Source organism: Phoxinus phoxinus (genome assembly GCF_949152265.1).
Source record: "Phoxinus phoxinus genome assembly, chromosome: 1".
Classification (NCBI taxonomy): domain Eukaryota; kingdom Metazoa; phylum Chordata; class Actinopteri; order Cypriniformes; family Leuciscidae; genus Phoxinus; species Phoxinus phoxinus.
This window is the reverse complement of record NC_136876.1, coordinates 14344617-14416705: the sequence shown is the minus strand read 5'-3', so window position 1 is coordinate 14416705 and position 72089 is coordinate 14344617. Positions and strand designations below refer to the sequence as shown.

Sequence of the window (72089 nt, the reverse complement as noted above, 5' to 3'; positions counted from 1 at the left end):
CGACTAAACTCAGAGAATCTGATGTTGTTTGAGTGATTATGATAGCGAGTAATAATATCTTCTGACGTAGAGTAATATAAATCAAGAATATAGAAACTATTAAAAATAGTTCAAGAATGTAACTTAGTGCCTGAACTGTGTCATTTTCTGCAGACAATATTTTGGCTTTAATGATGATGTAAGATGATAAATAACCTGTTTAATAAACCGCATGTTGAACAAACAGTTTTCTTATTGATTTTGTGTGGAGAAATGAGGCATGTAACCATTCAAAATGTATTAACTACTTCCTAACTAAGTCAGTTTTTTCTTCTACGATCAATGGAAGAATGAATAATAAAAGTAGTATCATTGTGTAAATGAAATAAACCATGTCTTCAGTTTTAAAATATTTAAACCTCATATCTTCAGTGGAAAGAGCAAATTAAACTAGTAAACTAATATATCATTTGTTTAGAGCACAGCAGAGATGAATGTCGTCTGAATATAGAGACGATCACATGACTGATAATGAGCGAGTGACTCAATGACAAATGAAAAATAACTATTGATACATAAAGTTACTAAAAAGAAACAAAATGCTCCTGGTGGCCTGACATTCATGTGATCCGACATCATGTGAATATGGATTTTAAAGTTATCTTCTAGCAGATGCAGTGAGCTGTGGAGATTTTCTTCAGGACAGGAAGTTGATTCTGACACACAGGAAACACCTGCTGTTATAATAAGCTCTATGTAAATCATCGGTTTCTCTGTGCTCGTTTTATCTGTTCATTCAACCAGACAAGAGCATCAACAGCAAATGATCTGGCAATCTTCATCTGTATACATGAACAATAATAAAGGAGCAATAAAATGAATGAAACATGGCAAGAAGAAAAACAAAATTAACTAACAAAACTGAATATAGTAGATGTTGTGCACTGGAACATCAGGAAGATCAGGCCTTTCCTAACTGAGCATGCAACACAACTTCTCGCCCAGGCCTTTGTTATCTCTAGGCTTGATTCCTGCAATGCTCTTCTGGCTGGTCTTCCATCATGTGCAACTAAACCTCTACAAATGATCCAGAATGCTGCAGCCCATCTTGTCTTCAACGAGCCCAAAAGGGCCCACGTCACTCCTCTGTTCATCTCTCTGCACTGGCTACCACTCGCTGCTCGCATCAAGTTCAAGGCATTGACGCTTGCTTACAGATCGACCACAGGCTCAGCTCCCACCTACTTTCACTCGCTCCTACGAGTCTACATCCCTACCAGAAGCCTGTGATCGGTCAATGAGCGACGGCTCGTGGTACCATCACAGAGAGCTACAAAATCACTCTCCAGAACATTCTCATTCACGGTTCCATGCTGGTGGAATGATCTCCCTACCCTCGTCCGGAATGCAGAATCCCTGACTACATTCAAAAGCAGAGGTGTCAAGTAACGAAGTACAAATACTTCGTTACATTACTTAAGTAGAAATTTTCGGTATCTATACTTTACTTGAGTAATTATTTTTCAGCCGACTTTTTACTTCTACTCCTTACATTTTCACGCAATTATCTGTACTTTCTACTCCTTACATTTTAAAAATAGCCTCGTTACTCCTATTTCATTTCTGCTTGTTTTCATTCTGGCTTGTCGTCGTTCAAAAAATGGCCAATTATACTACAATAGATCTGAGTCCCGCCTCCTAAACACACATCGCTAAACTGATTGGCTTTGTGTTTTCTTTCTAACTTGTGAGAGGCTGTCCGCACGGCGCGCTGTAGTTACATTTGGTTTGTGCGAAGCGGCAAAACTCCTCCGAAGGAAACCTACTGTAGATGCGGTAAGCGAGGGAGAAATCAACAGTTTTGTGCTCAAGAATACGGGGCAAATCGCGTCAAATATTGCTTTGGGGACAGCCGTTTTTACAATATTGCCTACTGTATGACAATCGCGGGATAAGTGGCAAACATAATCGTTAGTGTGTGTGTGCGTGCGCGCGTGTGTGTGTGAGAGAGAGGTGAGAGAGAGTGTGTGCGTGTGTGTGAGAGAGCGAGTGTGTGTGAGAGGGAGACTGAGTGTGTGTGTGTGAGAGAGAGAGAGAGAGAGAGAGAGAGAGAGGGGAGAGAGTGTGTGTGTGAGAGAGAAGAGAGAGAGTGTGTGTGTGTGAGAGAGAGAGAGAGGAGAGAGAGTGTGTGTGTGTGAGAGAGAAGAGAGAGAGTGTGGAGAGAGAGAAGAGAGAGTGTGTGTGTGTGTGTGTGAGAGAGAGAGAGAGAGAGTGCGTGCATGTGTGTGTGAGAGAGAGAGAGTGTGTGTGTGTGGGAGAGAGAGAGTGTGTGTGTGCGAGCAACCATTATAGTGTCAAAATATCCCCACAAAGATGGCAATATCCGAAATCCTTATATGTGGCTGAAACAGGTATACCTGTTATACAGCTATAGCCTAGTGCCTCAAGTTTTTCAACATTTACATTTTAATATATATAACATTATAGTCATTATGGCCTTAGAATTTTTTTTAATTTCTTTTTTTTTGAGGAGGTGGGGTGCACTATAGGCCCCTTTGGCGCGGTCTAAGCTTTTGTCCTTAATGGCATTTTTTGCCTTGCATTACTTTTACTTTTATACTTTAAGTAGTTTTGAAACCATGTACTTTTACACTTTTACTTGAGTAAAAAGCTTGAGTTGATACTTCAACTTCTACAGAAGTCATTTTAAACCCTAGTATCTGTACTTCTACTTGAGTAATGAATCTGAATACTTTTGACACCTCTGTTCAAAAGACAACTGAAAACTCATCTCTTCCGTGAGCACTTGACATAAAAAAAAAAAAAAAAAAAAAAAAAAACTCTTCCTTTAATCCTCCCTTGTTTGGCCTATGCTACTCTGAGCAATGCCTGAACTTTGTATTCTGAGCACTTCTTGCGTTATTTTTGCCTCTTCACGATGACTCGCTTGCTGTAGTCCTCAGTTGTAAGTCGCTTTGGATAAAAGCGTCTGCTAAATGACTAAAATGACTAAATGTAAATGTTGTGACATTGTTTTTGCCTCTCACTGTTTCTAACACTGATTTATGACGTATTTTAAATATTTCAAGGTACAATGTGTAGGAATTTCTCCCATATAGCAGGAAATTGTATTTTGCATTCAAACAAATAGTGTTCTCTAGCGCCTCGCTTTTTCAAATGCGTGTTGCAACTACCGTAGCCGTTATGTGCCAAGAAGCTACAACAACGTAGCCTTTGGAAGTCTTCCAACAGCACTTCATCGAGTTTTTTTTCGGGTGATGAGGTTCGTTATTTTAAACAAACTGCAACTTGCCGTTACCATTAATGCCTCCTGCATTATGAAGCACCGTGCCGAGCAGCCTTTCAAATTTGCCGGGACAGTGCCAATCGCCTCTCACTGATCTCCTTGTTCGTCTCTGCTGGTTTCACCAATGAGGACATATTAAAAAATATTGACATTGATTTTAGCTAACAAAATACTTCAGAACATTTGAGACTTTTTTTCTGATACATTAAATTTTTGCATGTTTTACTTGTGTTATTTTAATGAATAAGAAACTCTCAAAAAAACATTTCACATTTTTTTGCATGACACTGCATTTTTTTTATTTTGTTTTCTCTGTAAACACTAGGAGGACCGTTGCACTCACATCTCGCATCTTTTGCAGCGTCTCGCACAAGACAGGGCTTTCTAAAGATGTGGAGCTTAAATAAGTTCAACTTTTAATTGACCTGTGTCTAGACTTTTGTTTGTACCCAGTCCACTGCCCATGTCTCACAAAACACATTCTGTGTGAACGGGTCTTTATATGTTTGATTATTTAACTTGATGTGTGTAAAGAGTACCTGAAAATCATACTTGAGTAAAAGTACAGAGACCTTACGGCGAAAATCCATTACAAGTTACAAGTCACCAAATCCAATACGACTTGAGAAAAAGTAACAGGCCCAGTTTCACAGACAGGGTTTAGATTTAGCCCGGATTAGGCCTTAGTTCAATTAGGACATTTAAGGAGCTTTTATAGAGTTATATAGAGTTACATTCAAGCTATTTTAAGGCATGACAGATTTTTTTCATGGAAAAAAACTTTAAATATGTAATTTTGGTGATCAAAGATGAGTTTAAGGGAGAAAAGAGGCCACAATGTGCCTCATAATTTCAGCTTTATGTAAATCATGATGTTCCTCTGAGCTCTTTCAGAACTGAAACACTCAAACTTAGTCTAAGAAGTCACCAGCTGCACAGATCACAGAGAAATATACTTCATATATACTGTTAGACCTTACCGGGTTTTTTTACAGTAAAATACTGGCAACACTGTTGCCAGTAATTTACTGTTAATTGTACAGTTCTTTACTGTAATCTACAGTATTTTACTGTTATATACAGTTTGTTACTGTAAAATGCACTAAATTAAAACTCGAGTTAAAACTAATTTCACTTGCAGAAACCGACTGCCTTAAATTGACCAACTGTCATTTAAATGTATTAACTAAAACGTGTAATGCATTAATAATGTCAGAAAAGAGTTAAGAACTTTCATTAAAAACCACTAAAAAACTTAAGTACAAAAAAAGATTTCCACTTGACCAGCAACTACACAGTCACCGCCTGTTAAATAAAGCAACATGCAGCGTATCATCGATGTTTCTAGATCTTCTGCTGGACTGAAGCACAGGCTCTACTCTTCAGCACAATGGTGACCCAAAAAACTACATTTTACAGTAAACTACTGGCAACAGTGTTGCCAGTATATAAGCTGTTTTATAACTTACAGTTTATTACTGTTTAAATACTCTTCGTGGGTGTGTCTTTTTATCTTACACTGTTAACTCTTTCAACCCCACAGGAAAATCCACACTACAAAGAGTAAAAAGTAACATTGACAGTGTTGCAGTGAGATAATAAAGTGAATATGTAAGAGATTGTTGAGCATTAGTGATGAACACCTGCTGTTAACAAGCAGAATCACTGAAGGAAAGAGGAACACACAAACAGAAAATAGAGAAACACAAGAACTACAACTGACTTCCAGTCATAACACATTATTACACGTATTATTAACCAGTTTGACTTTATTTCTGTCATACATCTACAGAATTAGTTATTGAGATGTTTAATTGAAAATGTTTGATTTGAAGTTACCATTATAGAGATCAGTGTTTGCTTTAGTTAGGTTGCTGATGCCAACACATTAGCTATTCTCTTGCTGTTTGAGCTGAGTTTTTGCAAGTCACACTTGTGCACACGAAGTTTGTGAATGATTGCGGTTATATTCACTATCATGACAAAATCAAGATATAGCCATTCACTAAGGAGTTAATTCTCAACTCATTCAGAGTTTAACTGTGAATTAAAAGTGTTAGGTTACCACCACTGTAAAACAACAGCAACAATTACTAATTTATTTTTAACACATGCATAACCAAAAAGAAAACCGCTACGCAGTCTTGTAGAAACACAGAGATATCACAAATTAGAACATGCATCTCAACAATGGTGGGAATATATATTTTTTAAATTATTATGCATGCAGCAGAGCATGCTGGGAGTTTTATACTATCCTGGTACCCAGCATGCATTGTGATATTCAACTTTTGATCGTCACCATTGTTGAGATTCATACGCTGATTGTTGATGTCTGTATGTGCCATAGTCAAGCAGGAGTTAATACAATTTTAATGCACTATATGATTTCAAAATTCTTTAGTTGACCTGATTAAAGAAATATTACTGGATTTAATGTTGTAGATCAGCAGATATATGGTATTAAATCCATAAATTCAAAGCTCACATAATAAAAAGAGCAAAAATTCATGAATGTTTATGACATCATCACAAATCCAATAACACCTGATCAACTTCTTCTTGACTTTTTCTTGCTGTAGCAAATGAGCTCTATAAACTCACTGTTACAACAGCCAGAGTGAGATGAATGGACAAAGTTTTTTAATCAAGGTACAAGACACCAACTAAAGCAAATACTGATCTCCATCATGGTGACAACTAACTTTATTATTAACTAAATCCCTGTTCATTTTCAACAATAACTTGAAATAAATCATGTTAAATTGGTTTCACACTCAGTGTGGCTGGAAGTCAGTTGTAGTTCTCGTGTTTCTCTTTTTTCTGTTCTTGTTTCTCTGTCCTTCAGTGATTCTGCTTATCAGGAGTTCATCAGTGTCTCAATTCACTCACTTCTTTTCATTCAAGTGGACTATATTAGTGAACTAATGTAGGGAATAGTGAATGAGGGTATAGGGTGTGATTGGGAACACAGCCTCTGAGTGTCGACTTTGAGCGCTGTTAATTCACAGTATATTCCTGTAGGTATATTCCTGTATATTACTGTTTTAATGGAAAATGGTATAATATTGTAAGAATTTGGGCTTTTTCTACAGTAAGGGCTAACAGTGTACACAAAACCACATTGTAATTAACATGATTTTGTGATGTCTAATCAATGCTTTTATTTTGCATCACATTTCTTACTCATTTATAACTTTTACTGCATAATATCAAACATATATTTACGATCAGGGAACATTGAAAAATAACAACTGCTTGGATAATGTATAATAAATACTGCAATATTTCATAAAAAATAAGAATTGTCCATTTTGATTTCATGGTGACTTTAACATCTGGATGTAAATTGTGTGTTTTCTCTGTTTTCACTCATGATGGAGAGACACAGACGAGTTTTACTGACCTGCAGGTTCTCACGAGACAAACCGCAATCATAAACTATATATTTTCATGAATATCTGAACAAATATTCAGTCCAATAAAAATTGAAACAGGTCTTCTAATTGAATGAAATTCTTGTCTTGAAATCCTGTGCTGAGTTTAAATGATTCAGTGAACAAATTTAATTTTAATATTCAGCAGTATCCTTCGAAATTATAAATGAGATGCTTTGAATATTCTTTATATTTTTGTGCAATTTAAATTTTAGTATCAGTCTATAGATTTGATTTCATACATCACCTCTTAGAGAAATTCATCATTTCACAGGAATGGAGGAAACATTAGGATTTTTTCCCCATATGTGAATAACTGAGATATTAAAGCAGTGTCTGGATGAAATGATTGGCTGAACTCCAGTGATCGTCACTCTTTCAGAGTTTCTCTTCCTCATATATGAGTCTCTCAGTCTCTCTTATTCTCTTCATCTCTCCACTAAACTCAAACTCTTCACAGGGAAGATGCTGATCATTTTCTACTTCACTCTCCTCACTCTTCTGTCATGTAAGTTATTTCACTACAAACATGTTGTTCTCTCAGGGGTGTCAAAGTTGATGAAATTAATTGTATTGATTATAATTTTTCAGGTGTCAGATCTGCGAAAGTGGTCACACAGAAACCCTCTGTGCTGACAGAACAAAAAGGCAAATCTGTGACTCTGGATTGTAAAATTGCAAAGGACGAGGGTTATCATGTCTACTGGTATAAACAGAGTCCAAATGCAGCTCCTCAGTTTGTGTTGAGATACTTTTATTCACACAGCTCTCCTGACAAATATGGTGATGGTTTTACATCCAGCCGCTTCACATCTAGAGCTCAGTTAAGTAATTACTATAGTCTGATCATCAGTAATGTGGATGTTGGTGATTCTGCAGTGTATTACTGTGGCACAAGGGACAACTCTGCTAAAGAATACGTATCACAGTGATTCACAGCATGACAAAAACCTCCTCACTGCTCACATTCACTTCTGCTTTTACACACATCTCACTTGTTCTTGAATTCAATGTACAATATGGGCAGTTAGTTTACAGTTACATTAGTATATTTAAATAATTTAAATCAAGTGTAACTCTAGAGATGGACTGGTCACCTAGTGACATGCTGGAAATGTATATCTTTTTTATTTATTTCATATTCGTTTATTTAACAATTTTACGTAAATTTTGATGGATGTTTTTACTTTGGATATCTATTTTCTTTATAATATATATTAAGAAATTATACAGCATATCTGATTAACACTATTCCAAAGGGGAAAAAAATTATTCATTTTTAGTTTGTTGTATTACAGTTTTTCTCAGTCGATTGGACACATTTCTCTAAACTCAGTTCACTGCTCTCAGAACAATAAACACTGCCATCTAAACACACTCTTATCTTACAGCCAAACAGTTCATGAAGCTCTGTGTTTTAAAAAGTAAAAACTATCATCAAAACTAACAGGTGTTTTCTCTATTGATTTCATAACATATTCAGCTCTAGACACACAAATAATGAAAATGCATTTTATCATAAAGTTATTAAATGAGGAATTTTGATTTATGTTTTTTCCCCTACTCCCAAATAATGATACACAATACACAAATATGCAGCAGATGTTTGCTGTTGTACAGTTCTGCGATCACTCAACTTTATTGATCAAGTCTCTGATTTACATCTGGCCAGAGAATTTCACACAGAATATAATCTAATCATGCATTATTATCATCCATGGTTCTTCTGCCTCAACATCTCACAGGACTCTTCTGTTGTGGTTGATGGTGTTGTTTAAAAATGATTTGCTCTTATTCCATTCAAAACATACTTGGTCATCCTTAGTGTTCTTGAACTTAAAAATGTTTGGGCATTTACAGAAATTGCCCCTCTGAATCTCTCAAAACTACAACTATCAATAATAGTACAATACTCATAAATATAGAAGTGTTATATCAACTTTTTGTTTCTCTCAAGAAGAATCCAGGATTTATTACTGTACATGGTTAATTATAGGATTATTTCCATTTCATTTGAAAGTCTGTAACGTCTCTTCACTCATCTTTCATCCCTTCCTTTCTGTTCATGTCTTTTTACAATTTCTCCTCTTATTCTTTCCACAACACCAATGTCCTCCACTTCACCCATCTCTTCTTTCTCTCCTTTTCTTAACATCTTCATCTCTTTATACCCGTTTCACTCTTCCTCTCTCATTCCTCAACTCTCTCCACCATCTTCCACACTTACATCCTTTCTTTTCCCCTTTTAATGCTTATTCTTAATTTTTTATTTGCATAACAATGTTTGCTACTTTTAAAATAGTTTTTATAGTTAATGCAATAGTGATAGCTGAGTAAACAATTAGAAATCTGCATTTCCAGTGATGTGTGTGTTATTAACCATCAGATTGGCCTACTAGTTTGGGGCCAATTGAAATCATGCTATGTGCAATTGAGAATATGACAAACTTACAATCTGTTTAGGACAAAGTGTTCAGATCACTGTGTTAATTGATTTGAGATCAGTGATCTGCACTGTTAGCCCTATTAAGAGCACTCAAAGTCGACACTCAGAGGCTGTTTTCACAATCACACCCTATACCCTCATTCACTATTCCCTACATTAGTTCACTAATATAGTCCACTTGAATGAAAAGTGAATTGAGACACTGATGAACACCTGATAAGCAGAATCACTGAAGGACAGAGAAACAAGAACAGAAAAAAGAGAAACACAAGAACTACAACTGACTTCCAGCCACACTGAGTGTGAAACCAGTTTAACATAATTTATTTCATACATGTACAAAAGTTATTGTTGAGAATGAACAGGGATTTAGTTAATAATAAAGTTTGTTGTCACCATGATGGAGAACAGTATTTGCTTTAGTTGGTCTCTTGTACCTTGACTTAAAACATTTCTTCCATCTCTCTCTCTCTGGCTGCTGTGACAGTGAGTTTATAAAGCACATTTGTTACGGCAAGAAAAAGTCAAGAGGAAGTCGATCTTTTGGTTTTGTGATGATGTCATAATCATCCATGAGTGAGTTTCTGTTGTTTTTTTGTATGTAAGCTATGGATTTATGGGTATAAAAGCATATATATGATAATCTACAGCATGAAATCCAGCAATATTTCTGTAATCAGGTCTTCTGAAGAATATTGAAATCATATAGTGCATTAAAATTGTTTAAACTCCTGCTTGACTCTGACACACACAGACATCAACAATCATCATATGAATCTCAACAATGGTGACGATCAAAAGTTTCATGTTAAATGCATACTGGGTTCCAGGATAGTATAAAACTCCCAGCATGCTCTGCAGCATGAATAATAATTTAAGTACCATTGTTGAGATGCATGTTCTAATTTATGATATCCCTGTGTCGCTACAAGACAGTGTAGCTCTTTTATTTTTGGTTATGTATGTGTTAAAAAAAATTAGTCATTGTTGCTGTGGTTTACAGTAATTTACATAATGTAACGCTTTTACATCTGAATGAGTGAGAATTAACTTCTTAGGGAATGGACAGGCTAACATGCTGATTTCATCATCATAGTGGTTATAACCACAATCATTCACAAACTGTGTGTACACAATTGTGACTTGTAAAAGCACAGCTCAAGCAACATGATAATAAAACTTATTTTCTAGCATCAGCAACCCAACTAAAGCAAACACTGATCTCTATAATGGTAACGAATCAAACATTTTCAATTAAACATCTTCAGTAGATGTATGACCACTGACTAATATAGTCATACTGGTTAATAATAAGTGTAATAATGTGTTATGGCTGGAAGTCAGTTGCAGTTCTTGTGTTTCTCTGTTTTCTGTTTGTGTGTTCCTCTTTCCTTCAGTGATTCTGCTTGTTAACAGCAGGTGTTCATCACTAATGCTCAACAATCTCTTACATATTCACTTAATTATCTCACACAACACTGCGGCAATGTTACTTTTTACTCTTTGTAGTGTGGATTTTCCTGTGGGGTTGAAAGGGTTAACAGTGTAAGATAAAAAGACACACCCATGAAAAGTATTTTAACAGTAATAAACTGTAAGTTATAAAACAGGTTTATACTGGCAACACTGTTGCCAGTAGTTTACTGTAAAATGTAGTTTTTTGGGTCACCATTGTGCTGAAGAGTAGAGCCTGTGCTTCAGTCCAAGAGAAGATCTAGAAACATTGATGAAAAGCTGCATGTTGCTTTATTTGCCGATTTGCTGATTTGCCAGCAGCCATATCACCCTGTAGCCCAAGACTGGTTTCCCACTGAAGCTAAGCGGGGCTGAGCCTGGTTAGTACTTGGATGGGAGACGGGAACACCAGGTTGCTGCTGGAAGAGGTGTTAGTGTGGCCAGCAGGGGGCGCTCACCCTGTGGTCTGAGTGGGTCGTAACACCCCAGTGCAGTGACGGGGACACTATACTGACAAAGAGCACCGTCCTTCGGATGAGACGTTAAACCGAGGTCCTGACTCTCTGTGGTCATTAAAAATCCCAGGATGTCTTTCGAAAGAGTAGGGGTGTAACCCCGGCCTCCTGGCCAAATTTGCCCAGTGGCCACTGTCCATCATGGCCTCCTAATCATCCTCCTATATATACTAATTGGCTTCATCACTGTCTCCTCTCCACCAGTAAGCTGGTGTGTGGTGGGCGTTCTGGCGCAATATGGCTGCCGTCGCATCATCCAGGTGGATGCTGCACACTGGTGGTGGTTGAGGAGATTCCCCTCTTCTATGTAAAGCGCTTTGAGTGTCCAGAAAAGCGCTATATAAATGTAATGAATTATTATTATTATTATTATTTAACACGCGGTGACTGTGCAATTGCTGGTCCAGTGGAAATCTTTTTATGTATTAAGGTTATTAATGGTTTCTAATGAAAGTTCTTAACTCTTATCTCACATTATTAATGCATTATACATTTTAGTAAATACATTGAAATGACATTTGGTCAATTTAAGACAGTCAGGTTCTGCAAGTGAAATTAGTTTTAACTTGAGTTTTAATTTAGTGCATTTTACAGTAACACACTGTATATTACAGTAAAATACTGTAGATTACTGTAAAGAACTGTAGATTACAGTAAAGAACTGTACAATTAACAGTAAATTACTGGCAACAGTGTTGCCAGTATTTTACTGTAAAAAAACCCGGTAAGGTCTAACAGTGTGAGTTTGTCACATCGATTGAGAAAAACTTTAACACGTCTTCCTCAGTGATGAAGTGAGAAGCTCATTTATAATAGACAATAAATGTAATTTAGAATAGACAATCGTGTCTATTGGCAGATGTTGGCGGGTCTATTGGCAGATGTGGGCATGTCTATTGTGTGATGTGGGCGTGTCTTTCAGTGGCTCCTCCCTCTTAGAGATCTTGACTGTCTTAAAGTTTCTCTCTCTGATCCTCTCAGCATTATTCTACAGCACTGCTCATCTTTACACGTCACACGGACCAAATCACAAGATGATCACAATAATCTGTGCTTTCTTTACTCTTCTGACCTGTAAGTTTTCATCACATCTGATATCAGGTTTAAAGTGTTTTGACACAATCTCATATAAAGTTTGTGTTTATTCTGCAGGTGTCAGTGGAGTGACTGTATTGACTCAGAGTCCATTAATCTCAGTCAATAAAGGAGAAACGGCTAAACTGGACTGTAATCTGGGGACAGTTACTAATTCTGAAGCTAGATGGTACAAACAGACTCCAGGAGGAGTTTCTCAATATGTGTTAAGATTTTATCATGGCTGGAGCTCTCCATCATATGGATCTGGTTTCTCTGCTCCTAAATTCACATCAACACATTCATCTAAATCAGATTATAGTCTGATCATCAGTAATGTGGATGTTGGTGATTCTGCAGTGTATTACTGTCAAACATATGACAGCTCTGTTAATGAGTTCGTATCACAGTGATTCACAGCATGACAAAAACCTCCTCACTCACATTCACTTCTGCTTTTAGACAACAGATGATATGATCACTACTTCACTTCTCAGATCCATGATGAATTACATACTAATCACAGATGCTGAGAATATTCTCAAATTTCTTTATTCTGCCCTGTAAGTAATTGTTTAGAGAAATATTTTTATATAAAAAAAATAAAATAAAAAATCATGACAGGATAGTGTTAAATGTGCTTCTGAAGCTACAGCAGTTTCTCATCTCTGGTCCTCAGGTGTAAAGACACACTTTCTCGAAGTGACCACAGCATGTTTCCTTCACTAACAGACTTACAGTATTTGATGGATTCAGTTGTTCACTTTTGTTTGAAACGCCCCGACAAACGGCATCTCCGTCCCAAAGTGAATTCACTCAGTGTGAACAACAGATTACTCTCATCTTTGGCTACAAATAATCATGCAATCTCATCTACAAATGAACAATAATAACAAAGCAAAGAATGAATGACAGCAATTGGTGAAAAAGAAGACACACAAACACTTTATCTCGTGTCATAGCTGGAAATTCCTCATGTTGACCAAAACTTCATAAAAACTGCTGCTTATGATCTTGTTTCTTGACATCACGACACTGAATCACTTGAAGAGCTTTAATGAAGAGAGTTGTGGTTGACTTGAACACAGCATTGCTTTGGATGTCGCAACATCAAATATTTTATTTTTTATTTTCTTTGTATCTTTAGGTCCAGTGTTAAAAATGACAGTGTGAATGAATGCTAAGCGAATCAGGACTTTGTATTGTTTTCTTTTTTTGGTCCGGACCAAAAGAACCAGGAGAGCCGAAGTACAAGTGTGAACACACTGAGACACCAGCAGGATTCACTCACTGACACCTCAGAATAACAACAGCCGTATATGAAATTGTGTTTCAAAGCACTTTAATGATAACTCGTCACTCGAACAACAAACAGGCTGGAGACGTTATGGCTTTCAACACAACGCAGCAAGAATTATTTTCCTCTGCCTTTGTAATATTGGTGCATACGGGTAGCCTATATTTACGGAAGTCACGCAGAACCTCTTTTTCAAGCTACCCATGAGCATAGTTATACCATGGTCTGGGCGAATACTCGATTCTGATTGGCTGCAGGTGTTACACATATAGAAAAGAGCAGGCGTCGATTCCGGTGCAACACATTTAATTAAAGAAAATGTTGGTATGCAAACCTGCAAGACAGATATAACATTCACAGTCAATCACAAGTGGAGCGTCTCAATTCTGTGTTAGCTATCTGCTCGTCTCTGCATTAACTGCTATTTTACACGTTCTGGAGCAGATCTCAGCGAGAGCTCCCCCTAGCGTTTTGGATAAGTTACGCCGCTGTATACACATAAATAAATACCCTTCTTGCAGATCTCTTATTAAAGTAACCAAACAGGAGTCCAAGACAGACTTCAGGCACAAGCAGAGAAATTTAGTCTGAATAGATTACTCCAAACACGAAAATGTGAAATTAGAATACATTTCTATTCAATGACTTAACACTAGTGCCACACTCTCCCCCACAAAACTAAATGTCTCCTGACATTTCAAAAATAACTTGAGCATATTCAACAGTTTCTCAACTGGAGTCTTTTAACAACTCTCAACTATGCTCCAAGGTCTCCAGAAATGACCGCTTGGCCCAGGTACCTGCTTTACTTCTACCGAGCAGTCCCTTTGGACAAAAGAAGGTTGACCTAAGGTATCATAAGTAAACACCACTGATTTCTGTCTCTGTCTCTTTGGATAATGTCTCAGGGGTTTTGGAGAGTCCATCTCTGACTCACTGTCATTTACAGCATTGTCACTGTCAATGTCCCCCATCTCTGACTCACTGTCATTTACAGCATTGTCACTGTCAATGTCCCCATCATGACTTGAGCAGAGTGCATTTTTTTCAAAATTAAGGGGCAAATCCCCTCCTTCGGAACAATTTTGAAGGGGCAAATCCTCTTCGCTCTGAAGGGGCACATCCTCTTCGCTCTGAAGGGGCAAATCCTCTTCGCTCTGAAGGGGCAAATCCTCTTCGCTCTGAAGGGGCAAATCCTCTTCGCTCTGAAGGGGTTCATCTCGAGGCCTGAAAGGCGGTGCTCTTGGGTTAAGAGGCATGCGATCCTCCTCTTGCCACCGACCGGTAAGAACATATTCCTCCGACTCGCTTTCAGAATTTACTGGACACTGTCTCTTTTTGTCTCTGTCAATCTTATTCCCTTTAGGCGTGTTTCGAGCCTTCTGTGAACTAGATCGATCCGATTTTTCCCTTTCAAGCGGCAAGAAGTCACACGGTAGGAGAAGATTTCTGTGGATGACACGGCTTTTCCCCTTCTCTCTTTCAGGTCTCACCTCATATACTGGACTTTCAGCATGTTTCCTTTCTTTTACCACATGTACCTGATCTTCCCAGTATGACCGTATCTTCCCGGAACCCCCCCTTGGAGTTAGATTGCGGATGAGGACCCGGTCACCAGGCTGAAGATCTCTCCCCTGAGTCTTCTGATCATAGTACGCTTTCCCACGGGCTGCTGCTTTTGAAGCGGTCTTTGATGCAATTTGGTAAGCCTCACTCATCCGTTCCTTCCAACGAGACACATAGTCCTGGTAAGTGCCATACTCTTCATCTGTCTTCAAGTTGAAAAGAATGTCAATCGGTAAGCGAGGGGATCTTCCATACAGCAAGTAGTACGGAGAGAAACCGGTTGCTTCACTTCTTGTGCAATTGTATGCATGAACCACTTTGGCCAAGGAATTCTTCCAGTCTACTTTTTCCTCATCCTCAAGTGTACGGAGCATGGACAATAGAGTGCGATTGAATCGCTCCACTTGTCCATTGCCTTGTGGATGGTAGGGTGTGGTGTGTGATCCGCAGATTCCACAAAGTTCTTTCAGTTTCTTCATCAGTTTGTTGTCAAATTCTTTGCCCATGTCATGATGGATTTTACAGGGAAAACCGAACTTCAAAGCAAAGTCATTGAAAAGTTTCTCTGCAACAGTCTTAGCAGATTTATCTTTGGTTGCGTATGCCTGTGCAAACGTGATCCATCACCACAAGAATGTATTCGAAACCTTGCTTGCAGGTCTCCAGATGAAGAAAGTCGATTGAGACCATTTCGAATGGATGTGTGGTGTGGATCGGAGTTAAAGGTGCTCGACTTTGTCTGACTGGCTTTTTCTTTTTCAGACACTCGCATACTTTGGTGACAAAGTGTTCCACATCTCTCTGCATTCTAGGCCAGTAAAAGCGCTCTCTGATGAGGCAAAGGGTTCTCTCCGCACCCAAATGACCCATCTTTTGGTGGAGTTCAGTTAGAATCAGGGAATGGTAAGACTCGGGCAGGAGCAACTGTTCTCTTTTCCTAGTCTTCCTATACAGTACTCCATCTTCACCCACCCAGAGTTTGAACCATTGTTTTAACAGCATTGCCACATCCGGATGTTCCGCTTTTACTGCCTCTCTACTTGGTCGTTGATCTTTCTCCTTGAACTTCAGGACTTTCCCAATAATAATGTCATTCTCCTGAGCCTCTCGAATCTGGGCTGGAGACAGTGCTGGACCCAGGTCACTTTGGTCTCTCTCTTTCACTAGACTCAAGGCATTAAAATGAATCAACCCTGCTCCTTGTGAGGGATTGTCACACTCAACTACCACTCCTTCCACTGAAGCTTGAAGGACTTCTGGTTGCATTTGTTCTGTGCACTGCTCCATAAACTTGTCGATGTCCAATGGCATGCGTGACAGACCATCCGCATCAGCATTATGTTTACCCGGCCGGTATTTTATGGAAAAGTTGAAGTCGGCAAGCTGTGCAACCCATCTGTGCCCGGTGGCATTCAGTTTGGCGGTGGTGAGTACATAGGTCAAGGGATTGTTATCAGTGTAGACAACAAAAGATGGTGCATAGTACAAGTAATGGCGAAAACGCTCACAAACAGCCCACTTTAACGCCAGAAATTCAAGCTTGCCAGAATGATACCTTTTCTCTGGAGCACTTAGCGTTCTGGACCCGTAAGCCATTACTACCATCTTACCATTCTGGCGTTGATACAATATCGCACCCAACCCTTCCTGGGATGCATCGCAGTGTAGCACAAAGGGCTGAGTGAAATCTGGGAAACCCAGGACTGGAGGTTGTGCAAGGTGATCTAAAAGGTTGCTCAGTATAACTTGGTGAGTTTGTGTCCACTCAATGGGTGTTCGTGACGTTAAGCTACTTTCTCTCCCCTGCCGGAAGAGTTTTCCTTTCCTCGAGGTCATTCCTGATTCACCTGAACCCTTATCTCTTGCTGTCAGTAGCTGGTAGAGCGGCTGGGCAATGCGTGAAAAATTTGGGATATAAGAACGGTAATAAGACAAGAACCCTAACATCTTCCTTAGGTCACCCACTGTGGATGGTGTCCTTGCCTTCAAGGCCTGCACTGGAGCAATCTCCGCTGGGTCCATCGTATAACCTTCACCAGACACCATCTTCCCCAGGAACCTCACTTTGCGTTTGAAGAGCTCACATTTTTTCGGGGTGAGCTTTACACCGTGCCCTTTGTAGCGCTGGAGCACCAGCCGCACATGAGCCAAATGATCTTCAAAACTGCTGCTATGGACCAAGTTGTCATCTAGGTAGGGCTGACATATTGTGTCCCGAAGGCCTAACAAGCAGCTTTCCATACTTCTTTGGAACTCGGCTGGTGCCGAACTCAGCCCAAATGGAATGCGTATCCATTGGTACAGCCCCCATGGGGTTATAAATGCTGATAGCGGCTGGCTCTCCTCATCCAGGAAGCCCTGGTGGTATGCTTTCCCCTGGTCCAAGACAGTAAACCAAGTGCTTCCACTTAGTGCATCCAGCATGTCTTGTATCTTAGGGATTGGGTGGCGATCGGGCACTGACTTCTGGTTTAGCTCCCGGTAATCGCAGCATAACCGAAGACTGCCGTCTTTTTTTCTCACGCAGACTACTGGTGAAGGGTTGGTCAAAATCCCTTGTCTCTTCAGTCAGTTATATATATATTTCATTCCATATCCTTTTGAATGCTTACATTACTTTTATAATAATCAATAATCAAGTATATGCATTATCACATAATCATTTCTATATTCTTTTGTGCTTGTGAAATTATATTTTTCTCTTGAGAGTAATGCCATTTCTCTCCCTTCCTTCCTGAGGAGCTATGTTTTGGTTAACTGATAATGCAGAGCTCAAGCACTCTTTGGCCTTGGTGATGTTATTTGGTGTTGTTCTGTGTGTGTGTGTTTGACTTTCTACATAGGCACGGGGGACACAACGCTCAGCCGTACTGACGCTCTCCTCTAACCTGCGAGGTCAAAACTGACCTACATCTAAGGATTGGCGACAGCTATCCTGACTAATGGCGATAGGCACCTTTTATCTGCTCACATGTGTGAAATTGTTTATGGTTTTATGTTCTCTTAGCCAATCAGAGATATGATGATGCAATGCTTGCCCTTGCAAAATGGTATAATTGGTGTATGATTTTGTGTAAGGGAGAGTTGGCTTGCGACCTCCTCGTGAAACTTTGACGCTCGCTCTACCGATGAAACTGCAAACTATTCTTCAGTAAATTTTTATCTTTTTGATTGAACCTCACGACTCCTGGTCTTCTTTCATCATATCTGGTCTCGGGTCTTATAACTGTTACCCCCCTAACAGTTTGGTGGAGGATTGGCGGGAAACCATTCTGTGGTGACATCTCTGGCAAATCAGCAAACAAGGTAGGAAGATTTGATTAATTATTAGGGCTGTCTGATTGGAAGAGATTTTGAAGGGGAACGGGAGAGCTTCACTCCGACGAGGCGAGTGAAGATTATTTATACTACGAGAGTATAAAGGGTTGCTGTTTTGTTTAAAACAGCAAAAGTGAAACGCACTCTGTGGGGGCCCAGTGGGGCAATACTGGTGTGGTACACCACCCCAGCAGAGGGCGTCCCTGGATTAGGTCCAGTGGCACCGCAAAACCTGATCAATCTCTTCCATCTCAGATAGGGGATCCCCGAAGTTAGTGATTCAGGCAGATAGGGAACAAGATGTTAGTTAAATCAATAAAATAAAATAAAAATAGTAAAATATAGGGTTGTTTGCCAGGGATGCATCAGGAACGGTCCCAAACAAATAAATATATATATAGTGTGACCCAAATTGGCATAGACCAGTTTTATGTGACTTGGGAAGCGAAACATAATTTGCAGTTTCATTGTGTAGAAGTCTCACTATTGTTGCTAAACGTATTTTTCCGCCAAATTTATTGTTGTGGCTGCTAAATCTTTTTCTGTGGTGGTTTTTCATCTGTGACCAATAAGAATGACTGATAAAGAAAAAAAGTCCTGACCAAATGGAAGAGAGCGAACGCTGTAAACAGCTCTGCTCTGACGAGCTCAAATCAAAGAAATACGCACAGCTCATTAAGAAAATGGTCAGTCAGGGGTTTGATTCTGATTGGAAAATCACACAGCAGTTAGACTGGCTGCAAACAAAAAAAGAAGCTGATAAAGTCAAATTTTTATCCGTGTTTGCCCTATTCATGGATTTGTAAGATGGGTGGTATACCAATAACTCCTGAAAAAAAAACAAGAAAAAAAAAAAACAATCCCTAACATGATTAATGGGTGGTCCAGCTTGATTGCTCAACGTGATAGGATGACAAAATTATCGGACGAGAGATAGGATCTGATCTGTGCAGTTTGAGTGAAGGTCTAAAGGCAGTGTGTGATCAGGCTGAGAGAGCTGCGAAATGTGAGACGGTCTCTCGTGCTCCCTCCGCCCCCACCATCTTTTCTCAGACTGTTCAGGCGGCAGCTTTAGCCGGTCAGACTGAGAACCAGTATGATGGACCCTATACTGAGGCTCGCGGACTGTTGAATGTGGCTGTTGTAACCAATCGATCTTGAAATCACTTCTGAAACTTTGTATATAGAAGGTCTAAATAGCAAACAGGTGTATCACAAATCTGTTTCTGTCCCTCTAACCATTTCTAACTCTGAAAATGTATATTAGACTGAATTTTGGGTAGGAGAAAACACTGTAGGGACAATTATTGGTGTTTACATTTTGAAAAACCTTGAAGCTGATGTTTTGCTTTCTAAAAATAAGCTAGTGCTTGGCTGCAATGAAACAATTCGCTTATCTCAGACTGGCCCCCACCATGAGGAGAGATGTGCAGTGGCTGATTCTGTGAGTATCGCTGAAGTTTATAATTTCTAAATTCCCAAATGTATGGGCAAAAGAAAAATATGATTGTGGTCTGGCACAGATTCAGCCTCTGAGCATTCCAGGTCCCTTGCATGAAGCCAAAAGACAATACCCTTTGAGAAATGAAGCACGAGAGGGAGCTGAAACTATTCAGACTGTTTTGAAGGCCCTCCAAAACGGGGGAGTCAAAGTGAACTTGAAGAAAGCACAGCTAGCATTACCTGGAGTGACTTATCTGGGACAGATTGTGGGGGGTGCGTGGCCGACGCATCCCCCCCGAACGAGTTAAAGCTATTATTGAACTTCCAAAGCCAAACACTGTCACTGGTTTAAGGCAAGTGATGGGTCTTTTGAATTACTGCCGCCAGTATGTTTCTGAATAGACTAAACTCTCTAAACCACTCACAGAGGCACTGAAAGGAGGAAGACCTGGATCGGATTTGATCGACTGGACTGAGGAGATGGAGGAGGCTTTCGTGAGTATCAAAGAAACTCTTGCTTCCTCCCCAGCATTACGACATGCCGATGCCAGCAGGCCTTTCCACCTATGGACATGGGTGGGGACCCGGTCTTACTCCGCTGCTCTGGGTCAAAAGGTTCTGGGCCGGAACTCGTATGGGATGGTAGGATATTATTCTGCTCCTATTTCTGTTTCAATGGCAGGGCAACATCCGTGCCTGTTGATTTGTGACTGTGCAGAGTGGGCAGTGACATTGTGACACATCAAAAGGTGATACTGCACACCAGACACCAGATTTTGAAACTGTTAACAAATACCCGTTTAGGCTCCATCTCTAATCAACGACGAGCCAAATGGGAGACCACTCTCTTGAGTAAAAATGTGGACATACAAATTGACATTGAAAACTGCTATCAATCCTGCCTCCTTGCTTCCAGAAGAAGGAACTGCACACAACTGTGCCCGACTGATCGAGGCGGACAGCCAAAGCCCTCTTCAATCTGAACCCCTGTCTAATGCTATGAACTTGTTCGTGGACGGCTCCAGCTTTCATGAGCAGGGAACACGCTTCGGCCCCGTATGGAGGCGCAGGGGATTTCTGACTACTGCAGGACTTCCTATCTCACATCAACAGTACAAGAACTTATGAATGCCTGTGATCTTCCCGCAGAAGGAGCAGTCATCAAAGTCACCGGGCACGCTACTGACAGCTCCCCGGAAGCCAAAGGGAACCACGCTGCAGACGCTGCTGCCAGAGAGGCTGCAAAACTGACTGAATCATGTGTGAGTGTGATGACTCTTTCCCTTCAGGAGAATGAAACTTCCAGAGACATTTTTGAACTTTATGCAGAGGATGACCCTGAAGAGATAGAACAGTGGACAAAGTTAGGAGCACAGAAAAATTCTGAAGGACTTTGGAAATTTAATGGACGCTTTGTTTGCCCTGTTTCTGCTCGAACTGAACTTATGTCCTTGTATCATGGGTTGGCACATGCAGGGCCTGAGAAATTACATGCAATGATTTCAAAAACCTGGTGGTGGCCAAGGCTGAGGGCTTCTTGCAATGATTTCTGTAAGAGATGTTTAGTATGCCTTAAGGTTAATTCTTCCTCAAAGCTGAAAATTTCCTTAGGACATGCCCCTCGACCTCAGGGTCCGTGGACACACCTCCAAATTGATTTCATAGGTCCATTGCCCCCTAGTGGAGGGTTCGCATACATTCTAATGATTGTCGATCTTTTCTCCAGATGGGTGGAGGCATTTCCACTGAGAAACTGCACCGCAGACGCAACCGCAAAAGTAATGTTGAATGAAATTTTCCCAAGATGGGGCTTACCCTTACAAATTGATTCAGATCAGGGTACACATTTCACGGGAAAGGTAATGAAAAATGTCATGAAATTGATGGGAGTGAAGCAACACTTCCACATCCCGTTTAGGCCTCAGTCTAGCGGCTCCATTGAACATACAAACAGAACACTTAAAACGTCATTGAGAAAGAGATTGTTGGAGTGGGGGAAGGGGTGGCACGCAGCTGTCCCAATTATTATTTTAAGTATGAGAGCCAGCCCTAACAAAACTACTCAGATCAGTCCTTTTGAAATAATGACAGGTCGTTACATGCGACTGCATAGGGATGCTCCCCTGCAACATGAGGGACCGTCCGGGCCGTTGAAAGATGCTTTGCAAAATTATCTGAAGGCTTTGGATAACTGTTTACGCGATACACGAGTTAGTGTCAGTGTCCGACAAGCAGAGAGAGATGATGTTGAGCAAAAAGACATGCCGGCCTTGCCTGAAATAGGTGACAGTGTAATGTTGCAAAGAGAGATTGTTTCTCCTCTAGGTCCAAAATTTGATGGACCTTTCCAGGTGCTCTTGACAACTAGTACATCTCTTTTACTTGACAGAGGGGTTCTGGGTACTGTCTGGAGACATTGGTCACAGGTGAAACCACTCGATAAAGGTTCCAACCAAATCACCGCATCATAATAACGAACTGTCTCGTAAAGGTCTGTCATTTATATGTGTGATAGTGTAAAATTCTGTAACAATGTTTTATCATTACAGATGGCGGAATCCGACAATATATTGAAGCTGCTAATTCTTTAGGAAGAAGTGCGAAATACCAAACGACTGAAAGTGAGATGGGCCATCATTCGATTGGTACTCCCTCTCTCGTTTGTCGCTTTGATTATAATAGCCATATCATTCCTGATGTATTCAGATTTCAATTTGGACCGGTAGACTCCATGCGTTCTCCACTCACTGGGATTGTGAGGAGATTTATAACCGTCCATCATGGGTTCAATACCCATGCCTAAATTCAACTGAGGGTCTAAATTTAATTCCAACCATGTATCAGAACGTTAATGATCGCTGCTATCGCTTGGACGGAAATGAGACGGTGACCTTTTGGCTTGGTCACTCCCCAAATTATCCCTGTAATACCCTCAATATGCAAAAAGGTTGGTGGGATAGAAGTGGAGGCGTGGGTTGGCTCTTCTATGTTTTTGTGTGTGTATGTGTGTTCGTTTCTTCTTCTCATATATTTGCAGGTCTGCTTGCAGTAAGCTGAATCCTGCCGAGGAGGAAAGCAGACTGATCAAGCTGACAAACCGCCTGAGCGATAAACTGAGAAAGAACAACATTGATGCCCTGTTGTGAGTGGAAGGTGGGAGAGCCTCGGAATGGGGACTGGAATTTTTAGTTTCCAGCATGTCCGTAAAGAGGTGAAGAGACATTTGTGACCCGCCAGGGAAGCATTCGTCACCACTCCACCTTCCGTAGTGACCTCACTTGTTAGACCAGACGTGGCGGTATTGGGCCCCACATAGGTCTAAAACGGGGGACTGAAGGGTTGGTCAAAATCCCTTGTCTCTTCAGTCAGTTATATATATATTTCATTCCATATCCTTTTGAATGCTTACATTACTTTTATAATAATCAATAATCAAGTATATGCATTATCACATAATCATTTCTATATTCTTTTGTGCTTGTGAAATTATATTTTTCTCTTGAGAGTAATGCCATTTCTCTCCCTTCCTTCCTGAGGAGCTATGTTTTGGTTAACTGATAATGCAGAGCTCAAGCACTCTTTGGCCTTGGTGATGTTATTTGGTGTTGTTCTGTGTGTGTGTGTTTGACTTTCTACATAGGCACGGGGGACACAACGCTCAGCCGTACTGACGCTCTCCTCTAACCTGCGAGGTCAAAACTGACCTACATCTAAGGATTGGCGACAGCTATCCTGACTAATGGCGATAGGCACCTTTTATCTGCTCACATGTGTGAAATTGTTTATGGTTTTATGTTCTCTTAGCCAATCAGATGTATGATGATGCTATGCTTGCCCTTGCAAAATGGTATAATTGGTGTATTATTTTGTGTAAGGTAGAGTTGGCTTGCGACCTCCTCGTGAGACTTTGACGCTCGCTCTACCAATGAAACTGCAAACTATTCTTCAGTAAATTTTTATCTTTTTGATTGAACCTCACGACTCCTGGTCTTCTTTCATCATATCTGGTCTCGGGTCTTATAACTGTTACCCCCCTAACACTGGAGAGGAGTATGCCGACTTGGAGGGAGCCACCCAACCTTTATTTAACAAGTCTTGCAAATATTCCTTGACCTCATCATGCAAGGGCTTTGGGACAGACATATAAGTTTTCTGCACAGGCCTGGTGTCATGAAGTGTAATGTGCATCTTTAACGATGGGATGAAACCAATGTCGTCGTCATCGTAAGCAAAAGCTTGACACTCTTCTCTCAATACTTTTCTCACGGCTTCCTGCTGAGCTTCTGTGAGATGGTCCAGATTGACAGGGGGATCCCATGCTGGTGGAGGTGATTTGTCTCTTGCCATAGTAGTGGTCTTTTCAGGGGCTGACTCACCAGTTCGGGCTCTCTCTGCTGGGGGATTCTCGGGTCCAGTGGGGTGGACTGCCACAGGATACACTGTTTTCACGGGCTGTAAGTGACCCAAAATGTGGTTTCTCTGCAGGGTGATATTATGCTTTGCTGCATTGACAATTGATATGGGTATATGCTTGATGTGTCTTACAGGAATCTTCACTACTGCTTCACTCAATTCTAGATCTTGAACTGGGCTTGTCTCACTGGGTAAGAAGAGCAGTTCTTGGCCCTGGTACTGAGACCCGACGTGAGCACGGACCATTACAGTGGTAACTTGATTTGCAGGCAAGTATACACGTTTTCTCCCAATCTTCACCACCCCCACAGTTTCCTCTTGCTCCTTACTCCGGATTAATTTCATCAGTGTGTGTGCCTCGCTGTGGGTGATTGAGAATGCAGAACTCATTGTATGTAGTGTTTTCTTCTCTCCACGCCCAGGAGTGTCTTCGATCCTTTTCACAACCTCTTCGATGACGTTGTATCCAATGATTGGGTCCTCTGCTACTGTTAGATCACTGGACACCAACATGGGTACTTTTAACAGTGGTGTTGGGAACGGACCTCCATCCAGTTGGAAATTAACCTCCACCCATCCGATGAATGGAATTTCTGTGTTGTTAGCTGCTAAACCAGTCAGGGTCGCCTCTCCTAACAACTCTTCCAGGGGCTGCACAACAGTATCTGGGAGATATTGTCGTCGCCAAGAGTCATTAACAATGCTCGCTTGCGCACCGGTGTCCCACAGCGCCTCCATTGGCTGACCATTCATGCGACAGTTGACCAAGCAGCGTTTTCCAATCAGTTTAATGAGCTGTGATTCATGTTGGGGTGGGAGATACTTCACACTACAGAGATTGGTATTGGCTTTTACTGAGGTTGATGAATTAGATGAATGGGTATTCGACATGGCAAACTGAGTTGGCTGATTGGTTTGTATGCGGCCCCCAGGAAGGGTTGGTGACGAGGAATGGGACACTTCCGGGAGGACTACTGATGGCCCCGTCTCAGCAGTCCTTGGTCGTTTCCCGACTGTGAGTTCTGTACTCTGCATCCACGTGAGAAATGGCCTGTTTGTCCACATTTGAAGCAATGATTACAATTTTCTCCTACTTGCTCTTCCCTACATTTCTTACAGCCTCGCTGTCGTTCTTCTCTGTACCATACGGGTGTCTTATTCGCTTCCATTGCAGCTGTAATCATCTGTCTCATTTCTGCTCTCAGCTCCTCGATGAGCTTTTGGGTGTCTGGAACCTCATTATTGACCTTCTGGCATTCTTTAGATTCCCTTCCTCTTACTGTTCTGATTGCCATAGCAGGCTCTTTTGCTGCCTGTACAGCCAGTGCCGGTGAGTAATCAGATCGTGGGTTGGTATGGAACTCATGTATGCGGGGAGGTTTACCTGCCTGGAGCCTTTTCAGTTTCTCTTGTCGTTCACCTTCCAGCTTAGCAGCCTCATTCACCGCTTCAATCAGCTCCTCATCCGTTGTCCTAATGTTACTGAGGTAGGGCTGTATCTGAAATTTCAGAGAGTCACTTGTAAGTCCGGTTTCAATTGAACGCAGAAATTTACGCTGGATGATATCTCTGCTATAGCGGTCATCATCGCCATCCTCAGCTTTCCACAGCAGTTTCTCTTTCAATTCAATTGCCCTGAAGATGAAATTCTGAACTGACTCTTTGGGTTCTTGGGATACATTTATGAGCTGGTTGTACAGAGCAGTTGTACTGTCAACTTTGTAGTGGCCCTTTAAGATGGTGTGTAATGACTGGAGTGCAAGACCACGCTTAATCTCCAACATATCTCTCAATGGCAAGCCTGGGGTGACAGCTCTAACCACTGCCTCTACTATCTCAGTCTCAGAGTGGCCCTTCTCTAATCCCACTTCCATTTGGCGAATTAGACTGGGGTATGACAACTTTTCTTTCTGTCCACTTTCTCCAATCTGTCCCCAGATCTTAAATTCTCGTCTTAGAGTCACTTCAGTCAATTTCTGAGATGGTTCAATCCTCTTCTCATACCTTGTGTTACTTTTAAAAGGCTTGTGACTGTCTATAATCTTTTCAGCCTTACCGTCACTGTCCTCATCTCGTTGTGAGCGGCTAAGATACCTTTCTTCCAGCCCTCTTACTTGAGTTGGTTTCTCTCCCATCACCTCCACATCAATGGCGCCTTGTTTCACCTCACTCATGAACGAGAGTAAATCTTTGAAATACTGCATGACCTCAGTTTCATCCTCATTCTCCTGAGCGTCCTCCAAAATGTTTTCGACTGTCTTGATGAGCAACCGTCTGGGCTTTCCTGGGGACACATTACATTTAAGGTAACGACAAACCTCTTGCAGATGGTCCTCATCTAACTGCCAGAGTCCAGCGCTCACTTGGTCGTGAAGGTGTTGGCTGTTCTCCATTACTAAATTCGTCTCTGTATGAAGAGGTAGTCTCCGTCACACTGTGCTACCTCTCCTGGCTGCTTGGCTCGCCAAAATATGTTACACATATAGAAAAGAGCAGGCGTCGATTCCGGTGCAACACATTTAATTAAAGAAAATGTTGGTATGCAAACCTGCAAGACAGATATAACATTCACAGTCAATCACAAGTGAAGCGTCTCAATTCTGTGTTAGCTATCTGCTCGTCTCTGCATTAACTGCTATTTTACACGTTCTGGAGCAGATCTCAGCGAGAGCTCCCCCTAGCGTTTTGGATAAGTTACGCCGCTGTATACACATAAATAAATTCCCTTCTTGCAGATCTCTTATTAAAGTAACCAAACAGGAGTCCAAGACAGACTTCAGGCACAAGCAGAGAAATTTAGTCTGAATAGATTACTCCAAACACGAAAATGTGAAATTAGAATACATTTCTATTCAATGACTTAACACTAGTGCCACACAGGGGGTCCGTTAAAAAGTGATAGAGGACACCTAGTAAAGTCGTTCTGGTGAAACTGCCTGTTTACCATTCGAAATTAATAAATAAATGCGCTGCCTACAACAGCTGTGAGTAACCATAGCAACAGGCAGTTGAAAAAAAATTCATTTTTGAACCTGAAGGGTTCTACAAGCTGAGCGGACTATAAATATCTCCGGTTGCTAAGTAAACCGTCAGGCAAGTTATTATTTGTAAAAACTAGATTTAGCCTAATTAAAATATAAACTAATGTTTTAAAAATGTTTTATTTGGCAAGTGACCATGGTATAAGTATGTGTGTAATCACATTTCCAAATGACACCCATCTTAAAGATAACAACATCAACCAATACGTTTTTCCAACAAAACCTTTAACGTTACAACTTTTCTTTTCTTTTCTTTTTTTTCTCACAACACAAAGTCTTCCAAGTGTTTGGGCTTTTGATCAGTCCTTTGGGACCTGCGGACCTCTGGGATTGAACTCAGGGTTTTGCTTTCAACACTCCGGCTGGTCCTGAGAGCCCAAACCCGCTGGCTCTGTCACAGTGTCTCCACAAACGGAGTCAGTCCCGCTACACACTGATGTGTCCAAGGAAACATCCCGACTCTGAACTCTCCACCGCCTGAGAGAGAATTTGATCCACGTGTCTACGCACTACTTTGCCAGCTCGAGCATGACCGGGTACGAGAGAGCGTCCCTCACCTTGGCAATGATCCCAGAAATCCACTTGGGTCCATAACTATCAAATCAGCTTCACCAACTTGAAAACTCCTAACTTGCCATTTGTTGTCATGAAACTGCTTTTGTTTTGTTCGTCTCGTAACTTCTGTTGCAAGTCTGGATGCAATGGATCAATGGATCAATGGATCAATGGATCAATGGATCAATGGATCAATGGATCAATGGATCAATGAATCAATGGATCAATGGATCAATGAATCAATGGATCAATGGATCAATGGATCAATGAATCAATGGATCAATGGATCAATGAATCAATGGATCAATGGATCAATGGATCAATGGATCAATGAATCAATGGATCAATGGATCAATGGATGCAAAGGATCAAGAGTGGAATGCAGTTTACGTCCCAACAGCATCTCTGCAGGACTTATTCCTGTGGTGGACTGTGTGTGATCCTGTAGCTGAACACACGGGCCACTTTGGTCAAATACAGCAAATATGAAGAATAAAACAGCAACATAAATGTGTTTGTGTTTGAATCTGATCCATTTCTCCATGAAATAAATGTGTAAAGGACACAGTCCGCTGAGGTTGAGTGAGTGTTTCACTTCTGTTTGTGTCTCTTCACAGACTGAGGAGGTTTTTGTACGACTGAACATATGAAATGTGTCACTGTGGTATTCGGACAAGGAACAAAACTCATTGTGACTGGTAAGTGATCTTTACACTGTATTTTAATTTTTTTAAAAAATCTTTTCACTGTATTAAATATAGCCTAAACTTCATTATAGATATATAAATTCATTATTGTAGTGAATAGTTAAATGTGTGAATTCAGTCAGAGAAAGTTTTATCAAGCGCCTAACTTTCATCTGTGCTTTTATCTGGTTGTGTTTTTTATTCAATTAATAATTAATATTATTATTATAGAACAGACTTATTCATGTTGTGATTTAAGGTCAAGCATCTACTTTGTGTTTAATTTGATGTATTTTAAAAAATCCTCATTTAACTAATTATGTTCAGTATCTGTGAAACAACACATGAGAAGTTGACCTGCGGTGTGTGACGTGCTGTTTTACATCTAAAACTGTTTTGCTGAATGTTTTTTTAAATAATTATTATACATGAAGCTTATGAACTATATTATTCAAATTGTACCTTTATGTCACGCTGTAGGACAGTTGAAAATGAGCTGTGAAGGCACAAAGATGATTAAAAATAGTAGAAAATATAGTATCAGCATCTAAAATACACACTGTGTGCCATATATAAATTCATGTACATTTCAACCCAAAATCTTGATGTAGAAAATAACAATCCAACAAACTACCCACACATATGCACTATTTTACTTTTGTGTTGCAAGTCAATAAAGACATTGAGATGCAGTTTTTAAACATAAATAATTATAATATAATTTATTAATTAAATATTTTGACATGTTGACATGGTGATGTGTGAAATTTTCAAAGTTGAAATGTAGTCAGAGTTCAATAAGTCATATGTGTGTCTGAGATGCAGATGTTTGTCCATGTTAATGGTGATTTGTGTTGATGCAGATGTTTGCATTTACATTTACATTTATTCATTTAGCTGACGCTTTTATCCAAAGCGACTTACAATTGCTATATTATGTCAGAGGTCGCACGCCTCTGGAGCAACCTGGGGTTAAGTGTCTTGCTCAGGGACACATTGGTGTCTCACAGTGGATTCGAACCCGGGTCTCTCACACCAAAGGCATGTGTCTTATCCATTGCGCCACCACCCCACCACCCCACCACCCCACCACCCCACCACCCCACCTCCCCACCTCCCCACCACCCCACCACCCCACCACCCCACCTCCCCACCTCCCCACCACCCCACCTCCCCACCTCCCCACCTTCCCACCTTGTCCATGTTAATGGTGATTTGTGTTGATGCAGATGTTTGTCCATGTTAATGGTGATTTGTGTTGATGCAGATGTTTGTCCATGTTAATGGTGATTTGTGTTGATGCAGATGTTTGTCCATGTTAATGGTGATTTGTGTTGATGCAGATGTTTGTCCATGTTAATGGTGATTTGTGTTGATGCAGATGTTTGTCCATGTTAATGGTGATTTGTGTTGATGCAGATGTTTGTCCATGTTAATGGTGATTTGTGTTGATGCAGATGTTTGTCCATGTTAATGGTGATTTGTGTTGATGCAGATGCAGATGTTTCTCCTCCTGTGCTGAACATCCTCCGCTCAACCAGAGAAGATCTGACCAGCTCCAGTAAAGTCACTCTGGTGTGTCTGATCAATCACATGTCTGTGGGTTTTGCTGATGTGCGCTGGCTTGTGAACGGGAACTCGGTTACTACAGGCGTCTTCACCGGCTCTGCTGAACAGCAGCCTGACCAGAAATTCAAGATGAGCAGTTATTTAACCATCGAGAGCTCAGAGTGGGACAAAGACCAAGATCTGACATGTGAAGCGATTATCGCCTCAAAGATCACCAGCACAAGCATCAAGAAATCTGAATGCAGCGACTAAACTCAGAGAATCTGATGTTGTTTGAGTGATTATGATAGCGAGGAATAATATCTTCTGTCATAGAGTAATAGAAATCATGAATATAGAATATATTAAAAATAGTTCAAGAATGTAACTTAGTGCCTGAACTGTGTCATTTTCTGCAGACAATATTTTGGCTTTAATGATGATGTAAGATGATTTACAACCTGTTTAATAAACCGCATGTTGAACAAACAGTTTTCTTATTGATTTTGCAGAGAAATGAAGCAACCATTCAAAATGTTTAAACTTCTTAAATGTTTTAAAGTCAGTATTCACTATACGATCAATGGAAGAATGAATAATAAAAGTAGGATCATTGTGTAAATACTAAAATAAACCATATATGAAACCTCAGATCTTCAGTGGAAAGAGCAAATTAAACTAGTGTTAGCCTACTGCTAGTAAATATAATTTGTTTAGAGCACAGCAGAGATGAAAGTCGTCTGAATATAGAGACGATCACATGACTGATAATAGTCAAGTCAAGTCAAGTCATCTTTATTTATATAGCGCTTTTTACAATACAGATTGTATCAAAGCAGCTTCACAGTGATAACATGAAAATAATACAAAAAACAATTTCATCATCGTCCACCTTTAAGGCAGATCTATAATATTGTTGAATATTAAATGTCCCCAACTAAGCAAGCCATAAGGTAAGGCAACAGCGGCAAGGAACCAAAACTCCATCAGGTGACAGAATGGAGAAAAAAACCTTGGGAGAACCCAGGCTCAGTCGGGGGCCAGTTCTCCTCTGGCCAATGAGTGAACAGTGTATAAAGTTCAGAATGAATCAGAGTATTTGTCCAGTTCCGGTTGGTTGAAGTCGGAGTGGAGAGGAGGAGAGACTGGTTGCCACTTCAGGTCAGCGGCGTCGTCGTGTCCTGGCGCTGGTCCTTCATCAGATCTGGATACGGCCTGGTTCCGGTGGACAGCGGTAAACCTCGGGATAGACAGAGAGACTAATATTAGCGTAGACGCCATCCTTCTTATGATGTACCAAGTACATCAGGATTACGGGAAGTGTTCCCGGTCCCGGCTGTTCTAAACTATGCAGCCTAATTATAGAAGTCTATAATGTGTTATGTGTATGCTAGGCCGAAGAGATGTGTTTTTAGTCTAGATTTGAACTGACAGAGTGTGTCTGCTTCCCGGACAATGGTAGGAAGACTGTTCCAAAGTTTTGGTGCTAAGTAGGAAAAGGATCTACCGCCAGCAGTCGATTTTGATATTCTAGGTATTATTAACTGGCCGGAATTTTGAGATCGCAGTAGACGTGAAGGACTATAATGCGTTAAGAGCTCGCTCAAGTACTGCGGAGCTAAACCATTTAGTGCTTTGTAAGTGATCAGCAATATTTTAAAATTTATACGATGTTTAATAGGCAGCCAATGCAGTGTTGACAGAACGGGGCTAATATGGTCATACTTCCTGGTTCTAGTAAGAACTCGAGCTGCTGCGTTTTGAACTAGCTGTAGTTTGTTTATTAAGCGTGCAGGGCAACCACCCAGTAGAGCATTACAATAATCTAGCCTTGAGGTCATAAACGCATGAACTAATTGTTCTGCATTATTAATTGAGAGCATATGACGTAATTTAGATATATTTTTAAGATGGAAGAAAGCGGTTTTATAGATACTAGACACATGACTTTCAAATGAAAGATTGGTATCAAAGAGCACACCCAGGTTCCTAACCGACGACGAAGACTTAACAGAGCAGCCATCAAGTGTTAGACAGTATTCTATGTTATTACGTGTGGAAGTTTTTTGTCCAATAATTAGAATCTCTGTTTTTTCTGAATTTAGTAGTAGGAAATTACTAGTCATCCAATTTTTTATATCAGCTATGCATTCCGTTAATTTTGTGAATTGGTAGGTTTCGTTAGGTTTTGAAGAAATATAGAGCTGAGTATCGTCGGCATAACAGTCAAAGCTAATTCCATGTTTCCTAATGATATCTCCTAATGGTAGCATATACAGAGTGAACAGCAGCGGTCCTAGTACTGAGCCTTGTGGTACGCCATACTGAACTTGTGATTGATAAGACATCTCTTCATTTACTGCTACAAACTGATAACGGTCAGATAAGTATGATTTAAACCATGCTAGTGCAATTCCACTAATGCCAACATAATGTTCAAGCCTATTTAAAAGGATGTTGTGGTCAATGGTGTCAAATGCAGCACTAAGATCAAGTAATACTAATAGAGAGATACAACCACGATCGGATGATAAGAGCAAATCATTTGTGACTCTAACGAGAGCTGTTTCGGTACTATGGTACGGTCTAAATCCGGACTGAAAATCCTCGCAGATATCATTTCTTTCAAGAAAGGAACACAGTTGTGAGGATACTGCTTTTTCTAATATCTTTAATATTAGAATAAAGAGTGACTCAATGACAATGGCCTGCATTCATGTGATCCGACATCATGTGAATATGGATTTTAAAGTGATCTTCTAGCAGATGCAGTGAGCTGTGGAGATTTTCTTCAGGACAGGAAGTTGATTCTGACACAGGAAACACCTGCTGTTATAATCAGCTCTATGTAAATCATCGGTTTCTCTGTGCTCATTTTATCTGTTCATTCAACCAGCCAAGAGCATCAACAGCAAATGATCAGGCAATCTTCATCTGTACATGAACAATAATAGAGAAGCAATAAAATGAATTTAAATTAGTGGCAAAATGGGATAATTTTTTTTCCCACATACACACCAAAGCAAAATTCAGTGCTTCAAAAATATAGTATTTAGTGAAATTTGTGACTGTTTTTGGCTCTCACTGTTTCTAAGTTTCATATTTTGATTATTTCAGAACATCAGATGCTTTTTTGTAAAACAAACTTGCATTAATTATTTTAATAAGAAAATACTACTGTTATTCACCAATGCATTTCGGCACACATGCCTTCATGAGGGCTAATAGCTTGCACGTACACAAAGACTCATTTAAATACAAGAAACAAAAATAATCACATTTTCAAATAACCAATAAGAAAGTCAGAAGGCATACACCAATGGGCTTTATGCACAGCTGCACTACTTCCTGAACTTCAGGCAGCTACTTTGTTTCCTGTCTTCCATTATTGGACAAGCTGATTAATCCAGGTGTGTGTGACCAATAACAATAATCAGACACACCTGGATTAATCAGCTTGTCCAATAATGGCAGACAGGAAACAAAGGAGCTGCCTGAAGTTCAGGAAGTAGTGCCGCTGTGCATAAAGCCCATTACATAACATATCAGGTAAGCAGGCCAATACCCAGCAAACACATTTACGTTGTGGCAACGTCTCTGGCACGTTGTATTTCTGCTATGGCAACGTCGCTGTCTACGTGCTCGCAATATTGTAACAGCATAGAATTGTAAGACGTGTCAGGGCTGTAGCAACGTTGTTACGCTACATTCAGCAACTGAGAGACGACGTTCTGACAATTTTTTTATATGCTGCTAGATATGCATTTAGAATATAGATATCCCCCATTTAGCATTTTGTTAGATAATTATATACTTTTTTATTGTTTATTGTTTATCATTATTATTTAATGGGGCTATCAGTATATTAGCCTAATTATAATCAACACCTGCAAGTGAACACTTTGAAGAGTAAAAATGACAGAATGTTTCGTTAATTCAACTTTATTAAAACTGTATATGGTAATCAAATTGCACTTCCATAAGTCATACATTTGTGAAGAAAACAAAAAGAACACAAAAAGAAATAAACGAATAGGGCCAGATGGGATTCCAATAGAATTCTACAAAATATTTAAAAGACAGCTTATAAGACCATTACTTGACATGTATGAGGAATCATTTATTACTGGAAGGCTCCCAGATTCATTAAGACTATAATAATATTCATTATTGGCTATAATAACTATAATATTAAAACCATATAAACCCCCAACTGAATGCTCATCGTACAGACCAATTAGTTTAATGGGATATGATACAAAAATACTTTGTAAAGCACTTGCTAGAAAATTAGACAAATACCTTCCCCAATTAATTATTGACGATCAACAAGGCTTTGTACAAAAAAGACAAGGTTATCATAATATCAGAAGAGTCTTGAATGTACTACATTAGAGACACAATGAAAAAGACACCGCAATGTTATCAGTAGATGCATGCCAAGCATTCGACAGAATAGACTATCTCTTTGATGTTCTTCCAAGATTTGGATTAGGTGAAACTTTTCTGAAGTGGACTCGGCTGTTATATACGGACCCAGCTGTTGAGATACTAACTAATAACACCATCTCAAGATCATTCAATCTACAGCGATCCACCCGTCAGGGGTGTCCTCTGTCCCCACTGTTGTTCGTGTTGGCAATCGAACCCCTAGCTATGGCAGTGAGAGAACATACAGGAACATGGGCGTGGTAGTGGGGGGGAAAGTGGACCTGACTACCCAGGGCCCCGTCTAGGGAGAGGGCCCTTTGAAATCGCATCAATTTTTTTTTTTTTTGTAACTTAATTCGAATTAATTGGGCCCTCCAATTGATGTCATTATTCATTTCAAAATATATTGATAACACCAACTGAGAGAATTAACTCAGTGCCAGACACCCTGGAACCGCCCCCCCCCCTTCCAAATGGTTTAGTCCACTCATACCCCTTTTCCACCAGCAAGAACCAGGTGCTGGTTCAGAGCTAGAGCTAGAGCCAGTTCGGAGTTGGTTCTACTGACGGGTCTTCTTAGAACCAGTTTGCCTTTACACATGCGAGAGCCACAACAGAGCCAGATCTTACGTCACTGTGTATACATCTCATGTTGCCCAGCAACGCTAGCGCGGCAGCGCCAAACAAAAACACACCAGGCTTGTTCGAAATGGTTCGGCTTCTCGCAGACCGATCGCCGCGTGACATCAAAGCACTGCGAAAGCGATCCAAAAGCTCAAGGAGTCGTATGCTCTCCAAACACTCCCGGAGCTCTGATCGGTCTGCGCCGCTCCGATGCATCTCGAACAAGCCTTACATCAACAATGGCGATATTACGTTACTATTCATGCTCATGGCTTTGCGAACCTACACCGGCATCCAAACACGGCGAATCAAACGTGTTCGTGCAGCTCGCCGTAACTTGCATAGACAGAGATTACAATCGAGCAGCTATTAGCTCGATTAGCAGCTATTTAAAAAATGGCGGTCACAAGTTTCTTTTCGTCTTGTTGGTCACGGTAACCCCACCCCCAGCCCCTGACGCAAGCGGTTCTTACTTCTAGCCCAGCAATGTTTTGGTGCTACTTAAGAACCACTTTTACTGGTTCGGAGCTGGTGCTTTGTTTTTGTTTTTCAAAACACAAAGAACCGATTTGAAACTAGGCTCTGGCTCCGAAAAGGGGCCTTGGTGGAAAAGAGGTATCATAGACGGCAGCCGGCGGCAAAAAAGTAACGCAGTGAGTCTAGAGTCTGGGAGCCTGATCATGCTGCGCAAAAAGCCCAAATCGGGCTTTCAAAAAAAGAAAGACAGGAAGGAAAAAGAAAGGAGGCAGAATTAGGGGAACCAGCTGATGACTGCTTTCTTTCCAAAAGGTGAACTGAGTTTGCTTGTTATGCACCTACATCCAATTAAAGTTAACGTAGTCAACTCCAGACAGCTGCTGCTAATGTATGTATGCTAATGTTAAATCTTTAGCTTAGTTTGTCAACCAGGCTGCTTGTTGCTGTAAGTAAATTATGGGCCAGGCCAGCTAACGTCAGGTTGCCAACATTAACCAGTTTCAGAAACAACCAGTGGTTCTGACACACCAGCAGTAGCAGCAGGAGATGAGGCTGAGACTGAGAGCAGAAATGAGGAAAGACAAGGTGAGATCATTGCTCAAAGGGCGAGCTCCCCCTTGCGTCCTAATTGTGAGTTGTTTACCTTAAATAAGTAAGCCTTTTGATTCAATGTGTGTGCTATTGCCTAGTGCTTTTGGACTGGTGGAAATAGTGGCAGCACAGTGTAAAGTTACTAGCCCTACTATTGCTTATAATGTATGATATATTCTCAAACTCCTTAATAAATTATCTGCCTATATTTCTGCACATGTAGAAGTGCCTACCAATATCACTGTGTTCGGTCATATTGATTTGAGCAATAAAGCAAATTATAATTTTTGTTTGGTGAAAAGCCCTAGCATTGCAGCACAGTGCTGTGCATAAAAGCTACAGTCAATGCTCAATAAATTCATGATGTTATCAAAGGCAACACTCTTAGAAGAAAAGGGTTCATTGGGGTTCTATATAGAACCATAGGGTTCTTTACTCAACTCCAAAGAACCTTTTATGCTAAAAAGGTTCTATAATGACAAGAAAGAACCCTTTCTTGGGTTCTGTATAGAACCTTTTAGGGGTTCCAAATACGAAGCGCCTATAGAACCTTTTAAGGTTCTATATAGAACCTTTTCTTCTAAGAGTGAATGAACAGGGTTCCAAAATTCTGGGAATTTTCAAAGTTGGAAGTTGGGAGTTAACAGGAATATAAGGGAATTAATGGGAATTTACAAAACTGAAAGGTTATTCCTTTAACAGGGAACTTAAATATAGTTTAAGTAGAGGAAAATATATTGTAGCATAATCTTGGCTAAAACAAGCAGATTTAATGCAGCACAATTAAATATCTCTGCGATTAAATCACATGCACACAGCAGGGCTACTGAGGCCACGCCCCCTACATGCACTGTGCATTCCTCCATCACATGCACTGATGATTTCTTCAACCCTGGAGTACTGAGAGTGAGGACACACTTGAGCTTGCAAACTACATAAAGTGAAATGATGAGTAATATGTTACTCAACATTCATGTTTTTGTTATTCCGTGGAAGAATTAATGGTTCAGTACAAGAGTTAAAGTTTTAAAGTTCTACTCTAAAATAAATCTGATAAAAGATCATGTTGTTTACATTGTTTTACTATTTTTTTATTATTTTTATTTTTTTTGATATTTATGTTTGGATATGATAGTTTGTTGAAATTATCACCAAATTCCAGTTAATTTCTATTAATTTCCTTTACTTCCCATCATTTTTGTGGAAATTTTTCAAATTTGAATATTTCCAAAATTCCCCAGCTTAATTTCCCATGGAAAGTTTCTGGAAATTTTACCGGAAATGTTCCTACCCTTTGCAACCCTACCAATTAATAGTTATGTTATCTTTGTACTTGTTTGTAATGGTAGTTTATATTCAAATAATAAATAAAAATATTCATTCAAAATTGAATTTTCATTTTGCTAACCCGCATCGTACACATGTGTAGGGGGCCCACTGACATTGAGAGTATACAGGGCCCAGAGTTTGGTGCTACGCCCCTGAGTCTGTCTGCTATGCATGTCATATTCGGCAGGACACTTCGTTAACCATATTTCAGAGACAATAGAAGAAAGCATAATGATGCACTACTGTGTGTCAAAAAACACTCTTAAATTCAATAATTGGATTTAATATATACATTTTAACTAAAATACATTTTCATTTAATTGCAATTCACATTTAAGTGTGAGAAAACATTATTCCGTTCACAATGTAATCTACAAGTATATTATTTCTTTAATAAGAACTCTTTTTAAAAGTACAGCATGCTAAAGTGTGCTTCTTTTTCACAAAGGTTTGCATATTTATCATTATGTTATTATCATCTTGGGGAAAAAAGGCAATTTTATTCCAGTTTTCATTAAATGTCTTAAAGGGGTGGACCTGGAAACCTGGAAACAACCGGATGGTTTTTATTTTAATGGCGTCCTGGATTGTGTTGAAGGATAATATCAAAAAACTATATTAACATTATAAGTGAAGTTAGTGAACCTCAAGGAACATATTAAAATATCATATCATGACCCCTTTAACTATTAGGTGAACCTGAGCTTCCTTTACATGTGTTTTATTCTTAGATCGACAGAATTTAGATATTTAGATTTAGATACTTTTATAGCTGGATGTAAATTGTGTTTTCTCTTTTTTTTTTTCATATGAAAAATGAAATGGATGAAATGATTGGCTGAACTCCAGTGATCGTCACTCTTTCAGAGTTTCTCTTCCTCATATATGAGTCTCTCAGTCTCTCTTATTCTCTTCATCTCTCCACTAAACTCAAACTCTTCACAGGGAAGATGCTGATCATTTTCTACTTCACTCTCCTCACTCTTCTGTCATGTAAGTTATTTTACTACAAACATGTTGTTCTCTCAGGGGTGTCAAAGTTGATGAAATTAATTGTATTGTTTATAATTTTTCAGGTGTCAGATCTGCGAAAGTGGTCACACAGAAACCCTCTGTGCTGACAGAACAAAAAGGCAAATCTGTGACTCTGGATTGTAAAATTGAAAAGGACCAGAGTTATCATGTCGGCTGGTATAAACAGAGTCCAAATGCAGCTTCTCAGTTTGTGTTGAGATACTATCATTCACACAGCTCTCCTGACCTATATGGTGATGGTTTTACATCCAGCCGCTTCACATCTAGAGCTCAGTCAAATATTGACTATAGTCTGATCATCAGTAATGTGGATGTTGGTGATTCTGCAGTGTATTACTGTGGCACATGGGACAGCTCTGCTAAAGAATACGTATCACAGTGATTCACAGCATGACAAAAACCTCCTCACTGCTCACATTCACTTCTGCTTTTACACACATCTCACTTGTTCTTGAAATCAATGTACAATATGGCCGGTTTTTACAGTTTACGGTTCATTATATTTAAATAATTTAAATAAAGTGTAACTCTAGAGATGGACTGGTCACTAGTGACATGCTGGAAATGTATATATTTATTTTTATTTCATATTCGTTTATTTAACAGTGAGGAAAATTGACAAAATTTGAACAGTAAAATTAACATTTTGATGGATGTATATTTACTTTGGATATCTGTTTTCTATATTATATATTAAGCAAATATACAGCATATCTGAAAAAAGAAAACGTGCACTAGTGACAGATGAAGTATCAGTGAACTGTGACTGTGCTTCCCTAACACACTTTTTCATATAGTTTAATTTAATTTATAGTTTATTATTATAGACTTTAAAAGAAGCCTAATACTGTAATACACAGTCACAGTGACTCATTAAAAAATATATATTAACATGTATTAGAAATATATTACAGTATTTCACAATTGCTAAAACACATTTCTTGAAACCTTCACCCATATTCTCAAAACTTTAAACACAAAACCCAGTCTTTAAACTACATTCACAAAACCCCTGACTCTTCTGGCAAAATCAACACTTGCCCCAAAACCATTTGATCTGTGCTCAAAATCAAACAATGCTTTCAAAACATAAACACAGCCAGTCAATATATAAACACTCATCAGCATTCATTAGACACTACATCAAAAAATTGACAACACAGCGTCCAGGGCATGTAGTTACAGATATTTTTTTGTTTTATCGCATATAGAAAATTATTTTGCCATAAATAAAAGTAAATAATTCACAACTCAGTACAGCAAATATATTGCATACTGTAAGTACTGCAAGTAATACAGTATTGAATTTCTGTATTTTTCATATTTTCAACAAAGACAACTCTAAATGAAAAGCGTATTACACAAAATATTGTGCAATTGCAAAATCAAAGTCAATGAGAGACTCATTCTGCCTCAGCATCCCGTCTTCAGGCTGGGTCCGGCCAGAGGACTTCGTCCACATCACATGCAATGTTGTCCCTTCCTAGGCAACGTGGGAAGAACCCTCTTGTGTGCCGGATCCAGCCTTGACAACACTCCACACCTATGTCATCACAGGCCTAATCCATTGCCTGTAAAAGATTTACCATTGTATATGGGTTACGGTCATAGACCTTCCATCGCCACGCAGAGAAAAACTCTTTTCGGGTTGTACTCTTTGTCCTGCTTCCCTCATTGTCATTCCATGAACAAGAACATGGTCTATCACAGTTGCCCGAATTTGATCTGAAATTACTATTCTTGGTCTTGCTCTTCGTTGTCCTTGTACTCTTCCTCCTCGTCCACCACCTCTTACTCGAACTCTTTCTCCTCTTCCTCATCTTCCTCCTCATCCTCCTCTTCCTCCTCTTCCTCCTCTTCCTCCTCTTCCTCCTCATCCTCCTCTTCCTCCTCTTCCTCCTCTGCCTCTCACATTGTTTCCATCCATTGTGATATCAACACTCAACGTACCTGGTCCACCTGTACTGGCTTATATTCTAGACAACTGATTTGATCACATCATTAGAAATAAGTGTGAACAATTTTGAGTTGTTGTGTGTAAACGAAGACAGCTGTGTTGTAGTTGTGTTTAACTTTTGCCACATGTATTTACCATTTTGCAACACAGTGTTTTAGTGAGTAAGAATGTGTTTAGAGTTTTGCAAAAAGAGTGGATGACATTTGCAAACAGTGTCTTAACTACCTGAACTTGTTTAAGGTTTTGCCTACAAAGTGACTGATTCGACAAATGGGGTTAGGCCACTGAGCATTGGGTTCAGAGAATGGATTTTAGTGTTTTAGCAATTCAAAAATACTGTAACTATTATATACACCACTGATTAACATATATTTCAAAGAAAAAAATATGATTAATTTTTTTAATTGTTGTATTACAGTTTTTCTCAGTCGATTGGACACATTTCTCTAAACTCAGTTCACTGCTCTCAGAACAATAAACACTGCCATCTAAACACACTCTTATCTCACAGCCAAACAGTTCATGAAGCTCTGTGTTTAAAAAGTAAATACTATCATCAAAACTACAGGTGTGTTCTCTGTTGATTTCATAACATATTCAGCTCTAGACACACAAATATACTAATGAAAATTAATTTTATGATAAAGTTCTTAAATGAGGAATTTTGTTTTCCCCTATACCCCATAAATGATACACAATACACAAATATGCAACACATGTTTGCTGTTGTACAGTTCTGCGATCTCTCAACTTTATTGATCACATCTCTGATTTACATCTGGCCAGAGAATTTTACAGAAATTGTCCTCTCTGAGTCTTTCTCAAAATTACAAATGTACTGTTCAGGTGTGTCAGTGGGCTCAGAATTCACTAAGAAAAGTATCTCAAACTCACAGTGTTATTGAAATGTTGTCTTTTTTTCTTTATTTCTTTTCATATTATTTGAACTGTGTGACTCCATATCTGACATTTAATATGACTATACTTTAATTTTTGGTTTTGGTTCTGCAAATAAAGATATTTGGCAATGCATTTGTTTGCATTTTCTCAGACATGCATGACTCTCTCTCAGGATACACCTGCACAATATGTGCCTCATAATTTCAGCTTTATGTAAATCATGATGTTCCTCTGAGCTCTTTCAGAACTGAAACACACAAACTTAGTCTAAGAAGTCACCAGCTGCACAGATCACAGAGAAATATACTTCATATACACAAAACCACATAGTAATTAACTTGATTGTTACATAAGGTAAAATAATCTGTTAATAAATGTGCCTTAATTTTGTTATATAATTCATTGATTGTTCCACACCTGACCTATTGCATTGAAGCATGGGGAAGTGCAAACAAGACTTATATAGAACCTGTTTTTAAATTCGCGTTGTAAATGGAAGTGAATATAGGGCCCACACAAATCCAATATTTAGACAGTTAAAAACGTTAAAATTCAATGACTTATTAGAATATAGCCTTCTAAAAATAATGTATAAAGCTCATCTGAAAACATTACCGGATAAATTGCAAAAAAGATTCATCAAGAGAGTTAGTAAATTCAATTTAAGAGGAACTGAAGTCTTTCAGAAACCCGAGTTTAGAACAAAATTAAAGGAAAGATGTGTCTCAATACAAGGTGTCAGTGTCACAGTGTCTGGTTTATGTTCCTTGGGTCACCACTAGATGTCCTCCTTCCTCACGGTGTCCATCACACTAGTGAACTACATTTCCCACGATCCTTGTCTTCTCATTGCACTCGGCTGTTTCCTAATCACTGATCATTGCACTCAGCCATTTCCCCATTATCATTGTCTATTCCCTGTGTATATATACCCTGTCTGTTTTAGTATGTGTCACGGAGTCCTTATCTATTATCACGCCACTTCGGAGTCCTGGTTTCTTGTCTGTTCTTGTTTTATGTTTGGATTGATCTTATGGTTTTGACCCCTGCCTGGACTGTTTGTGAGTACGGATTTCCCCATTAAAACTCTTTACTGCAATTGGATCTTTGTGTTTCCTGCGTATGGATCGTGACAGAAGGACTCCGTCAAGCCTAGATCCAGCAGTATGAGTTCCAGCTTCTCTTCCCCAGCCATCGAGCGGGAGAGGAGGGATTGTTTTAAGGGGACCCGTCTGGTTATTTTTCGTGGGATCCGGGGAGGTCACAGAGGAGGAGGAGGTGGTCGAGAACAAGGCCAACACCACCCTCCACCTTGGCCCCCCTTCGGCCCTGGGTTGGTGAGATCCAGCCCAGAGTTCCACCCTCCGCTGATTTCGCCCAGCCCAGAGCTCTGTTCGCCGTGGTGCCCGTCCAGTCCGGAACCGGCACATTTTCGTCAGAAACGGCGGAGGAGGAAGACCTTCAGCCTCCCCAAGGACCCGGAGGCCGTCCCCTCCGAGCAGCCCGCTGTCGTCCCGGAGGCCGTCCCCTCCGAGCAGCCCGCTGTCGTCCCGGAGGCCGTCCCCTCCGAGCAGCCCGCTGTCGTCCCGGAGGCCGTCCCCTCCGAGCAGCCCGCTGTCGTCCCTGAGATTGTCTCGGAGCCGCCCACCATCAGTCCTGCCACGGCCAAGAGAGCGGTCTTCCTCTTCTATGCGGTGGCGGTACTGCATGCGTGGAGGAGGCACAGCACGTCTGCCGTTCCAGAGACTGTCCACGTCACGTCGGCCGTTCCAGAGACTGTCCACGTCACGTCGGCCGTTCCAGAGACTGTCCACGTCACGTCTGCCGATGCAGAGACGGTTCCTGTGCCAGACGCTGTTCCCGTAAGTCCTGCCATGGCCAAGAGGGCTGTTTTCCTTTTCTATACATTGGCAGTACTGCATGCATGGAGGGGACACACGTCTGCCGAGCCTGGATTTCACGTCACGTCTGCCGAGCCTGAGCTTTACGTCAAGCCAGTTCCCGAGCCGGTGTCTGTTGCTGTTCCTGAGCCGGTGGCGTCTGTTGCAGTTCCTGAGCCGGTGGTGTCTGTTGCAGTTCCTGAGCCGGTGGTGTCTGTTGCAGTTCCTGAGCCGGTGGTGTCTGTTGCAGTTCCTGAGCCGGTGGTGTCTGTTGCAGTTCCTGAGCCGGTGGTGTCTGTTGCAGTTCCTGAGCCGGTGGTGTCTGTTGCAGTTCCTGAGCCGGTGGTGTCTGTTGCAGTTCCTGAGCCGGTGGTGTCTGTTGCAGTTCCTGAGCCGGTGGTGTCTGTTGCAGTTCCTGAGCCGGTGGTGTCTGTTGCAGTTCCTGAGCCGGTGGTGTCTGTTGCAGTTCCTGAGCCGGTGGTGTCTGTTGCAGTTCCTGAGCCGGTGGTGTCTGTTGCAGTTCCTGAGCCAGGGTCTGTCTCTGTTCCGCCTTGGTCTTCACCGCCATGGCCGCCCGAGTGGTCGGCTTCACCCTGGTCGTCTCCGCCATGGCCGCCCGAGTGGTCGTCTTCACCCTGGTCGTCTCCGCCGTGGCCACCCGAGGGGTCTTCACCCTGGTCGTCTCCGCCGTGGCCACCCGAGGGGTCTTCACCCTGGTCGTCTCCGCCGTGGCCACCCGAGGGGTCTTCACCCTGGTCGTCTCCGCCGTGGCCACCCGAGGGGTCGTCTCCGCCGTGGCCGCCCGAGGGGTCGTCTCCGCCGTGGCCGCCCGAGGGGTCTTCACCGCCGTGGCCGCCCGAGGGGTCCTCTCCGTCCTGTCCGCCAGATGGACTGTCGTCTCCGCCCTGGCCGCCCGATGGACTGTCTGCTTCGCCACGGCCGCCGATTAAGTTGTCATCCCCTGTTCCTGTTCCCCTTCATGGTCCTGGCCCTCCATCCCTCCCCCTGATCCTCCACCATTCCACCTCCCGCCTGGACTTTTGTTTTGTTTGTTTTTTGTGGGTCTTGGAGCGTCTGGTAGCCGCTCCGTAGAGGGGGGGTTATGTCACAGTGTCTGGTTTATGTTCCTTGGGTCACCACTAGATGTCCTCCTTCCTCACGGTGTCCATCACACTATTGAACTACATTTCCCACGATCCTTGTCTTCTCATTGCACTCGGCTGTTTCCTAATCACTGATCATTGCACTCAGCCATTTCCCCATTATCATTGTCTATTCCCTGTGTATATATACCCTGTCTGTTTTAGTATGTGTCACGGAGTCCTTATCTATTATCACGCCACTTCGGAGTCCTGGTTTCTTGTCTGTTCTTGTTTTATGTTTGGATTGATCTTATGGTTTTGACCCCTGCCTGGACTGTTTGTGAGTACGGATTTCCCCATTAAAACTCTTTACTGCAATTGGATCTTTGTGTTTCCTGCGTATGGATTGTGACAGTCAGTCTGTGGAACAATCTAAATAGTGAAATTAAAACTTCAATGTCGTTTTTTTGTTTTTAAGAAGAGTGTAAAAGCATTACTAATAGAAAAATATAATGCATCAATTTAGCAGGAAATGTGATATTTGATTTATGTTTTTGTATGTGTTGCAAAGTAGATGTGTTGTAAGTGCACCTCTTTGGAATTGTAATTTAACTTATGTTGATAAGGGGCAGATATTATAAGTTTATCTTCTTTCTGCTCCTTTTCATTTTTCAAAAGAATGAAATAAAAATATAAATGAAAAAAAAAATGAAAAATGATTTTGTGATATCTAATCAATGCTATCACATTTCTTACTGATTTATAACTTTTACTGCATAATATCAAACATATATTTCTGTAATTGAGAATCAGGGAACTTTTAAAAATAACTTAAGTCATTTATAATAGCTAAATACTGCAATATTTCATAAAAAAATATGAATTGTCCATTTTGATTTCATGGTGACTTTAACATTTGGAAATCTGATCAAATAGTAAGGAATGGTTATGTGGAATGACAGAAGAGAGAAAGACAAAACTGCAGTCAAGAGCATTTCATTATGAAGCACATATAGTTTCTTCTGCTGATTTTGATTAATGCAGATTATCCATACAGACAGTGTATATACTGGATAATGCAATAACAGTATATTGAGATTTTAAAAGGAGAGCATATTGCATGATTTAACGAACATCAATATGACATAATGCAATATTTGAAGTTGTTTTAACTTTTAGGTTTAGCTATTCACTTTACATGTGTTTTATTCTGTCCTTTAGGTCGAAGCTCCTTCATAATAACTCACATTTGTAGCTGGATGTAAATTGTGTGTTTTCTCTGTTTTCACTCATGATGGAGAGACACAGACGAGTTTTACTGACCTGCAGGTTCTCACGAGACAAACCGCAATCATAAACTATATATTTTCATGAATACCTGAACAATTATTCAGTCAAATAAAAATTGAAACAGGACTTCTAAATTGAATGAAATTCTTGTCTTGAAATCCTGTGCTGAGTTTAAATGATTCAGTGAACAAATTTAATTTTAATATTCAGCAGTATCCTTTGAAACTATGAATGAGATGCTTTGAATATTCTTAATATTTTTGTGCAATTTTAATTTTAGTATCAGTCTATAGATTTGATTTCATACATCACCTCTTAGAGAAATTCATCATTTCACAGGAATGGAGGAAACATTAGGATTTTTTTCCATATGTGAATAACTGAGATATTAAAGCAGTGTCTGGATGAAATGATTGGCTGAACTCCAGTGATCGTCACTCTTTCAGAGTTTCTCTTCCTCATATATGAGTCTCTCAGTCTCTCTTATTCTCTTCATCTCTCCACTAAACTCAAACTCTTCACAGGGAAGATGCTGATCATTTTCTACTTCACTCTCCTCACTCTTCTGTCATGTAAGTTATTTCACTACAAACATGTTGTTCTCTCAGGTTTGTTGATGAAATTAATTGTATTGATTATAATTTTTCAGGTGTCAGATCTGCGAAAGTGGTCACACAGAAACCCTCTGTGCTGACAGAACAAAAAGGCAAATCTGTGACTCTGGATTGTAACATTGAAAAGGACGATGGTTATTATGTCGGCTGGTATAAACAGAGTCCAAATGCAGCTCCTCAGTTTGTGTTGAGATACTATCATGGACACAGCTCTCCTAACCAATATGGTGATGGTTTTACATCCAGCCGCTTCACATCTAGAGCTCAGTCAAATATTGACTATAGTCTGATCATCAGTAATGTGGATGTTGGTGATTCTGCAGTGTATTACTGTGGCACATGGGACATCTCTGTTACTGAGTACGTATCACAGTGATTCACAGCATGACAAAAACCTCCTCACTGCTCACATTCACTTCTGCTTTTACACACATCTCACTTGTTCTTGAATTCAATGTACAATATGGGCAGTTAGTTTACAGTTACATTAGTATATTTAAATCAAGTGTAACCAGATCGACTGGTCACCTAGAGGCATGTTGGACATTTATATATTTATTTTTATTTCATATTAGTTTATTTAACAGTGAGGAAAATTTTGATGGATGTATTTACTTTGGATCTATTTTCTGTATTATATATATTAAGAAATTATACAGCATATCTGAAAAAAAGAAAACGTGAACTGTGACTGTGCTTCCCTAACACACTTTTTCATATTATTTAATTTCATTCATGAGAAGCTTATTATTATAGACCTTTAAAAAGCATAATAAACCATATTCAAATATCACAGTGACTCATTTAAAAAATATATTAACATGTATTAGAAATATTATATACACCACTGATTAACACTATTCCAAAGGGGAAAAAAAATATTAATTTTTAAATTGTTGTATTACAGTTTTTCTCAGTCGATTGGACACATTTCTCTAAACTCAGTTCACTGCTCTCAGAACAATAAACACTGCCATCTAAACACACTCTTATCTTACAGCCAAACAGTTCATGAAGCTCTGTGTTTAAAAAGTAAAAACTATCATCAAAACTACAGGTGTGTTCTCTGTTGATTACATAACATATTCAGCTCTAGACACAGAAATACACTGATGAAAATGCATTTTATCATAAAGTTATTAAATGAGGAATTTTGATGTATGTTTTTCCCCTATACCCCAGAAATGATACACAATACACAAATATGCAGCAGATGTTTGCTGTTGTACAGTTCTGCGATCACTCAACTTTATTGATCATATCTCTGATTTACATCTGGCCAGAGAATTTGACAGAAATTGCTCCTCTGAGTTTTTGTCAAAATTACAAATGGCTACTGTTCAGGTATGGTCTAAAAAGAAATCTAATAAAGTAATCAAATGTAAAGTAACACTGCATAGTTTATTATAGATAGATGAATGTTTATTAAAGTTATTCATTCAAGAGCTGTGAGTGATTTTCTCTTTGCCTTTTGTTGTTTGTTTCGCAGTAATATCGTCAGCATGTTTATTAGACTGCTTCCCCTTTAAGACCGAGTGCTGATCTAATACTGATGCTGCACCATATTTTCTCCCAAAAATTTCAATAACTACGTCCATTTAAGACATAAACGGTGTTTAAGTGAAACTCCAAGCCGGTCATTTTGACATTTTTTTGTGTAGGGTACATATGATTTAGACGCACACATGAATGAAACCCAAAGTATAATTTGCTAATTGCTTGTCTAGTGAGAAGGGTATTCCTGCACAACGGGAGTGGCTGCAGTTTCAGGACCCCAGTTCTAGGACCGCAGTTCCAGGACCCTAGTTTAATGTGACAGCGCCACCTACAGAACTGGATCACCAAAAACACAAATGTAACCCCTTTCGCGGCAAAGATCACATTGTTGATCACAACAGATTGTTGTTCAACATTCATTACTCGTTAAAACATCACACTCTTAATTATTTTATCTGGACAAACTGAGCATCATTAGAAAGATTTAAGACTCGATAGTGTTTATGATAAAACTCAAACAGCGAACACAGAGAGATCTGGGTCTCCTCTTCCTGATTTGCGTCAGTAATGTACGCAAGTCTCATTCGCTGTACAGCTGTCAATCATCTCACGTGGTTCAACGTGACAATAATCCTGCCCTTCTGCATGACGCGGTCCTATTATCCGTGATAACAAAGCTAAGACACATCTCTTCACCTGAAACAAGAAGCTAATAAATGCACGATTTCGAGTATATGTGGTTTGTGTGTGATTTTCGTGCGATTTTGGGTATTTTCATATGAATTAAGAATGTTTACAGTATTGCCAAGCAAGGTGTAGCCATTAGTTCCATATAAATTGCTTTATTATACCATATTTCAACATCTTTTTTTGACTTAAAACCATTTTAAACCGCGACCGGAATATGGTACAAATACTCGATGGTGGTTTATAGTGAGCTTTAAGTAAAAGTTTAATATTAATCTTTTAAATTGTGTCGTGTAGCTTGATGCTACTTGCTCTAACTTTAATCCACCTGCTGCAGGAGCTTTTCTATTCCATAATCTTATTTGTTAAAATATATATTTTTTTCTAATGAGACTTAGGATCAAGGTGGATCTTGATACTATGTACTAAACTAAACCACCTGGATCCTAGAACTGCGGTCCTGAAACAGCAGCCGCCGCTATATCATCCAGTTCGGTAGGTGGCGCTGTCACAAAAAAACTAGGGTCCTAAAACTGCGGTCCTAAAACTGCAGCCTCCGGTTGTGCAGGAACATACTACTGTGTCTAGTTGCGGTCTGTTTCGGAGCGCGCGCCACCTTGTGAACTGCATTTCTTGCGCAGATTTGTGTGCTTTTAATAGCTCTTTTTATAAACGCATCCCGCAATTTAGCAACAATACTGCATTTTACAACAATCACCGATCGTGCTGATTCTGGCGTTAAGTTTGAGTTTTAGGGATTAAAGACAGCGCACTGCTGCGAAGGGAAGGATGTTGCGCTGGACAGAATGTGACTAGGCCTATATAGTTTTTAATGGTTTTACCTCAATATATTATTTTTATAATCTTTGGAAGCCGAAATATAAAATAAAATCAGACTAATATCACAGATCTAAACTGTAACCACACGTTTGAATGTTTAGTTCACTCATTAGGGGAGACCGCCCGGGGATGTAGTGTTGTAACAGGGGTCAGTTGTAACAATTCAAATCTGTCCGATCAGGAACTAGTTACAAATCATTTGATTCACTTCACACAAGCTTAGTTTAGTTCTTATTCCACATGTAATAGAGTAGAGCCCTGTGGCAGACACACATGTTAGAGGGGAAAAAACAATTTTGAGGTAAGAAAGTAACTTTTTTTACTTTTTTGTTTTTGTTATGTGAATTTCTGCGTTGTAGTTAAACTCATCAAACTTTTTATTTTCCATGCCAGTTGTTAGTGCTAATGTTTTGCCTGTTAGCTGTAAGGTGAGCTTGGCTACATGACTCTGGGTTAGTTGTAACAACAAGACTCTGGGGTTAGTTGTAACAAACACACACACACACACACACACACACACACACACACACACACACACACACACACACACACACACACACACACACACACACACACACACACACACACACACACACACACACACACACACACACAATGTTCAAGTGTTCAATTTTATTATGGCCAATACTAACACTGGCACTGGCAGTAACAAACATGCTTACAAACAAACAATGTTTGTGGATATCATAATGTTACATCTCACCCCAGGGTATGTTACAACCCAGACTATGGGGTGAATTGTAACATTTCACTCCTCGTGTTTGAAACTAAACCATGCATTTTCTGTTTGTGTTGCAAAGATAATAGATATGTAATTTACTAGCAGACACTTGTAACTAGTTTGGATCACATTTTGAACACACTGACTTCAAAGTACTACAAGATATAGACAGAAAGGCAAGGCAAGGCAAGTTTATTTATATAGCACATTTCATACACAGTGGTAATTCAAAGTGCTTTACATAGAAGAAATTAAAATAATTACATAGATAATAAAAGAAATAAGAATAATTAAAACAGTTTAGAAAATAAAATACAGTGCAAACAGTCGGACGAACAGTGGCACAGTGCTCATTCAGTAAATGCAAAGCTAAACAGTGGTAATTCAAAGTGCTTTACATAGAAGAAATTAAAATAATCAAAAGAAATAAGAATAATTAAAACCGTGTCTGAGATGGAAGTGATTGAGCAGGTTTGCGGTGCCACTGGACCTACAATCCAGGGACGTCCTCTGCTGGTCAAAATTGTCAAAATTGTTAAAATTGTTACAACCATCCCCGGTCTCCCCTACAGTGCTGTCGTGTTGTGCGCTATGGCTCGTCTCTCTCTCTCTCTCTCTCTCTCTCTCTCTCTCTCTCTCTCTCTCTCTCTCTCTCTCTGTGTGTGTGTTGCATGCTGGGAGCGAGTGAACGGAGTTTGGCGTGGGTGAGAGGTGTTGAGCTGGAGTTAATTTTTTCTTTCTTTCTTCTTTTCCCTTTCTAGAACCTAGTTTAAGTGGTAGGATTATTTTGGCTGACTTCGGTCAGCGAGTGGGGAAAATGGGGACAAATGCGGGTGATTTCTCGCAACTGATTATCAGGCACGGTTGCAAGTGTATGCCTGATGCGTCTGTGTCAGTAGAGGATTGCCTGGTGGCCGTGAGTGCTGCAGTCGGCGGCGTTAACATCAGATCTGCCTCTCGCATGAACAAAGCGATCGTTATTTTTCTGAGTCAAAGTCAAATGGTCAACGATTTAATTGAGAGCGGATTAACGATAAATGAAATGTTTGTGCCCGTTTTGCCTCTGTCGAGCCCATCAAAAAAGATTGTTTTGTCAAATGTACCTCCATTTGTCAAAAATGAGAAGTTAGAAGAAATACTAGTGCGCTATGGTAAATTAGTGAGTCCCATTAAGATGATTACGCTTGGATGCAAAAACCCCCAACTTAAGCATGTAATGTCGTTTCGTCGCCAGGTTTTCATGATTCTGAGTTCCCAGAGTGATCCTTTGAACCTGTCGGCGAAATTAACCATCGAGGGGAAGGATTACACTATTTTTATTAGTTCTGAGTCCATGAAATGCTTTATTTGTGGCGATTTCGGACACGTTCGTCAGACTTGCCCGAATCGTAATAGAAATAATGGCGTTAATGAAGTTTTGGCTGATAATATGGTTGATGGTGGGGCGCGAGGTGCGGACGTTGCGGACGTTGCGCCGTTACTCCTTCCACAGGCCGACGCGGAGTTAGCGCCGAGAGGCTCGCTCGAGGAGCATGGGGAAAGATCACGGCCGGCTAATTCCAGCAATAGTGCCGTGGAGATAGCTGAGGTTGCTCAGGTGGCTGATGTCAGGCCTGTAGTCACACAGCCAGAGTTGAGTTCGGATCAGGTACATGCAAAAAATGCGCATGAGGCCGACGAGGATGAACAACAAACACAACCTGGAATCAGTGATATTAAAACAAGTACTGACGAATCGATTGATCAGAGTCAAGGGGATAATGTTTCGCAATCGCAAGAGGGGATGGATTTAAGACTACAGATGGAGGATTTTGATAAAGATGACGAGGAACTATATGGGAATGACGTGGACTTGGAGAGTACTTCTGAAGGTAGGACTAACGTTAAACTTTATTCAATACAGCAGATAAATACTTTCCTTGACAATACAAAGGGGCTTCGCAAGCCCAGTATTGAGTCGTATTTTCCGGATTTAAAACTTTTCCTGATATCTTGTACTGTAGCCATGCGGAAGGCAACTTTTGATGAGCTCGATAGACCAAAACGGTATCGCCTTAAGAAGCTTCTCAGTAATGTAAGAAGTACACTGCATTTACCAGGCAAAAAGTGATATGGCTTGCACACATTTTTTTTGGTACTTTTTTTTTCTCTTCATGGCATCCTTGAGATTTGGCACTTTAAATATCAATGGGTGTCGTGATGCTGTTAAAAGGTTTAGTCTTTTTGATTATGTTATGATAAAGAGGGCTAGTATAGTTTTTCTGCAAGAAACTCATACAGATTCAAATAATCAAGTACAATGGTTGAGTGAATGGAAGGGGCAGGCTATATTAAGTCATGGTTCTAGTGTTAGCGCAGGGGTTGCAATTCTCTTTGGGCCAGAGTATAAGGAGCAACCTGTGAGTGTTTTCGAATTGGTTCCTGGTCGAATGTTGCGTGTTGATGTAACGGTTCACGGACTTAATTTGTCACTATTTAATGTGTACGCCCCAAACATTGGTTCAGAGCGAATTCTCTTCTTTAAAAAATTGAAAACTGCTTTAGGTCATGTTTTGCAGGATAGAATGGTTGTTCTGGCTGGGGATTTTAACTGTACCATAAATCACGCCCTCGATAGGAACCATGAAGAACCACATAAGCAGTCGTCAGAAGAACTTAAAACTTTGATAACTCATCATTGTCTTGTGGATGTTTGGAGAGAAGCTTTCCCCCAGATTAAACAATATACCTGGTTGAAAGTTAACTCTAATATGATATCTGGAGCTAGACTTGACAGAATCTATGTGCAGAAAAGTGTTAGGGGTAATTTTTTTAAGAGCTGTATTACTCCCACTGCTTTATCTGATCATCAGTACATGTCTGTTGAACTTTCTACTGCACAGAGCACTTTTAAGCACTCACTTTGGAAGTTTAATAGTAGACTGTTGCAAGATCACAATTTTGTGCACTCTTTCACTTTTTTTTGGGAGACTTGGAGAGAGAGAAAAGTACTATATAAGTCCCTAAGTCAATGGTGGGATATTGGCAAAACGCAAATTAAACTTTTTTGCCAGAACTATATTGCCTATAATAAAAGCATCTTGGAAAGTACACTGAAGCAGCTTGAACAAGATAGCCTTTACATTGATGATAGAGCGGATGGTGTGGACACTGCTGAAATCCTTGAACGGAATAGATTTCTCTTACGCAATCTTTTTGAAGAAAGGGCCCAAGAGACACTTGTCCGTGCAAGGTTTACTACTTTTAACAACATGGATGCTTCTACATCATCTTTTTTTAGTCTGGAGAAGAAGACTGTAAATAGGAAGATTCTAAGTCATTTGAAACTTCCAGGAGTAGGAGAAGTGACTGATGATCGTGGAATCATGTCCTATGCCTTATCTTTTTATGAGGATCTTTACAAGGCTGAACCCTGTGATGATGAAATGGCTGACATACTTCTTCAAGATTTACCTCAACTTGCGGAAGAGGAGAAATCTCGACTTGATCAACCTTTGACCTTTGATGAACTGACTGCAGCTGTTCAGGAACTCTCATCGGGCAAAGTTCCAGGATTGGATGGACTGAATGCTGAATTTTATAAACAGTTTTGGTCGGTGATCGGAAATGACTTGTTTTCTGTCTTCTTGGAGTGTCTGGAAAGAGGCACATTACCTGTGAGCCTTCGGAGGGCTGTGATAACTTTACTACCTAAGAAGGGTGATCCTGGAGACATCAAAAATTGGCGCCCTGTGTCATTGCTCGGAGTTGACTACAAGATATTTTCCAAAGCTTTGACCAATAGACTTAAACTTTGTATATCTTCAGTGATTCATGCAGATCAATCTTATTGTATTCCGAATCGATCTATTTTTGATAATCTTTTTCTGGTTCGAGATTTGATTTCCTTTGCTAAGGTGTATAAACTTGATGTAGGTTTGGTTTCTTTGGACCAGGAGAAAGCCTTTGATCGAGTTGATCATGGCTTTCTTTTTAAATGTTTTAATGCTTTTGGTTTTGGTTCATCATTTATTTCTTATGTCAAGCTGTTGTACACAGATGTATACAGCATATTAAAAATAAATGGCACCCTTTTAAGGCCATTTTTAGTTGGCAGAGGCATACGACAAGGGTGCGGCCTCTCAGGTATTTTATATGCTATTGTTATTGAACCACTCTTGGCAGTTCTGAGACGTCAGTTAAGTGGGCTTTCTACAGTATGTCCTTATAGTACAGATGTGGTAACTGCTAGACTAAGTGCATACGCTGATGATGTTACAGTGGTAATAAGGTCAGATGAAGATGTTAAGAAATTGGTAGCATCTCTGGATGTCTATCAGAAGGCATCTTCCTCAAGAATAAATTGGCAGAAGAGTGTATGCTTTCTGCTGGGCAAATGGGAGAACGGAGGCCCTCCAGTACTTCCTCAGCTCTGTTCTTGGAGCTTGGAAGGGTTTAAAGTGCTTGGGGTTTTTTTGGGGGTAGATCCATATATGGAGAAAAACTGGGAAGGTATATTTGATCAAGTGTCTGGCCGTTTACAAAGGTGGAGGTGGATTCTCCCTCAATTGTCATATAGGGGTAGGGTGCTTATAATTAATAACTTAGCTGCATCTATGCTGTGGCATCGTTTAAATGTACTTGATCCACCAAAAATTTTATTGCAACGCTTGCAGAAGATTTTTGTAGATTTTTTTTTGGGATGGTCATCACTGGCTTCCCCCTGCAATTCTTTACTTGCCAGTTAATGAAGGAGGTCAAGGGTTAATTGATGTGAACGCCAAAGTTAAAGCTATGAGGCTAAAAGTTGCTCAGACTTTGCTTTATTCTAGAGGGCATACAACACCATGGGTGTCATTCGGCCTGGCTTTGCTTAGAACCTTTGGCGGCTTTTCCCTTGATAAACAATTGTTTTTGATGTCTAGTATGAATTGTATATTTGATGTAAAATTCTATGTTTCAGTTTTAAATTCCTGGACTGTTTTTAAGGAATTTAGACGAGAAAATGATCATTTTGGCCTGAATGAGCCACTGTTTTATAACTCCTTTCTTGGTGACAATGTCTGCACATCTAATATCATTGCTAAAAAGTTTATAGAGAAGGGTTTGACCACAGTTGCACATCTGATTGATATCGCTCTCAGAAAATGGAGACCAGCAGCTGAAATTTGTGAACAGGTGGGATTCAGGTCTGTGAGGATGGTGGAACATTTCATAAACAGTCTGAAAGCTGCTTTTCCCTCTCAATTCCTTCATTTTGTAAATTGTTTCCTGTCTGGTGATTCGATGCAATGCTCTTTCCCTGAATTATTTGTTTCTCCAAGGGTTTGTACGGAGGATGACCAAGAGGGGAAGTTATTGAAATTTAAGGGGTTACAGGAGCTTGATTTTCAAGCTGTTGGAAAAAGAGTGTTTTATCAGATATGTGTAAAGACTGATTATTTTGGAAATATTAATCAGAGATGTGACACAAAATGGAGAGAATATCTCATGGTTTCTGATGATCTTGATCCCTCTTGGAGGCTCTTTTATAAAAGTCCCCTTCCAAAACGTTCTGGAGATTTACAGTGGAGGATATTGCACTGTGTGTTACCTACAAATTGTTTTGTTTCTACGTTTAATGTGGATGTTTTATCATTCTGTAATTTTTGTACTAAACCAGAGACTGTGTTCCATGTTTTTGTCGAATGTCCTAGGCTGGTACCTCTGTTTAACTTATTGGAAAGAATACTAGGAAGCCTAGGGTTTTGTTTGAACAAGACATTCTTTATTTTTGGATGCAAGTATTCAAAAACACACAGAGAACAGTGTACCTTGGCGAATTTTGCAGTTGGACAAGCTAAATTAGCCATTTGGAAGACTTGCAGAATGGCTGCTGAGGGGAACAATATGAGTGCACTGAAAATGTTCACTGCTTTGGTTGAATCGAGAATCAGAGTGGAATACAAATTCTATCAAATCACAAAAAACGTACTTGAATTTGAGTTGAAATGGTGTGTGAATGGTGCTTTATTGTCAATATGTGAAGATGAAACTATAGTGTTCAATTGGTGATGTTTTCTTTTCTTTTTTCTTTTCTTTTTTTTCCTTTTTTTATTTTATTTTTGTATTAGTTTCTTCCCGCCTATGCATATTGTAGCACTGCGTCTGCAAGGGTGAAATATATTGTATTTTAATGTTTTAGTACATGTTTTAATAAAGAGTTGTAAAGTCTCTCTCTCTCTCTCTCTCTCTCTCTCTCTCTCTCTCTCTCTCTCTCTCTCTCTCTTCGGGGGGTTTCGGTACCCATCCCTAATTTCCAGTGATGTGTGTATTATTAACCATCAGATTGGCCCACTAGTTTGGTCCAATTGAAATCATGCTATGTGCAATTGAGAATATGATAAACTTACAATCTGTTTAGGAAAATTGTAAAGTGTTCAGATTACTGTGTTAATTGTTTTGAGAGCATTGAAGAAAATGTGCCACATCGATTGAGAAAAACCTTAATACGTTTTCCGTGTGATGAAGTGAGAAGCTCATGTGTAGTTGATCAGATGTGGGCGTGTCTATTGTACGAGGTGGGCGTGTCTTTCAGTGGCTCCTCCCTCTCAGAGATCTTGACTGTCTTAAAGTTTCTCTCTCTGATCATCTCAGCATTATTCTACAGCACTGCTCATCTTTACACGTCACAAGGACCAAATCACAAGATGATCACAATAATCTGTGCTTTCTTTACTCTTCTGGCATGTAAGTTTTCATAATTTCTGATGTCAGTTTTTTAAAGTGTTTTGACACAATCTCATATAAAGGTTGTGTTTATTCTGCAGGTGTCAGTGGAGTGACTGTAGTGACTCAGAGTCCATTAATCTCAGTCAATAAAGGAGAAACGGCTAAACTGGACTGTAATCTGGGGTTCGTAACTAATTCTGCTAGATGGTACAAACAGACTCCAGGAGGAGTTCCTCAATATGTGTTGTTAATATTTTATCATGGCTGGAGTTCAGTTGAATATGGATCTGCCCACTAAGCAAAATGATGTCCAAAACACGTCTTTTCAATGTCTTTGTCACAAAAGTCGGACGTTGATAAGACGTCCACTGAGGAGCCAGAATGAAAGTTTTTATGACGTCTTTTTTTGACGTGTTCTGCACGTCCGATATAGACTTTCATCGAACCTTCGTACAAGATTAAAAACTAGTTCAAATGTGGACATTGTGGACATATTTTCAACTTCATGTATGGTCTCATTTAGACATAATCACGTTGACCATTGCTGTCAGATGATCTTAGTGAGAATTAACAGAGGTTTAGAGGTTGATATTTGTTTATCTGCCTATCTGACTATTTGTCTTCTCAGAGCAGATAGTCATCACCCCAAACAACTTATTAGAAATATTCCCACTGGTCAATTTTTATGGCTTAGAAGGAACTGTAGTAGCGATGCCGAGTTTGAGCGCGGGGAAGTAGAAATGACAGAGCGCATTCGTAGCAGGGGATATGCTGAAAGCGATATCTCCGCAGCTAGATCGACGCAACGATGCCTGCCCCTCCTTTGGGTTTTTACAGATGTGGGCATTGTACCCACTGTTCTAACTCAAATGACACAAAGCAATTTTCCCATCCCCAGTCAGGTAAAAAATACAAGATTAACTCATTCATTAATTGTAACACCACGCACGTGATTTACATGTTGAAATGTCCATGCGGTTTGGTATAGGTCAGACTAAACGGTCCCTTAAAATACGCATTGCAGAACACAAAGCAGCAATTCGGAAGATTAATATGGCAATTGCGAGGCATTATGTACAAGCTAATCATGGCTCCAATGTCTCCTTAAAGTTTAGGGGTATTGAAAAAATTCTACCCTCGCAAGTTGCAACGTGGAGGCGACTTAGTGAAGTCCCTATACTACAAAGAGAAGCTTTTTGGATTTTCACTCTTAACACAGTGGAACCTAACAGTCTTAATGAGGAACTGGGTCTCTCATGCTTTTTATAATTTTTATAATTCATATTTGGAGGCACTTGTTTACATGTTGTTAGCGGGTTTATATTTTTTATATGTATGTGTATGTGTGTGTGTATATGTATGTGTATGTGTGTGTGTATGTGTGTATATGTATGTATATATGTATGTGTGTATATGTGTATGTATGTGTGTGTGTATGTGTGTATATGTATGTATATATGTATGTGTGTATATGTATATGTGTATGTATATATATATTCATATATACATCCCCAACCTTGGTTGGATGCGTCTGTAAAAAACACGTTCCTCCTGTAAACTACTCCCATGGTCACACTCTCTTGGTACCAGTCCTGAGCCCGCCAGGGAATCAGGGTCCGTAGACAGCCATGATTCTCCATGATGCGCAGGCTGCCTGACTGTCCTGCATGGGTCAGCTCTAAAATGTAAAATAGTTTCAATCCATGCATCACATTTAAATCCGTAGCATAACGTGAGACTGTCAAACCACCAAATCATTTCATTGCGTTTTAGATTACATCTGGTAGTCTGGCTATCACCAGACCAAGCTCAATCTTTTGAGATTGAACATTAGTCTGGGGAGTCTGCTCTGTATTTAATACTGCAGAAGAGGCGTGATCAACGAGTAATAGTTCAAATGACTGTACGTAATTGGATAGTCCTTCAACCAATCAGACGCGAAAACTCCAGGCATGAAACGTGTCAACAAACGTGTTGGTTTGTAGCATTGATCAGTGGCTTGCAGAAGCAGAAATGGCATCGAGCGATTTTTGCAGGTTGTGCAAACAGGTCAAACATGTGTGAGTACCGAGCTTTTATACAGTGAGCATAAGAATATGATTGGATAGAAGTGAAGCAAAAGTTGACGTAATAATTGAGTCTTTCCAGCAGAACTTAGCTAAAGCTTTCATTTCTGGAGAACATTGAGAGTTGAAGCGCTCTGAAACACAAGCAGTTCTGCCCGTTCACATTCTTCCACCAACGAATGAACTGTGTTTTAGTGCGTGCACAAGAATAAAACGAATATTATTGACATTTAATGTTGTGTCTGCTGGCTTTATTTCTTCAACAGCTTCAAGTTTAACGCACTTTCGTACGGGCCGTTTCGCGTTTATTTTCACACACCGCTTGCTGCGCATATATTGAGACTTTTCTCAGCGATACGATTTTTTTATCCACATTTAATTGACCTGTCATTGACAGACAAATAGAGTTGCTTATATAGCTGAACTTGTAACTGTAAATCATATCAACGTTAAACGAGTGCATTTGTGTGCATTCGAGCGACCCGGGTTCAAGACCGAAGTCACTGTACATATATCTGTTCTCATTCTCTCACTGATGTTCTCTTGAAAAGCGAGTTACTGGAGTTTGTCTGTAGAAGGCAAATTCTCAAGCAGTGTCGTTATTTATTAAAGGGTTAGTTCACCCAAAAATGAAAATAATGTCATTAATGACTCACCCTCATGTCGTTCTAAGCCCGTAAGACCTCCGTTCATCTTCGGAACACAGTTTAAGATATTTTAGATTTAGTCCGAGAGCTTTCTGTCCGTCCATTGAAACTGTATATACAGTATACTGGCCATGTCCATAAAGGTAATATAAACATCATCAAAGTAGTCCATGTGACATCAGTGGGTTAGTTAGAAGTTTTTGAAGCATCGAAAATACTTTTTGGTCCAAAAATAACACAAAATAAGACTTTATTCAGCATTGTATTCTCTCCCGGGTCTGTTGTGAATCTGTGTTCAGGACTCCGCAGTGACGCTGCTGACGGAAGACGCTGATGACGTGTTATCTGGTGCGCCCGAGCTTCGTTTACAGTCTGAGGGAGACGCACGCTATATTCAAGCTATTCTACATTGTTTGCGTGGATATCATTTTTTTAATGGTGCGTAAATGTGCATGTCGCGGATGAGACACTTTTACAGCGTGCGTCTCCCTCAGTCTATTAATGAAGCTCGGGCGCACCAGATAGTACGTCATCAGCGTCTTACGCCATCAGCGTAACTGTGAAGGATTGACAACAGACCCGGGAGAGAATACAATGCTGAATAAAGTCTTATTTTGTGTTATTTTTGGACCAAAAAGTATTTTCGATGCTTCAAAAACTTCTAACTAACCCACTGATGTCACATGGACTACTTTGATGATGTTTATATTACCTTTATGGACATGGCCAGTATACTGTATATACAGCTTCAATGGACGGACAGAAATCTCTCGGACTAAATCTAAAATATCTTAAACTGTGTTCCGAATATGAACGGAGGTCTTACGGGCTTAGAACGACATGAGGGTGAGTCATTAATGACATTATTTTCATTTTTGGGTGAACTAACCCTTTAAGATTACTTTATTGTAGCCTATTTGAAGCACACTATAAATTAGCACACTTCAAGTTTACTTGGAATGCCATTGCAATGTGTTTTAAAATCACTAAAAGTGTGTTATCAGTATAATATTAATGTTCAACACTCGGTGTAATGTAATTGCAATTGTAATGTTACCAAAATACATTTGAAGTTTTAGCTGAGGGAATTCTGCATTTCAAAACTTACAAGCCTATATTTACTCTTGTATTGGTATTTATCTTGTATTTACTCTTGTATTGGTAAATACAAGAGTAGCCTATATTTAAAGTGCACTTAAGTTGACTATTTTTTCACAAGGGATGAACTAGTTTCTTGACATCACAACACTTAATGACTGTAAGAGCTTTAATGAAGAGAGTTGTGGTTTATAATCTGAGCTTGAGTGAATGTTTCAGTTCTGTGTCTCTCGCCTCTGAAACTCAGGAGGTTTTTGTACGAGTGAAGATGTGACTTGTATCACAGTGGTATTCGGCCAAGGAACAAAACTGAATGTGATCGGTGAGTAAACTTTACTCTTTCAATGCTGGTCAGTTATTTTTTATTATTGCAAAAATTATACAATACAAAAATCTCTCTCTCTCTATATATATATATATTTACTTTAATAAAGTGTTCTTGAGATTTTATTCCCTGTGTAAATATATTTTAACATTTCAAAACTTACCTTAATAATGATTTTTAAAATCTGAACTCAAGTGTATGGGTTTAAAATACATGTAAAATATATGATTAAAATACATGTAAAGGTTTTTAAAGTCTTGATATTTATCCTCATGTTGTTTCGATCCATTCATATGTACAGGTAATGTTCTGTTCTTAGTTAATGAACTAGTTATAGAGTCAGATTCAAAGTTCTAACAGTTTATTATCTAGTAAACTGACATCTTGTATTTTATATGCAATGTGTGTCCTTCAACTGACCCATTTACACAAGTTGTGATACATTTATATTAAATTATATTATATTATATTATATTATATTATATTATATTATATTATATTATATTATATTATATTATATTATATTTCTTGTTGACATGAATTCCCTGCCTGTTTTCTCCAGACTTTCCTCTGGCTCCTCCTGTTCTGACACTCTTGCCTCCGTCCACTGAGGCTCTGAAGGAGAGTAAAGCTACACTTGTGTGTCTGGCTGAGGATATTTCTGTAGCTCTGGTTCATGTCAGCTGGACAGTCAATGGACGCTCTGTTACAGAAGGAGTTTGGAGCAGTGCTACTGAGAAACAACAAGACAAAACCTTCAAAATGAGCAGCTATCTGACCATCGACTCCTCGGACTGGACCGATAATGTTGATTTCTCTTGTGAAGTGTCAGTGGGCTCAGAATTCACTAAGAAAAGTATCTCAAACTCACAGTGTTATTGAAATATTGTCCTTTTTTCTTTATTTTTTTTCATATTATTTGAACTGTGTGACTTCATATCTGACATTTAATATTACTATACTTTAATTTTTGGTTTTGGTTCTGCAAATAAAGATATTTGGCAATGCATTTGTTTGCATTTTCTTTCATAGACATGCATGACTCTCTCTCAGGATACACCTGCACAATATGTGCCTCATAATTTCAGCTTTATGTAAATCATGATGTTCCTCTGAGCTCTTTCAGAACTGAAACACACAAACTTAGTCTAAGAAGTCACCAGCTGCACAGATCACAGAGAAATATACTTCATATACACAAAACCACATTGTAATTAACATGATTTTGTGATATGCTTTTATTTTGCATCACATTTCTTACTGATTTATAACTTTTACTGCATAATATCAAACATATATTTCTGTAATTGAGAATCAGGGAACTTTTAAAAATAACATAAGTCATTTATAATAAATACTGCAATATTTCATAAAAAATAAGAATTGTCCATTTTGATTTCATGGTGACTTTAACATTTGGAAATCTGATCAAATAGTAAGGAATGGTTATGTGGAATGACAGAAGAGAGAAAGACAAAACTGCAGTCAAGAGCATTTCATTATGAAGCACATATAGTTTCTTCTGTTGATTTTGATTAATGCAGATTATCCATACAGACAGTGTATATACTGGATAATGCAATACAAGTATATTGAGATTTTAAAAGGAGTGCATATTGCATGATTTAACGAACATCAATATGACATAATGCAATATTTGACAAGTTGTTTTAACTATTAGGTTTAGCTATTCACTTTACATGTGTTTTATTCTGTCCTTTAGGTCGAAGCTCCTTCATAATAACTCACATTTGTAGCTGGATGTAAATTGTGTGTTTTCTCTGTTTTCACTCATGATGGAGAGACACAGACGAGTTTTACTGACCTGCAGGTTCTCACGAGACAAACCGCAATCATAAACTATATATTTTCATGAATACCTGAACAAATATTCAGTCAAATAAAAATTGAAACACGTCTTCTAATTGAATGAAATTCTTGTCTTGAAATCCTGTGCTGAGTTTAAATGATTCAGTGAACAAATTTAATTTTAATATTCAGCAGTATCCTTTGAAATTATAAATGAGATGCTTTGAATATTCTTTATATTTTTGTGCAATTTTAATTTTAGTATCAGTCTATAGATTTGATTTCATACATCACCTCTTAGAGAAATTCATCATTTCACAGGAATGGAGGATATCACATATTTTTTCCCCCATATATGAAGTAACTGAGATATTAAAGCAGTGTCTGGATGAAATGATTGGCTGAACTCCAGTGATCGTCACTCTTTCAGAGTTTCTCTTCCTCATATATGAGTCTCTCAGTCTCTCTTATTCTCTTCATCTCTCCACTAAACTCAAACTCTTCACAGGGAAGATGCTGATCATTTTCTACTTCACTCTCCTCACTCTTCTGTCATGTAAGTTATTTCACTACAAACATGTTGTTCTCTCAGGGGTGTCAAAGTTGATGAAATTAATTGTATTGATTATAATTTTTCAGGTGTCAGATCTGCGAAAGTGGTCACACAGAAACCCTCTGTGCTGACAGAACAAAAAGGCAAATCTGTGACTCTGGATTGTAACATTGAAAAGGACGAGGGTTATCATGTCGGCTGGTATAAACAGAGTTTAAATGCAGCTCCTCAGTTTGTGTTGAGATTCTATCATTCACACAGCTCTCCTAATCTATATGGTGATGGTTTTACATCCAGCCGCTTCACATCTAGAGCTCAGTCAAATATTGACTATAGTCTGATCATCAGTAATGTGGATGTTGGTGATTCTGCAGTGTATTACTGTGGCACATATTACAGCTCTGTTAGTGAGTACGTATCACAGTGATTCACAGCATGACAAAAACCTCCTCACTGCTCACATTCACTTCTGCTTTTACACACATCTCACTTGTTCTTGAATTCAATGTACAATATGGGCAGTTAGTTTACAGTTACATTAGCATGTTGGGCATTTATATAATTTATTTTTATTTCATATTAGTTTATTTAACAGTGAGGAACATTTAACGTAAATTTTGATGGATGTTTTTACTTTGGATCTATTTTGGATCTATTTTCTTTATTATATATATTAAGAAATTATACAGCATATCTGAAAAAAAGAAAACATGTGAACTGTGACTGTGCCTAACACACTTTTTCATATTATTTAATTTCATTCATGAGAAGCTTATTATTATAGACCTTTAAAAAGCATAATTCAAATATCACAGTGACTCATTTAAAAAATATATTAACATATATTAGAAATATTATTATACACCACTGATTAACACTATTCCAAAGGGGAAAAAAACTGATTCATTTTTTAAATTGTTGTATTACAGTTTTTCTCAGTCGATTGGACACATTTCTCTAAACTCAGTTCACTGCTCTCAGAACAATAAACACTGCCATCTAAACACACTCTTATCTTACAGCCAAACAGTTCATGAAGCTCTGTGTTTAAAAAAAGTAAATATCATCAAAACTACAGGTGTGTTCTCTGTTGATTTCATAACATATTCAGCTCTAGACACACAAATACACTAATGAAAATGCATTTTATCATAAAGTTATTAAATGAGGAATTTTGATTTTTGTTTTTTCCCCTACTCCCAAATAATGATACACAATACACAAATATGCAGCAGATGTTTGCTGTTGTACAGTTCTGCGATCACTCAACTTTATTGATCAAGTCTCTGATTTACATCTGGCCAGAGAATTTCACACAGAATATAATCTAATCATGCGTTATTATCATCCATGGTTCTTCTGCCTCAACATCTCACAGGACTCTTCTGTTGTGGTTGATGGTGTTTAAACATGATTTGCTCTTATTCCATTCAAAACATACTTGGTCATCCTTAGTGTTCTTGAACTTAAAAATGTTTGGGCATTTACAGAAATTGCCCCTCTGAATCTCTCAAAACTACAACTATCAATAATAAATACTCATAAATATAGAAGTGTTATATCAACTTTTTGTTTCTCTCAAGAAGAATCCAGGATGTATTACTGTACATGGTTAATTATAGGATTATTTCCATTTCATTTGAAAGTCTGTAACTTCTACGTCTCTTCACTCATCTTTCATCCCTTCCTTTCTGTTCATGTCTTTTTACAATTTCTCCTCTTATTCTTTCCACAACACCAATGTCCTCCACTTCACCCATCTCTTCTCTCTCTCCTTTTCTTAACCTCTTCATCTCTTTATTCCCGTTTCACTCTTCCTCTCTCATTCCTCAACTCTCTCCACCATCTTCCACACTTACATCCTTTCTTTTCCCCTTTTAATGCTTATTCTTATTTTTTTATTTGCAATGTTTGCTACTTTTGAAAATAGTTTTTATTGTTAATGCAATAGTGATAGCTGAGTAAATGAAAAACTGCATTTCCAGTGATGTGTGTGTTATTAACCATCAGATTGGCCTACTAGTTTGGGGCCAATTGAAATCATGGGCTGTAACACAGTCTCACCCCAAAACATCACATACTGACGGGTCTTGACCATATGGCAACATACGACGAAAAGGGTACCCTTTAACGTCCATGTGTGACGATTCGGGAATGGTTGGGTTTAGGTATGCGTTAGGGTACCGCTAGGAGGCGCTGCTGGTGCGCTTATGTCTGCGTCTCATATTGACGTTATAGGGGAACCCGTTTCGTCGTATGTTGACGTATGGTCAAGACCCGTCAGTATATGACGTTTTGGGGTGAGACCGGGCTGAATCATGCTATGTTCAATTGAGAATATGAGAAACTTACAATCTATTTAGGACAATTATACATTGTAAAGTGTTCAGATCACTGTGTTAATTGATTTGAGAGCAGTGATCTGAGTTTGCAGAAATCCCACTGCGCAATGTGGCGTTTAACGTTGTTTTTATACAACCTATATAACTGTAGTCCCATGTTTCAAAAGGGTGGAGGACGTGTTTTCTGTACCATTGTATCAACATTTATGCATTTGGCAGATGCTTTTTATCCAAAGTGACTTACATTGCATTACACATTTATATTCCTATCAGTTCTTGCTTTCCCTGGGAATCAAACCCATGATCTTGTGTTGCAAGCACCAATGCTCTACTGGTTGAGCTACAGGAAAACTATATTAAGCTGCATCTCTTAAATAATTATTAATAATCTGTATTCATATGTATTAATCATGTTGATAACAACAATGTTGATATTTGTAAATAAAACAAATGATATATTAATCATGTAAATTTCCTGCACCTGTCATAGACGTCCAAATGAAGTCAAAAAAATTACACATTTCAAAAGTCAAATGTTGAATGTCAAAATGAAGTCCAAGTTGTGTCATGGTTGGACGTCCAAATTGTGGACCTAGTTTGGACGTTGAATAGATGTCCAGAATTGGTCATGGACCCAATATAGACATGATCTGCACGTCCATCCGACATCCAATGTTTAGTGGGAATCGATTGAGAAAAACTTCAACACATTTTCCTCAGTGATGAAGTGAGAAGCTCATTTATAATAGACAATAAATATAATTTAGAATAGACAATCGTGTCTATTGGCAGACGTGTCAGATGTGGGCGGGTCTATTGGCATATGTGGGCGTGTCTATTGTACGAGGTGGGCGTGTCTTTCAGTGGCTCCTCCCTCTCAGAGATCTTGACTGTCTTAAAGTTTCTCTCTCTGATCCTCTCAGCATTATTCTACAGCACTGCTCGTCTTTACACGTCACACGGACCAAATCACAAGATGATCACAATAATCTGTGCTTTCTTTACTCTTCTGACCTGTAAGTTTTCATCACATCTGATATCAGGTTTAAAGTGTTTTGACACAATCTCATATAAAGGTTATGTTTATTCTGCAGGTGTCAGTGGAGTGACTGTAGTGACTCAGAGTCCATTAATCTCAGTCAATAAAGGAGAAACGGCTAAACTGGACTGTAATCTGGGGACAGTAACTAATTCTGCTGCTAGATGGTACAAACAGACTCCAGGAGGAGTTCCTCAATATGTGTTAAGATTTTATCATGGCTGGAGCTCTCCATCATATGGATCTGGTTTCTCTGCTCCTAAATTCACATCAACACATTCATCTAAATCAGATTATAGTCTGATCATCAGTAATGTGGATGTTGGTGATTCTGCAGTGTATTACTGTCACACATGGGACAGCTCTGCAAGTGAGCACGTATCACAGTGATTCACAACATGACAAAAACCTCCTCACTGCTCACATTCACTTCTGCTTCTTGACAACAGATGATATGATCACTATGTAACACAGGTTAAATAAATGTAATTATTTAATTTATACACCATTTAGTGATAAGATGTCCCCGTAATAAAAATTAAGAATATTAAGAAAAATATGCGAATTCATTCTATAATAAAAGCTCAGTGATCAACCAATGAGAGCTCTTTGTCATTCACGCCATGGGTATTGACGAGCATGCGCGATGACAGAAGAGACGAGCTTGATTGAGAGGAGCAGACGCAATCTGATCGTCGTGATCCATTTGATAAATCTAAGATGAAAAACTTTGATAAAGTATTAAAGTTGAGATTTAATTAATTTGATGCATTCTGAATAAGAAGCCGACTGAATAGAGGAATACATTCTACTTGTTCACCGACACCATTTTATGATCACGCACGTCTGTAGTTGAGGTGCGTCTGTATGAGAGCAAAAGAAAAATCGATCACAAAGAGTTCACCGTAGCCATTGTTGGCCACGTGTCTGTTTACGAAAGAAAGCTATTGATTCAGAGGCCAGGTTTTTCTCTCTCCTTTGTTTTTTCCGTTTTCTTTTCTTTTCTTTCTTCTTGATTTCGTGGAGAAATGATGACTGCACGATCTTCTGTAACATCCTGACTGCACGACCTTCTGTAACATCCTGTAGACTCCGTGTTTGATGGCGAGCCAACCAAGTTTGTTGAAAGAGAGAAGACATCACGTCGTGGAGAGGAGGCCGATATCCTTTCCTTGAGTTTCCAGTGTTACTCATTGGAACACGACAAATTTGATTTAAAGAACTTTTTCTTTTCTTTCTTTTTTGAGGGTGTATAATCAACCACCATCCAGATTTGAGAGACATTTAACCTTTTTTTTACGAGAGATACTTGAAGTTCTGTCTTTTGTTATATATTATTTGTTTTTCTTTCTGAGTGTTGAACTGACTATGTGGGTATATATTTGAAAACACCGACAAGAGTGCACTCGTGGTGGAAATTTTCATAGTCAGTTTTGTTGTCTATTGTATGTGATCTTGTCATTTTACTTTCTTTTATCTTCTTGACTTTTTATTATTTTTCTTCCATGTGAAAACAATTATATTTCTATTTCTAATTTAGACTTGTGTCTGTCTGTTACTTCTCGTGATAACCCGCCGTCTCCTTAGCGATCCCTATTTCTTCTGACGAAATTCAAATCTATCTGTATTATAATAATAAAATAAAAAGCTACTCAATTATTGCTGATAATCCAGACCAGTGCTACAACTACTTCACTTCTCAGATCCATGATGAATTACAAATTAATCACGAATGCTGAGAATATTCTCCAATTTCTTTATTCTGCCCTGTAAGTAATTGTTTAGAGAAATATTTTGTATTAAATAAAAAAATAAAAAAAATAAAAAATCATGACAGGATAGTGTTACATGTGCTGTACTCCAGGTCTTCTGAAGCTACAGCAGTTTCTCATCTCTGGTCCTCAGGTGTAAAGACACACTTTCTTGAAGTGACCACAGCATGTTCCCTTCACTAACAGACTTACAGTATGTGACAGTATGTGATGCAGTTGTTCACTTTAGTTTGAAACGCCCCGACAAACGGCTCTCCGTCCCAAGTCAATACCGTAACTAATTACTTAAATAAACATTTTGTTGGGATGTTCTTGAAATAAAAATAATAATTATTTTGGAAATCACATTTCCAAATTACACCCATCTTAAAGATAACAACATCAACCAATACCTTTTTCAACAAAACCTTTAACGTTACAATTTTATTTTATTTTCTTTTTTTCTCACAACACAAAGTCTTCCAAGTGTTTGGGCTTTTGATCAGTCCTTTGTCACGAACACACACAGGAAAAGGTAGATCCAATTGCTGTAGTTTATTAGGGGTAATCCGTACTCACAAAACAGTCCAGGCAAGGGTCAAAATCCAGTAAAGCAATCCAACAGACACATGAAACAGGCCGACGAACTCAGAAGTGTGAGTGACATTAAACAAGGACTCCGTGACAGACACTGAAACAGACAGGATATATATACACACACAGAACTAACAAGGTGACGGGAAACAGCTGTGTGCAATGATCAGGTGAGTGGCAGAACACAATGCTGGGAAATGTAGTCTAATGTGAATGACACCGTGAGAAGAGGACCTCTAGTGGACACCAGGAAACATAATCAGACACTGTGACATCCTTTGGGAGCTGCGGACCTCTGGGACTGAACTCAGGGTTTTGGTTTCAACACTCCCTGGCTGGTCCTGAGAGCCCAAACCCGCTGGCTCTGTCACAGTTTCTCCACAAACGGAGTCAGTCCCGCTACACACTGATGTGTCCAAGGAAACATCCCGACTCTGAACTCTCCACCGCCTGAGAGAGAATTTGATCCACGTGTCTACGCACTACTTTGCCAGCTCGAGCATGACCGGGTACGAGAGAGCGCCCGTCACCTTGGCAATGATCCCAGGAATCCACTTGGGTCCATAACTATCAAATCAGCTTCACCAACGTGAAAACTCCTAACTTGCCATTTGTTGTCATGATGCTTTTGTTTACTTTGTTCGTCTCGTAACTTCTGTTGCAAGTCTGGATACAAAGGATCAAGAGTAGAACGCAGTTTACGTCCCGCATCTCTGCAGGACTTATTCCTGTGGTGGACTGTGTGTGATCCTGTAGCTGAACACACCGGCCACTTTGGTCAAATACAGCAACTATGAAGAATAAAACAGCAACATAAATGTGCTTGTGTTTGAATCTGAACCATTTCTCCATGAAATAAATGTGTAAAGGACACAGTCCGCTGAGGTTGAGTGAGTGTTTCACTTCTGTTTGTGTCTCTTCACAGACTGAGGAGGTTTTTGTACGACTGAACATATGAAATGTGTCACTGTGGTATTCGGACAAGGAACAAAACTCATTGTGACTGGTAAGTGATCTTTACATTGTATTTTTTTTTTTTTTAAATCTTTTCACTGTATTAAATATAGCCTAAACTTCATTATAGATATATAAACTCATTATTGTAGTGAATTTACAGTTAAATGTGTGAATTCAGCCAGAGAAAGTTTTATCAAGCGCCTAACTTTCATCTGTGCTTGTTTTTTTATTCAATTAATAATAATAATTATTATTATAGAACAGACTTTTTCATGTTGTGATTTAGGACAAGCTTCTACTTTGTGTTTAATTTGATGTATTTAAAAAAATCCTCATTTAACTAATTATGTTCAGTATCTGTGAAACAACACATGAGAAGTTGACCTGCGGTGTGTGACGTGCTGTTTTACATCTAAAACTGTTTTGCTGAATGTTTTTTTAAATAATTATTATACATGAAGCTTTTATGAACCATATTACTCAATTTGTACCTTTATGTCACGTAGGACAGTTGAAAATGAGCTGTGAAGGCACAAAGATGATTAAAAATAGTAGAAAATATAGTATCAGCATCTAAAATACACACTGTGTGCCATATATAAATTCATGTACATTTCAACCCAAAATCTTGATGTAGAATATAACAATCCAACAAACTACACACATGCACTATTTTACTTTTGTGTTGCAAGTCAATAAAGACATTGAGATGCAGTTTTTAAACAAATAATTATAATATTATTTATTTATTAAATATTTTGACATGTTGACATGGAATGTGTGAAATTTTCAATGTTGAAATGTAGTCAGAGTTCAATAAGTCATATGTGTGTCTGAGATACAGATGTTTGTCCATGTTAATGGTGATTTGTGTTGATGCAGATGTTTGTCCATGTTAATGGTGATTTGTGTTGATGCAGATGTTTGTCCATGTTAATGGTGATTTGTGTTGATGCAGATGTTTGTCCATGTTAATGGTGATTTGTGTTGATGCAGATGTTTGTCCATGTTAATGGTGATTTGTGTTGATGCAGATGCAGATGTTTGTCCATGTTAATGGTGATTTGTGTTGATGCAGATGCTGATGTTGCTCCTCCTGTGCTGAACATCCTCCGTTCAACCAGAGAAGATCTGACCAGCTCCAGTAAAGTCACTCTGGTGTGTCTGATCAATCACATGTCTGTGGGTTTTGCTGATGTGCGCTGGCTTGTGAACGGGAACTCGGTTACTACAGGCGTCTTCACCGGCTCTGCTGAACAGCAGCCTGACCAGAAATTCAAGATGAGCAGTTATTTAACCATCGAGAGCTCAGAGTGGGACAAAGACCAAGATCTGACATGTGAAGCGATTATCGCCTCAAAGACCACCAGCACAAGAGTCAAGAAATCTGAATGCAGCGACTAAACTCAGAGAATCTGATGTTGTTTGAGTGATTATGATAGCGAGGAATAATATCTTCGGACATAGAGTAATAGAAATCATGAATATAGAATCTATTAAAAATAGTTCAAGAATGTAACTTAGTGCCTGAACTGTGTCATTTTCTGCAGACAATATGTTGGCTTTAATGATGATGTAAGATGATTAACAAACTGTTTAATAAAGCGCATGTTGAACAAACAGTTTTCTTATTGATTTTTTGTGGAGAAATGAAGCATGTAACCATTCAAAATTTATTAACTACTTCCTTACTAAGTCAGTTTTCACTTCTACGATCAATGGAAGAATGAATAATAAAAGTAGTATCATTGTGTAAATACTAAAATAAACCATATATGAAACCTCAGATCTTCAGTGGAAAGAGCAAATTAAACTAGTGTTACTGCTAGTGAATATCATTTGTTCAGAGCACAGCAGAGATGAATGTCGTCTGAATATAGAGACGATCACATGACTGATAATAAAGAGTGACTCAATGACAAATGACAAATGACTATTGATACATAAAAGTTACTAAAAAGAAACAAAATGCTCCTGGTGGCCTGACATTCATGTGATCCGACATCATGTGAATATGGATTTTAAAGTTATCTTCTAGCAGATGCAGTGAGCTGTGGAGATTTTCTTCAGGACAGGAAGTTGATTCTGACACACAGGAAACACCTGCTGTTATAATCAGCTCTATGTAAATCATCGGTTTCTCTGTGCTCGTTTTATCTGTT

The 72089-nt window shown here is 39.3% G+C and overlaps 1 protein-coding gene and 3 gene segments (V, D, J or C); all 4 read left to right on the top strand.

Annotated features, from left to right (window-relative positions):
- The window catches only part of LOC306994403 (Ig lambda chain C region-like), a 2444-nt gene extending 2215 nt beyond the window's left edge, over nt 1-229 (top strand). The window contains exon 2 of the C gene segment in view: nt 1-229. This exon is cut by the window's left edge and continues 319 nt beyond it.
- A 28017-nt stretch (nt 230-28246) lies between these two features.
- On the top strand, nt 28247-30638 carry LOC306994411 (Ig lambda chain C region-like). The segment is given in 2 exons: nt 28247-28544; nt 30028-30638.
- Nucleotides 30639-46147: 15509 nt separating this feature from the next.
- Nucleotides 46148-71566, top strand: LOC306994392 (immunoglobulin lambda-1 light chain-like). Of its 2 annotated transcripts, none has more exons than XM_079604864.1 (4): nt 46148-46248; nt 46326-46658; nt 69947-69976; nt 71006-71565. In XM_079604864.1, the coding sequence occupies exons 1-4, from the start codon at nt 46206-46208 to the stop codon at nt 71329-71331; spliced, it is 732 nt and encodes a 243-aa protein (XP_079460990.1). In that variant the 5' UTR covers nt 46148-46205; the 3' UTR covers nt 71332-71565. The 2 variants fall into 2 exon arrangements, with proteins under 2 accessions (XP_079460990.1, XP_079460991.1); XM_079604865.1 differs by lacking the exons at nt 46148-46248; nt 46326-46658 and adding exons at nt 63109-63247; nt 63331-63663 and having other exon boundaries at nt 71006-71566.
- On the top strand, nt 56574-62084 carry LOC307002875 (Ig lambda chain C region-like). The segment is given in 4 exons: nt 56574-56764; nt 56845-57035; nt 57645-57648; nt 61445-62084.
- Nucleotides 71567-72089: the final 523 nt, after the last annotated feature.

Excerpts from the sequence above, each read along its gene's own strand:
- LOC306994392 (XM_079604865.1), top strand. The coding sequence starts at position 63,205 with ATGCTGATCATTTTCTACTTCACTCTCCTCACTCTTCTGTCAT. Across the intron at positions 63,248-63,330 it reads TCTCCTCACTCTTCTGTCAT|GTGTCAGATCTGCGAAAGTG; the intron begins GTAAGTTATTTC and ends ATAATTTTTCAG. Across the intron at positions 69,977-71,005 it reads AACAAAACTCATTGTGACTG|ATGCTGATGTTGCTCCTCCT; the intron begins GTAAGTGATCTT and ends GTGTTGATGCAG.